Source organism: Moschus berezovskii, chromosome 9, assembly GCF_049115385.1.
Source record: "Moschus berezovskii isolate FMDL1 chromosome 9, NW_MosBer_1.0, whole genome shotgun sequence".
NCBI classification, from domain to species: domain Eukaryota; kingdom Metazoa; phylum Chordata; class Mammalia; order Artiodactyla; family Moschidae; genus Moschus; species Moschus berezovskii.
The window spans coordinates 101,494,803-101,566,283 of NC_142468.1; the positions used below are offsets into that span (position 1 = coordinate 101,494,803).

General features: G+C 37.7%; 1 protein-coding gene and 3 pseudogenes across 1 annotated transcript; 1 reads left to right on the forward strand and 3 right to left on the reverse strand.

Annotated features, from left to right (window-relative positions):
- Window positions 1-11,902: 11,902 nt before the first annotated feature.
- On the reverse strand, window positions 11,903-12,859 carry LOC129563288 (olfactory receptor 4Q2-like; annotated as a pseudogene).
- An 18,192-nt stretch (window positions 12,860-31,051) lies between these two features.
- LOC148776722 (olfactory receptor 11H6-like) lies at window positions 31,052-31,682 on the forward strand (annotated as a pseudogene).
- An 11,084-nt stretch (window positions 31,683-42,766) lies between these two features.
- LOC129562797 (olfactory receptor 4K15-like) lies at window positions 42,767-43,807 on the reverse strand. Its single transcript, XM_055436237.2, has one exon. The coding sequence runs from the start codon at window positions 43,739-43,741 to the stop codon at window positions 42,767-42,769; it is 975 nt and encodes a 324-aa protein (XP_055292212.2). The 5' UTR covers window positions 43,742-43,807.
- A 10,492-nt stretch (window positions 43,808-54,299) lies between these two features.
- On the reverse strand, window positions 54,300-55,343 carry LOC148776723 (olfactory receptor 4K15-like; annotated as a pseudogene).
- Between the last annotated feature and the right edge of the window lie 16,138 nt (window positions 55,344-71,481).

Sequence of the window (71,481 nt, forward strand, 5' to 3'; positions counted from 1 at the left end):
TCTTGCCTGGGAAAATCCCATGGACAGAGGAGCCTAATGGGCTACAGTCCAGGGGGTTGCAAAGAGTCAAACATGACTGAGCATACACACACATATACACATACACACAATTATAGTCCAACACACAAGGGCTCTCGGTTCATAGCATGAGATATTTGGCCCAGGGAAGGTAGCTTGAGAGTAAATAATACCATGTGAATCTTTGTCCTGGTTTTGAAACCCTGAGAGGAAAAATTGCTTCACAATTTCAGGATCATATTGCTTTAAAAAGCAAGATGGGGAGCACATGTACACCGGGGGTGGATTCATATCAATGTATGGCAAAACCAATGCAATATTATAAAGTAATTCAGTTCAGTTCAGTTCAGTGCAGTCGCTCAGTCGTGTCCGACTCTCTGCGACCCCATGAATCACAGCACGCCAGGCCTCCCTGTCCATCACCAACTCCGGGAGTTCACTCAAACTCATGTCCACAGAGTCGGTGATGCCATCCAGCCATTTCATTCTCTGTCGTCCCCTTCTCTTCCCGCCCCCAACCTTTCCCAGCATCAGACTCTTTTCCAGTGAGTCAACTCGTCGCATGAGGTGGCCAAAGTATTGCAGTTTCAGCTTTAGCATCAGTCCTTCCAATGAACACCCAGGATTGATCTCCTTTAGAATGGACTGGTTGGATCTTCTTGCATTACAAGGGACTCTCAATTAAAATTTTTTTAAAACAGCATATTATTTTTTCTTTTGAATGTGTATTATATTTAAACTTTTTTATTTAAAAACAATGCATGCTGTTGGTATTGAATTATCGAAGTCAATTTTAACATGAGAAAATCAATATTTTATGGCCACATATTTCATGGTATAAACATAAACTTACTATATGATATACACTGGACTATTTAATTAATAAATCTTCACCTATAGTAGGTTTTTAATAAACATTGCATCTTACTGAGTTGATGCTGTCCCTTAAGGAGTCATCTATTAGGAAGCGTTTGTCAGAATAACACAGATTCAGATCTTATGCTGAATTTTGAATGTCTTTGGATCCTAAAAGATAATCATAAGCAAGAATTAAGTTTGATATGAACTAAGTTAATGTTTAGAGGATTCAAGCAATTTTCTCATAAGTTTATTTGGAAACATCAAGCCAAAGGACCGAATTGGGTAATGCATGAATTATTTGAGTAACTGGATGAAACTTCCAATAATTTTGGACATTGTTGTCAATCAGTAAAAGCATGCTCCTGGGTACTTTTATTTTCCCCTCTGACTATAATCCTACGCATGTGCCTAAACAATAAAAGAACATAGAAGGAAAACAGCTTCTTCCTTGGGATATTTTCTCTATAGTTATCTTGCTTGCTATTATGATAATACTGTGCTTCTACTTTATAAATTTGGACACAGTCAATTTTATGGCGATGCCCATATATGTGAACATTGTTGCTCATTCGCCCAGCTGTGTCCAACTCTGTGACCCCATGGGCTGCAGCACGCCGGGCCTTCTTGTTTCTCACCATCTCCTGGAGTTTGCCCAAGTTCATGTTCATTGCCTCGGTGAACACTGAAAAAGCTTAAAAGGAAATCAATCCCCTAAGTTTGGGGATTGATTTCCTTAGTTTTTATTGATGTAATACAGAATTTTTGATTTACAGATTTTGGACATAGCTCTTTTCATCATCAAAGATATAGCTAATACTATTCATAGATTTATTTACTCAGTTGACAAGTGTTTGTCAAGCACCTTCCATATTTAATGCACTGCACTAAGAATGAAGATAGAGTGTTTAAGAACACACATTTCCAGTTTAGTGGAATAAAGTTGGTTATGCACACAATCAAAGCATATTATTAAATTAAAGTTGTGATAGGAATAAACATGATATGCTCTGAGAGCAAATGAGAGGAAAACCTAGTTCAGTTTTGATATTCAGAAAATATTTCCCTTATTATTTCAGCTTTTCTATCTCCTAGGATTCTGGATTCTATTACTGCACACACATGTATGTGCGCACACACATTTCATTTAGTTTAGCATGACTCAGTCATATAGTAAGTGCCCAAATATATGCTGAATCCTATGTTTCTTTTTATTAATAAAACTATCCAATGGTTATGTCCCATCTGTAATACCTGCTCAGCTCTCCATGTTGCTTATGCCAGATCCATGAAGACGGATGTGGACCATTGTATTATCAGTCTAGGTGGAGAAATCCCTGCATTTAAGCTGTCTGGACATAAACATGGATATTTGATGTGTTAGTAAAATTAGTGTGAAAGGAGTCATCCGTGTCTGTTTTCCACAGACTCTAAACTTTTGCAGGAAATTCACCACTGTCAATTCATAGGAAGTCATACCTTCCAAATAGAGGAACTTCTTTGCGTTTTGAGGAACCATTTATAAAACTTATTTTCCTATTCTGAGATAAGGTAAATTAAATACATAATACAGTGTTTCTCGAAGTATAACTGAAAGCTGCTTATACTAAAAAATCACCTGGAATGATTTTTAAATGCAAATAATATGTTCTTCTTTTGTTAACTGTAAACTGCCTCAGGTAATTGTAATTCACAACCATGATTGAGAACCACAGAACAATTGTTGACATTATCAATCTGCAGGAGTAGTTGCTATTAAGGTATGATTGGAAGGATTTTCTTGTGACAGAAATCTCTACTAATGGACCAGAAGGTGTTCTCAGAAGCATATCTCTGCAACCCGGAAAAGTCCCTGACAGCAAAAAGCTGGACAATTGTAGGACTCAATGTTTTTCCTCTTAGGGACCATTGCTGTCTTTCAATGCCTGATGTCTAGGATTCTGAGAACTATTGTTTTGTGTATTTTATGTTAAGTTACTTTATAAGGAAAAGTAAATCCAGTCCTTATTATTCCATCTTAAGCAGAAGCAGAGAGCATCGTCTGTGTGATTGATATAAATATTCTTTTCCTGAAAATAAAATGAGCGTAAGATTGTAGAGATGCTAGTAGAGGTGCTGGATGTCGAGCGTTTCATCATGAATATGCAGAAAGGGGAACTGCTGCTGCTGCTAAGTCGCTTCTGTCCTGTCCGAATCTGTGCGACCCCATAGACGGCAGCCACTAGGTTTCGCCGTCCCTGGGATTTCTCCAGGCAAGAACACTGGAGTGGGTTGCCATTTCCTTCTCCAATGCATGAAAGTGAAAAGTGAAAGTGAATTGCCAATTCAGGGTCGATGCATGTTACAGGATGCTCGGGGCTGGTGTGCGGGGATGACCCAAAGGGAGGATAAGCGGAGGAGGGAGGTGGGAGGCGGGTTCAGGAAGGGGAACTCATGTACACCTGGGGCGGATTCATGTCAATGGATGGCGAAACCAACCAATATAATATTGTAAAATAATTAGCCTTCAATAAAAAAAAAAAAAAAGTGAATTCGCTCAGTTGTATCCGACTCTTATCGACTCCATGGCCTGCAGCCTACCAGGCCCCTCCTTCCATGGGATTTTCCAGGCAAGAGTACTGGAGTGAGGTGCCATTGCCTTCTCCGAGAAAGGGGAACAAGAAAACTCAAAGGTAAATTCACAATTTTGTTCAGTTATACCTGAAAGTATTGACTCTAAACAGTAGAGAGTGGCTCTCTTGCCAAATTGTGAAATATATCAACAGAATGATAATTTCTTTACATTCTATCAAGTGATATTTTGCATATATTAGGATAATAATATATTTTTCTTTTTCAATCTGCTCAATATAATATTACACTGAGAAATTCTGTAAAGTTGAACCATCTTTGGTTAAATAATACTAGGATAAATTCTACTTGATAAAGGAACACAAATACAGGCTTGAGTTTGTAAAAATGTTATCTTTTTGAATCTGTTTGGGTTCAATCCCTGGATTGAGAAGATCACTTGGAAAAACGAACAGCTACCCACTCCAGTATTCTGGCCTGGAGAATTCCATGGACAGAGGAGCCTGGCAGGCTACAGTCCATGGGGTCGCAAAGAGTTAGACATGACAGAGCGACTTTAACTTTCATAATAATTAGTAAGATTTGTTTATAATTTTATTTACTTTCTCTTTTTCATTTGGCATTGAATTTACATAAGTTCTATAAAATGAGCTTGAGAACTTTTATTTTTCTGGAATACTTTTGCACAGGGGGAGAAATGTATTTTCCAGAAAATTTAGCAAAATCACCCATAAAGCTTTAACAGCCTGGCGTATTGGGAGAGGGATTAAGTGGAGGACAGTTATGCTACCAAAATTCAATTATTTTTTGCCTCATTTTTATTTTGACCTTGCCAGATGTTTATTTTAATACTATTCAAATAAGTAACATTTTATTATTTTTACCTTTTATAGATAAACATTTTTACTGAAGAATTGCATACATTTAGAGTGCTGGAGAAGACTCTTGAGAGTCCCTTGGACTGCAAGGAGATCCAACCAGTCCATTCTAAAGGAGATCAATCCTGGGTGTTCATTGGAAGGACTGATGCTAAAGCTGAAACTCCAATACTTTGGCCACTTCATGCGACGAGTTGACTCACTGGAAAAGACTCTGATGCTGGGAGGGGTTGGGGACAGGAGGAGACGGGGACGACAGAGAATGAGATGGCTGGATGGCATCACCGACTCGATGGACATGAGTTTGAGTGAACTCCGGGAGTTGGTGATGGACCGGGAGGCCTGGCGTGCAGTGATTCATGGGGTCGCAAAGAGCCGGACACAACTGAGAGACTGAACCGAACTGAACTGAGAGGAGTATACAAATAATAATCACATAGTCCAACAAAATTTCACAAAATGAACACACAGATTGAGGAACATAGCATCAGAAGTTCCCTCACTCCCCCTTCCATTCTCCACCCACTCAGGATAACTACAGTCTTGACTTTTAATGGATACATTATTTTTTCTTTTCTTGAGCTTATAGAATGAAATCATAGAGTATGCACTTGTGCTAAAATTATGTCATTGTAAAAGGCAATTTTGTCTCTGTTTCCAACATCAATGGCTTTTAGTTTCTTTTCCTTGTCATATTGCCTAGATAGGACATCTAGCAGCATATTATTTAAATGGTAATATTGGGATTCTGGCGCACTTCATATCTCATGGGAAAGCTTTTTAAAAATTCACATGCTGATGTTTTCAGTAGATATTTATTGATATCAATCCTGGATGTTCATTGGAGGGACTGATGCTAAAGCTGAAACTGCAATACTTTGGCCACCTCATGCGACGAGTTGACTCACTGGAAAAGATTCTGATGCTGGGAAAGGTTGGGGGCGGGAGGAGAAGGGGACGACGGAGAATGAGATGGCTGGATGGCATCACCGACTCTGTGGACATAAGTTTGAGTGTACTCCGGGAGTTGGTGACGGACAGGGAGGCCTGGCGTGCTGTGATTCATGGGGTCGCGGAGAGTCGGACACGACTGAGCGACTGATCTGATCTGATCTAAGATTAAGGCGTTTCCTACTATTTTTGAATGAGTTATGAATTTCATCCAGTACTCTTTCCATAATTATGAATTGAATATATAACTATTTTATTTTATATTTTATCTTTTTACTTTTGATGCTTTGAAAGTGAAAGTGAAGTCGCTCAGTCGTGTCCGACTCTTTGCGACCCCATGGACTGTAGCCTACCAGGCTCTTCCGTCTATGGGATTCTCCAGGCAAGAGTACTGGAGTGGGTTGCTGGTTCCTTCTCCAGGAGATCTTCCCAACCCAGGGATCGAACCCAGATCTCCCGCATTGCAGGCAGACGCTTTACCATCTGAGCCACCAGGGACGCTCTTTGATGCCTTACATGTAGTATAATTTTAGTACTTTTAATTACATTTTCAATTTTTGTATTGTCAGTGTACAGAAATACAATGGACTTTTTAAAACTTCTTATTTTAAAATACAGATATGCAGGTATTGCAAAAATGGTGGTGTGGTCGTGACAGGAGAAGCAGTAAAAGTCATCAAAGAGTAGTATTAGGGATGTTTTATTGGGGCAGTTGCTTTCTTGAGAATTCTAGAGAGCTTTATTTGTACTTCTGTTTAAACAGGCATTCTCACTTATCCTGTAGAATTTATAGTTATATCTGTTTGTTTATATTTTATATTTTCTAAGAATACTGATTTTATGTACTTTTTATCTTCTCCTCCTATTACAAAATGTTGAACCATTTTTTAAATTCCTAAGTATCAATTTTTCCCATATATTATTGATTAGTGGAAAATGTCTAGGAGCAAGAGAGATTCTCCCTTAATCTCTAGAGAAAAATAAACTGTATTATGTCTTTATGATGAATTGCCTCAATCCTGCTGAATTTTAACCCTTAGCTATCTCCTCTGTTAGTAATACTGTTATTAAGCAATAAAAGCTAAAAGACTGACAAATAATTCAACTACAGTCCTTTATAGTCATTATAAATAGTCATTTTTCTATAGAAGAAGTCACATCTTTCTAGTCATTTGTATTATGAATCAGGTTTCCTAATTATCTGCTCAGTATTGAGGTGTCTATCTGGTCTTCAGTGACAACAAGTGGTGTATCTATAAATGTTTTTATATCTATTTTAGGAACTAAAGCAATTTTGATCTGTTCTTGCTCTGTCATAACTCAAATGTTCCCTATGTCTCAGTGAAAAATTTGCAAATTCTCTTTCCAAGTATGGGGAAAATACCTCAGCTTTGAAATATCTCTTCCCCAATCATTCAACATATTTTTATTGAATCTTAATTCATGTTATTTTGGACATTTAAGTTTTTTCAATTTTTTTTTATTGGAGGCAAATTACTTTACATTAATATATTGGTTGGTTTTGCCATACATTGACACAAATCTGCCCCGGGTGTACATGTGTTCCCCCTCTTGAACTCCCCCCCACCTCCCTCTTCCCCATATCCTCCCTCCAGGTCATCCCTGTGCACCAGCCCCAAGCATCCTGTATCTTGCATCGAACCTGGACTGGTGATTCATTTCACATATGATAATATACATGCTACAATGCCTTTCTCTCAAATCATCCCACCTTCACCCTCTCCCACAGAGTCCCAAAGACTGTTCTATACACCTATGTCTCTTTTGCTGTCTTGTATACAGGGTAAGGTTACCACCTTTCTAAATTCCATATATATGCATTCGTATACTGTATTGATGTTTTTCTTTCAGGCTGACTTCACTCTGTATAATAGGCTCCAATTTCATCCACCTCATTAGAACTGACTCAAATGCATTCTTTTTGATGGCTGAAAAATACTCCATTGTGTATATGTACCAAAGCTTTCTTATCCATTCATCTGCAGATGGACATCTAGGTTGCTTCCATGTCCTGGCTATTATAAACAGTGCTGCAATGAACATTGCAATACATGTGATTCTTTCAATTCTGGTTTCCTCTGTGTGTACGCCCAGGAGTGCAATTGCTGAATCATATGGCAGTTCCAGTTTTTTGAGGAATCTCCACACTGTTCTCCATAGTGGCTGTACTAGTTTGCATTCCCACCAACAGTGTAAGAGGGGTCCCTTTCCTCCACACCCTCTCCAGCATTTATTTTGGACATTTTATTTTATTTTTTTAAAATTTATTTTATTGGAGGCAAATTACCTTACATTAATATATTGGTTGGTTTTGCCATACATTGACACAAATCCGCCCCAAGTGTACATGTGTTCCCTTTTAAAAATTAGGTGTTGGGAATATGTAGGGCCTCCCTGGTGGCTCAGCAGTATCTTCCACCTGTAATGCAAGAGATGTGGTTTCAATCCCTGGGTCGGGAGATTCCTTGGAGAAGGAAATGGCAACCTCCTCCAGCATTCTTGCCTGGAAAATTCAATGCCAGAGGAGCCTGGAGGGGTATAGTCCATGGGGTCAAAAAAGAGTCAGACATGACTTGGCAGCTAAACAATAATAACAAGTGCTAAGAGAACACTTTAGTGGAGGTTCAAACACTCGCTTGGAGTTTTGCTGCATCTATTCTGCACATTCACCAGCTCTGGTGACAGGACCAAGTGAGTCTTCATCTGTCATAGGAAAGAGCTAAATCTGACTCTGACTCATAAATGTAGAGATAATAAAGACAAAACCTAAGTATCCAATGAATTTACCAAATAATCTTGGCTTCTGTTTCTGTCACCCAAATTATTTGCTGCAATGGCTTCTATAATCCACTGACATAAAAACCCTAAAAAGTGGAGGCTTCATTTATATTAAATTTGTGTCTAGTTTGTTCTAAACTTGAATGTCATTTTAATTTTCCTATCTTTGCTTATAAACAAAAAACAAACCGATGAATTAGTTTTAATATAACTTTAAGGATAAGTGTTCATTCCAATTCAAAAGAAAGCCAATGCCAAAGAATGCTCAAACTACCGCACAGTTGCACTCATCTCACACGCTAGTAAAGTCATGCTCAAAATTCTCCAAGCCAGGCTTCAGCAATATGTGAATCGCGAACTTCCAGATGATCAAGCAGGTTTTAGAAAAGGCAGAGGATCCAGAGATCAACTTGCCAACATCCGCTGGATAATGGAAAAAACAAGAGAGTTCCAGAAAAATGTCTATTTCTGCTTCATTGACTTTGCCAGAGCCTTTGACTGTGTGGATCACAATAAACTGTGGAACATTCTGAAAGAGATGGGAGTACCAGACTAGCTGACCTGCCTCTTGAGAAACCTGTGTGCAGGTCAGGAAGCAACAGTTAGAACTGGACATGGAACAACAGACTGGTTAAAAATAGGAAAAGGAGTACGTCAAGGATGTATATTGTCACCCTGCCTTATTTAACTTATATGCAGAGTACACGATGAGGAATGCTGGTCTGAAAGAAGCACAAGCTGGAATCTAGATTGGCGGGAGAAATATCAATAACCTCAGACATGCAAATGACACCACCCTTATGGCAGAAAGTGAAGAGGAACTAAAAAACCTCTTGATGAAAGTGAAAGAGGAGAGTGAAAATGTTGGCTTGAAGCTCAACATTCAGAAAACAAAGCTCATGGCATCTGGTCCCATCACTTCATGGGAAATAGATGGGGAAACAGTGGAAACAGTGGCTGACTTTATTTTTGGAGGGTCCGAAATCACTGTGGATGCTGATTGCAGCCATGAAATTAAAAGATGCATATTTCTTGGAAGGAAAGTTATGACCAACCTAGTTCAGTTCAGTTCAGTTCTGTCGCTCAGTCGTGTCCGACTCTCCGCGACCCCATGAATCACAGCATGCCAGGCTTCCCTGTCCATCACCAACTCCCGGAGTTCACTCAAACTCATGTCCACAGAGTCGGTGATGCCATCCAGCCATCTCATTCTCTGTCGTCCCCTTCTCCTCACGCCCGCAACCTTTCCCAGCATCAGAATCTTTTCCAGTGAGTCAACTCGTCGCATGAGGTGGCCAAAATATTGGAGTTTCAGCTTCAGCATCAGTCCTTCCAATGAACACCCAGGATTGATCTCCTTTAGAATGGACTGGTTGGATCTCCTTGCAGTCCAAGGGACTCTCAAGAGTCTTCTCCAGCACCACAGTTCAAAAGCATCAATTCTTCGGCGATCAGCTTTCTTCACAGTCCAACTCTCACTTCCATACATGACCACAGGAAAAACCATAGCCTTGACTAGATGGACCTTTGTTGGCAAAGTAATGTCTCTGCTTTTTAATATACTATCAAGATTGGTCATAACTTTCCTTCCAAGGAGTAAGCGTCTTTTAATTTCATGGCTGGAATCAGCATCTGCAGTGATTTTGGAGCCCAAAAAAATAAAGTCTGACACTGTTTCCACTGTTTCCCCATCTATTTCCCATGAAGTGATGGGACCAGATGCCATGAGCTTTGTTTTCTGAATGTTGAGCTTCAAGTCAACCTTTACACTCTCTTCTTTCACTTTCATCAAGAGGCTTTTGAGTTCCTCTTCACTTTCTGTCATAAGGGTAGTGTCATCTGCATATCTGAGGTTATTGATATTTCTCCCAGCAATCTTGATTCCGGCTTGTGCTTCTTCCAGCCCAGCGTTCCTCATGATGTACTCTGCATATAAGTTAAATAAGCAAGGTGACAATATACAGCCTTGACGTACTCCTTTTCCTATTTTTAACCAGTCTGTTGTTCCATGTACAGTTCTGACTGTTGCTTCCTGACCTGCATACAGGTTTCTCAAGAGGCAGGTCAGGTGGTCCGGTATTCCCATCTCTTTCAGAATGTTCCACAGTTTATTGTGATCCACACAGTCAAAAGCTTTGGCATAGTCAATGAAGCAGAAATAGATGTTTTTCTGGAATTCTCTTGCTTTCTCCATGATTCAGCAAATGTTGGCAATTTGATCTCTGGTGCCTCTGTCTTTTTTAAAACCTGCTTGAACATCTGGGAGTTCACGGTTCACATATTGCTGAAGCCTGCCTTGGAGAATTTTGAGCATGGCTTTACTAGCGTGTGAGATGAGTGACCAATCTAGATAGCATATTAAAAAGCAGAGACATTACTTTGTCAACAAAGGTCTATCTAGTCAAGGCTATGGTTTTTCCACTGGCCTTGTATGGATGTGAGAGTTGGACTCTGAAGAAAGCTGAGTGTCAAATAATTGATGCTTTTGAACTGTGGTGCTGGAGAAGACTCTTGAGAGTTCCTTAGACTGCAAGGAGATCCAACCAGTCCATACTAAAGGAGATCAGTCCTTGGTGTTCATTGGAAAGACTGATGCTAAAGCTGAAACTCCAACTTTGGCCACTTCATGCAACAATTTGACTCACTGGAAAGTCTCTGATGCTGGGAGGGATTGGGGGTAGGAGGAGAACGGGACTACAGAGAATGAGATGGCTGGATGACATCCCTGACTCGATGGATGTGAGTTTGAGTGAACTCCGGGAGTTGGTGATGGGCAGGAAGGCCTGGCGTGCTGTGATTCATGGCGTCTCAAAGAGTCAGACACGACTGAGCGACTGAACTGAACTGAACTGAATGTATTGATGAAAATAGTGACAGTAATATAAACTGTGCCCAATAGTTGATGAAGTTGAAAATGTTGTGACATTTCTGTACACTTTCTAGCATTCTCCACAAACCAGTTACAGTAGGTTACATTGTTGTTTCATTAAGGCAAATCAACAAATTTAGAATTTCACCATCTGTATCCCTTGAAAAAGTATCAACTTCAATGAGTAAATAATAGTGAAACCCTGTTATGAACCAGGGTGAATCTGCATTCATATCTTTCATCATTTTTAGCTCTCACAAAGAACTGGAAAATAGGCATCAATTTGTACATGCTACAGATAGGAACCTTACTTGATTTGTAATTCAGAGAGGGGTATTTGAACCCACACTATGAGGCAATTGCTGTCTCAATTCCACCGCTAGATGGTAATTAATAATGTGGTGAAGTGATGAAGCAGACTAACATATCCCACTAGTTTGTTGTTATGCAGTCATATAAATCTGATTCACTTTGACTCATCTCACTGATATTCCTTTTTTTGTGAGAGTAAGAAACCTGTGTAAATTCATTACTTAATTCATTGCAGACTTTTAGTTGGAGTAAGTTAAAACTGAGACCAAGACAAAACCTGTGGCAAGGTGGAGAAGAAACTGATGAGAATTTGGAAAGGGTAGATTGTACCTGTATGTAATAGCAAACTGAATATACAAAATGTATAGAATAAAATTTGATTAGATAAGTAGATAGAATGGAAAAGCATGAATTGATCGGAAACAGAAACCAGATTTTCTTTAGGGAAGAAAAAGAAGCAGAAAACAGAACAATTCATTATGAAAGGAGTTTTTCTGGGTTTAATTTTGTTATAAAGCCATAAATAGGAGTATTGTGATTTAATGGAAGAAAACCAAACAACTAAGCTACCATCTCCTAACACATTCTTGCCAAAGTAATTATTCTCACCCAAGATTCTTTGCTTGCAAAAACTCACTTCATCTTCTTATGTCTCTTGCTTTTTCCAAGTAAGTCCACTCCTATCCCACAGCTTTCACATGGCTGACTTGACCTCTTTGTTCCTAAGTGTGTAGATGAGGGGGTTCAGCATGGGAGTAATAACATTGTAGAGTACAGACACCATCTTGTCCACAGAAAAAGTGGAGAATGGACGAGCATAGATGAAAATACAGGGTCCAAAAAAGATTGTTACCACCATGAGGTGAGAGCCACAGGTTGAGAGTGCCTTTTGCCTTCCTTCTTTGGAGCGAATCTTGACTAGGATAGTGGCATAGGAAGAAACCAACACTACAAAGGAGCTGGTAGAAATCAACCCACTCTTAGATACCATTAGCAATTCAATGACAAAAGTGTCTGCACAGGCAAGTTTGATGACAGGGGGAACATCACAAAAGAAATTGTCCACCTGATTTGGCCCACAAAAGGGCAGATGGACAGTGAGAATTGTCTGGACAGTAGAGTGCACAAATCCTCCCATCCAGGAGGCAGCTACCAACACACAGCATAATCCTCGACTCATGATAGTGGTATAGTGCAGGGAGCGACAAATTGCAACATAGCGATCATAGGCCATCACTGTGAGCAGGAACATCTCTGCTGCCCCTACAACGTGCAGGAAGAAGAGCTGCACAATGCATTGGTCAGAGGGAATGAGCTTTTCATTATCAAGAAAGTCGGCCAGAAACTTAGGGGTAGTTACTGTTGAATAACATAGATCGAGGAAAGAGAGGTTGCCAAGAAGGAAATACATGGGTGATGAATTCAGATGGTTATCATAGACTACTGTGACCATGATAAGGACATTTCCTACCCAAGTGGACACATAGAAGAGAAGAAATAGTACAAGTAGCCCTGTTTCAATAGATTGTGTCTGTGAGAAGCCTGCCAGGATAAATTCTCTCACTACCTTTGTTGGGTTTTCATCCATTTGATCTGGTTTCACCTGGATCAAAAAATTAAACAATGGGGCATTAGTAATGTTAAAAATGGATAAGATATTTCACACAAAATGTAAGAACCTTATTTCAAAAGTGAACTTTTTCTCTAGGATGCATCTCGATTGGTTAGCTGGAAGAAATTATTTTTTCTTAAATGATATGAATACATATTTCCCAACAACTCTAGCTTTGAGATACTGATGAAGCAGCCAACATTTTTTGAAGTCACCAGTACTGGACTTTTAGCTGCAACTTGATGCATCTCTATCTTCCATCAGTCAGTATTTTCCTTCCCCTGTTTTACATTGTCTCAAGGCAATATTACATTTCACTAAGATATTAATATTTTTTAAAAATTATAATCTTTAGAAAAAAATAAAACTAGAAGATAGAATTTAAAATTCCAGTGTACAGGCATTAGAGTCTATAAAGGTTTTATCTGAGATAAGAAATCATCACGCTGTAGATGGTTAGGCTACTATGATAACCCTGTGTCATTTTCTATGAAGATAACTCTTGAGGCTCCACCCTGTAAAAATGGCTAGAGGGAAGTTTATTTGCCACTTTGGTCTTATTGCTAGCTCATTACCTAAGTAATGACTCTTACTTAAGTTTGCTGAATGTCTGTCCTGCATATTATTGTTATAATAAATTTCCATCCAGCTTATTATTATCTATAATAACATTTCTCATCTTAAGTCATAGCTGTGGACTTATGGGTACATAGTATGCTTTTATTGATCTAAATAGAATCACATGATGGTTAATCATACATTAAAGTTACTCCTTTGTTTGACTCCTATCAAACTGGGCACACAGAAATGATTTCTCTCATATGAAAGAATTAGCAGTCCAGGGACTGTGTTCGCATATTTCATCCATTCATATGAGCAATAGCTAGAAGGTGCTACTGCATGAAGTGAAATGGGTAATAGTCTACTGAGGACTGTGGGTACACGCAACAGCTGCTATTGACACAAAGTCTACAGCGCTACTACACATGCAAAGTTTTGAGGAATTAAGACACAATAATTTCAAGTTTAGATATCAGTGAATATTCTTTATATTTTATCATCATAGTTCGTGCCCTGTTTGAGTCTATGAATATCTTCATTTAGGCAATTAACAAGAATGCAAGTTTTGAAAAAGATAATTTTAAACCAAATAAAAATTAAAGAAAGCAGTAAAAATGTATATACTTCACAATTAAAGAAATTATATGAAAAAAAGAAAAAGTTAATGAATAGAAATATTATTATTTATATGCTAACAATTAAAATTATCAAAGAATAATATGAAGAAAATCTCCCAAATTTAAGTATCAGTTTGTTAAAATGATGCTTGCAAAAAGATGAATTAACCCAAGAAAATGGTAAAATAATAAAGGGAAATAAAACAATGCACAAAAATATACTTGAAACATGAAAAAAATTTATATACACAGAAAAGTTAAGCTGTATAAACAGCTATACTAAAGGAAAAACAACAAAATATAAATATTTACTTGGACAATTGAAACTTTCTTTTTACTTATTGATAGTTTTAAATTTTCTATAATAAACTCAATTATACTTTTGATTAATATATAGCTCTCTGTGATTTTGTGCAGTTATAAATATCCACACAGCTTTTTTGATAGTAAAACTCTTATTTCATATTAAAAAACTGAATATTTGGATTTTGTCCTTTATGTGCAACTTCAGTTCAGTTCAGTTCAGTTCAGTCGCTCAGTCGTGTCCGACTCTCTGTGACCCCATGCATCACAGCACGCCAGGCCTCCCTGCCCATCACCAACTCCCGGAGTACACTCAAACTCATGTCCACAGAGTCGGTGATGCCATCCAGCCATCTCATTCTCCGTCGTCCCCTTCTCCTCCCGCCCCCAACCTTTCCCAGCATCAGAGTCTTTTCCAGTGAGTCAACTCGTCGCATGAGGTGGCCAAAGTATTGCAGTTTTAGCTTTAGCATCAGTCCTAATTGTTGCTTATTTTAGTTACTAAATTTCAGATTAAAAATCCCCTTAGTTATAATCCATGTAACTTTTTTACAGAGCAATTATTGTTGTCTAGGTATAACATCAGAGAAGACAATGGCAAGCCACTCCAGTGCTCTTGCCTAGAAAACCGCATGGATGGAGGAGCCTGGTGGGCTGCAGTTCATGGGGTCGCTAAGGGTCGGACACGACTGAGCGAATTCACTTTCACTTTTCACTTTCACACATTGAAGAAGGAAATGGCAACCCACTCCAGTGTTCTTGCCTGGAGTATCCCAGGGAAGGGGGAGCCTGGTGGGCTTCCGTCTATGGGGTCACACAGAGTCGGACACGACTGAAGTGACTTAGCAGCAGCAGGAGCAGGTATAACATAAAAAAACCTCAAATTTATTAAAAAGCAAGGTTTTAATGATAGTATGTTTTTCAAAAAATATTAAACTATTTAATTTTTCATGTTTAAACATTTGTATAATTACAAAAATAATGAACATTTATTGCTGAAATTTAGAAACATGATAAGCATGAGGGAAATAATTTTCTTAATACCAAGAAGCAAACATGATTAAGTTTAGTGTGTCATATATTCTTGAAAGCTTTCTAAAATGTATTTTTTATTTATATAATTGATATTACATATACAATATGACCTACTACTGAAAAATTCTGCAATTTCCATTAAATACTGGTCTTGCAAATGGGTATAAATGACAGGAACATGAAGTAAAACTTTCAACATGATAGAGTTTAAGTCTAACTATATACCTTCTTCATATAAAGTGTAGATTCTCGGGTCATGTGGTCACAGAAGCCTGGCACGTTAACACTACAGAGCCATTCTAAATACTATAGATGTAGGAAAATAAATAAATAAAGTGGAACCCCCAGGTTACATCGGGCATTATTAGGAAATTTTGGCGTTCAGGGATTTAAGGATTCAGGTACTCATAGTCAAATAGTAATGGGAATTATTAAATTTTTTAAATCATAATCTGTTGCCAGAAATTACCAAACACAAAAAAAATATGTGTGTTTTAGGGTAATAGTGGGATGCAGGGGTAAGTGGCAATGGATAGGAAAAATAAAGAGGAAAAAAGATTCTTTTTTTGCAATATATCAGCTGGGTGATAGTTCCAGTATGTCATCTGGGTTATTTAAAATTTCTAAATTAAAAATTATTCATTGTAGTGCTGTTTGCATAAGTTATGAAATAATAAATGATATGCATGTCCATTAATTGAATATTTATTTCAATGTAGCGGACCTATTTTTAAAATGATATGTAATTGAGAGGTAAATGTTCCCAGGACTGAGGTTAGTAAGAAAGACAATGAAACATTAGGAAAAGTTTGGTTCCAAGTGCCTTGCCAAAAATGGTCAACCTTTTCACCACTGTCTTTATTTGACGTGCCTTCTCTAATCAGGATTCCCACTTTAGATTTTATATTGTTTTATTTTTCCTAATTATAGAACTATGTAAATAAGAGTAAAATTCTCACCCTTTCTTCCACTGCCACATCCATACCACAAGGGGAAAGAAGGAGAGAGGGGTGAATAGAAAAGAAGGAACGGAAAGAGAGAGAAAGATTGATATGGATATACTTTCATATACTGTATGCAATGCTAATTCGTTGTTAATAATACATAATATTTTTGAAATAGTTCTGCTATAATGAAATAAATATTCATTAATGGACATGCATATCATTTATTATTTTATAACTTCTGCAAACAGCACTACAATGAATAGTTTCAAATTTTGAATTTTGCTCATAGTTATTTAGGTATTTATTGGGATTTGGAAGGGATACAGGCCTGAGAGTGAAATTTCTGAGAAGAATGTTGACAGACTGTTTTTTCCTCCTGTGAACAATATACGTGGTGCTATTTTTCACTCTTTCCAACACTGGATAATATCAATCTTTATTGTAATTTTGGAAATATGATAGGTAAAATAATAGTTCATTATCTTAATTTGTGTTTGCCTCATCAGCAGTTATTAATGAACATCTTTGGGTTTTTCATTATTTGTATACTCTTTAAGCACAAACTGGAATCAAGATTGCTGGGAGAAATATCTATAAACTCAGATATGCAGATGACACCACCCTTATGGCAGAAAGTGAACAGGAACTAAAGAGCCACTTGATGAAAGTGAAAGAGAGTGAAAAAGTTGGCTTAAAGCTCAACAGTAGGAAAATTAAGATTATGGCATCCAGCCCCATCACTTCATGGCAAATAGATGGGGAAACAGTGGAAACAGTGGCTGACTTTATTTTTGGGGCTCAAAAATCAGTGCAGATGGTGACTGCAGCCATGAAATTAAAAGAACTTACTCCTTGGAAGGAAAGTTATGACCAACCTAGACAGCACATTAAAAGGTCGAGACATTACTTTGCCAACAAAGTTCTGTCTAGTCAAGTGAAGTGGCATCGCTCAGTCATGTCTGACTCTTTGCGACCCCATGGACTGTAGCCTGCCAGGCTCCTCTGTCCGTGGGATTTTCCAGGCAAGAATACTGGAGTGGGTTGCCACTGAGATCTTCCCAACCCATTGGGAAGATTTCATTGTAGGTCTCCCGCATTGTAGACAGATGCTTTTATACTCTGAGCCACCAGGGAAGTCTCATCAAGGAGTCTATCTAGTCAATGCTATGGTTTCTCCAGTGGTCACGTATGGGTGTGAACATTGGACTGTAAAGAAAGCTGAGCACCAGAGAACTGATGGTTTTGAACTGTGATGTTGGAGAAGACTCTTGAGAATCCTTTGGACTGCAATGATATCCAACCAGTCCATCCTAAAGGAGATCAGTCCTGAGTGTTCATTGAAAGGACTGATGTTGAAGATGAAACTCCAATACTTTGGCCACCTGATGCAAAGAACTGACTCATTTGAAAAGACCCTGATGCTGGGAAAGATTGAGGGCAGCAGAAGAAGGGGACAACAGAGAATGAGATGGTTGGATGGCATCACCAACTCAATGGACATGAGTTTGAATAAACTCTGGGGGTTGGTGATGGACAGTTAGGCCTGGCATGCTGCAGTCCATGGTCACAGAGTCGGACACGACTGAGCGACTGAACTGAACTGAATACTCCTTCTGAAAATTTCATGTGCATGTTATCACTTAACTGTCTATTATGTTTTCATTATCAATTTACAGAAATTCTCTAGATTTTAAGGATATTACAAGATGCAAATAGTTGAAATATTGATATTTAATCCTAGCCTAAATTTAAATTTTTACCTATGCAAACAAAGATCATGGCATCTGGTCCCATCACTTCATGGGAAATAGATGGAAAAACAATGGAAACAGTGTCAGACTTTGTTTTTTTGGGCTCCAAAATCACTGCAGATGCTGATTGCAGCCATGAAATTAAAAGACGCTTGCTCCTTGGAAGGAAAGTTATGACCAACCTTGATAGTATATTAAAAAGCAGAGACATTACTTTGCCGACCAAGGTCCGTCTAGTCAAGGCAATGGTTTTTCCCGTGGTCATGTATGGATGTGAGAGTTGGACTGTGAAGAAGGCTGATCGCCGAAGAATCGATGCTTTTGAACTGTGGTGTTGGAGAAGACTCTTGAGAGTCCCTTATACTGCAAGGAGATCCAACCAGTCCATTCTAAAGGAGATCAATCCTGGATGTTCATTGGAGGGACTGATGCTAAAGCTGAAACTCCAATACTTTGGCCACCTCATGAGACGAGTTGACTCACTGGAAAAGACTCTAATGCTGGGAAAGGTTGGGGGCGGGAGGAGAAGGGGACGACGGAGAATGAGATGGCTGGATGGCATCACAGACTCTGTGGACATGAGTTTGAGTGTACTCCGGGAGTTGGTGATGGACAGGGAGGCCTGGCGTGCTGTGATTCATGGGGTCGCGGAGAGTCGGACACGACTGAGCGACTGAACTGACTGATGCAAACTTCCAAACAAACAGAGAAATAGCATATCAACAGTACCTCGGGAGGCTAGCTCATATCCTCCTCTCAGTCAAAAATCCTAAATTTTATCTTTATTTTTAATCACTCTTAATTAATTTAGCTTTCTTGAACTTCAATAAGGGGAATTGAATGATAATGCTGTATATGTTTGATTACTTTGATTTAATACTATCTGTGAAATTTCTTCAAGCAGTTATGCTAATCAGTGTTTATTTTTTGTTACTAGTGAACTGTATTATTTCTTTTATTGTATGAACATACCGTAATTTACTTAAACATTACATTGTTTTTGGACATTGGTCAGGTACAAGAAAGCTGCTATGAACATTCCTGCTCATGTTTTTTAATGGACATAACACTCATTTCTGTTGGATGTATGTGTATATCAACTGAAACTTTTCAATCGTAGAATAAATGTGTGTTTAATTCAATAAGAAACTGCCAAATATTTTTCTTTATTGACATCACTAGTTTCCCTTTTTGTAATATAAACATGCTATTCTCTTATATCAGTTTTTATCTTCAGTGTTGTAGGAAAAATCCAAAATCAAACTGACATCTTTTTCATATATCTATGGGCTATTAACTGGATCATGGGCATTTTCTTACTGACTTATATTATTTGTATCATGTATAAGCAAATCCCTTATTGAATATATGCATTGCAATGATCTAATTCTATTAGCACTTACCTTTTCACTTAATGGTGTCTTAGTAAGCAGAAGCTCTTAGTTTTAATAATGTCAAGTTTTTCATATATGGATTTCATATGTGGTTTTTCATATATTCAAAAGACATTTCTTTTGAAAAATATTTCTTTCTTTCAAAGTCATGAACATATTCCCATTTTTTTTATTGGAGGCTAATTATTTTACAATATTATATTGGTTGGTTTTCCCATACATTGACATGAATCCGCCCCGGGTGTATATGAGTTCCCCTTCCTGAACCCCCCCCACTTCCCTCCTCCCTTTATCCTTCCTCTGGGTCATCCCCACATACCAGCCCCGAGCATCCTATAACATGCATTGACCCTGAACTGGAGATTCGTTTCACATATGACAACTTACATGTTTCAATGCCATTCTCCCAAATCATCCCACCCTCACCCTCTCCCACAGAGTCCCAAAGACTGTGCTATACATCTGTGTCTCTATTGCTGTCTCGTATACAGGGTTATCATTTGCATCTTTCTAAATTTCATATATATGCGTTAGTATACTGTATTGGTGTTTTTCTTTCTGGCTTACTTCACTCTGTATAATAGGGTCTAGTTTCATCCACCTCATTAGAACTGATTCAAATGCATTGTTTTTAATGGCTGAGTAATACTCCATTGTGTATATGTACCAAAGCTTTCTTATCCATTCATCTGCAGATGGACATCTAGGTTGCTTCCATGTCCTGGCTATTATAAACAGTGCTGCAATGAACATTGGAGTACATGTGTCTCTTTCAATTCTGGTTTCCTTGGTGTGTATGCCCAGGAGTCGTATTCTCATTTTAAAATGCTTAAAGATTCTTGGTTTTCACATATAAGGATATGATCCTTTTCAAATTAATTGTGTGTGGTGTGAGGTAGGGTGTCAAGTTTCATTTTCTTTCATATGGATATTTAATTGACCTAAAAATATTTACTAAAGAGACCACTGATTTCTGGCTAGATTGCAGTGCAGGCTATGTGATAAATAACACTAAATATGGGTCTCCATTTCAATCTTCTCTATTTTTTAATACTTTTACTAATACAACACTGTCATATTAAGATTTACATTAAACCTTGATACCTGATACTATAAACCTTCCCCTTTGTTCTTTAACATTGCTTTGTGTATTCTAGGCCCTATTCTTTTTTACCTACAGTTTAGAATTAGTTTATCAACTTCCTTTAGCATACTTATAAGAATGCTAATTGGAATTTTAATGTATCAGTCAAACAAAGTAACTGTTTGGGATCACTGCCATATAACAGCAATGAGCCATGTGTACATAAACATGAACATATTGCTTCACTTAATTTCTCTCAGTTATGTGTTTCAGTTTCCAGAGTAGAGTTAGTTAGATTTTTTTACTCTTTATCTTATTTTTGAACTACTGCAAATTTATTTTTCTTTAATTTTATTTTTTAAACAGTTATAGTGACTTTGCCATATTCACTTAGCCTAAATTTTATTGTATTGAATCTACAGATTACTTTGGCTAGTATGCACATCTTAACAATATTATGTCTTCCAATCCATAAACGCAGAATGTCCTTCCATTTATTTGGCTCTATAATTTATTTCAACAGTATGTTATAGTTTTCTGTGTAATGTATCTTCAACCTCCTTATGTTACCTTCATTCCTATTTTAATTTTGATATTATTATAAATGAATGATATTTAATTTTATTTTAGACTGTTTATAGTATCTAGAAGTGCAAATAATTTTTTGGGTTTTGAGTTTTTAATCCTACAACTTTGCTGAATTTATTCATAAGGTCTAACAGTTTGTTGGAATCTGTAGGGTTTTCTCCTTATAAGATCATGTTGTCTGAAATCAGAAATCATTTTACTTCTTCCTTTTCTATTTCAGGATAATATTTAACTCTTTTCCCTGTGTAATAGCTCTGGATTTCCTCTTATGTTGGACAGTAGAGGTAAGAGTGGAAATTCTTGCCTCATTTCTTATCTAGAGGAAATATTTTCAGTCTTTCACCATTGACTCTAATGTTAGCTGTGAGTCTTTTCCTAAATGGTCTTTATTATGTTGAGATAATTCATCTACCCCTAGTGGGTTTTTTTTTTTTTTTAATGTTTCTTATCATGTAAGGGTGAGGAGTTTTGTCAGATTTTTTCTCTGCATTAGTTGATATATTCATGTGGGTTTAGTCCTTCATGTAGTTAATATGTTACTTTGACTGCTCTTCTTCTCTTCAACCATCCTTTCATTCCAGGAAAAAAAACCCACTTTGTATAATCATAATCCTTTTAATATGCTGTTAAAATCTCTGTGATAGTATTCTGTGGATGATTTTTATTTTAGCATTTATTAGAGACATTGATCTGTAGTTTTCATTTCCTATGTCTTTGTCAAGCTTTGATGTCAGGGTAATGAAATTTAGGTTGTTTTCATATTTTAACTATTATAAATAATGATACAATAAACATTGGGGTACATATACCTTTTTCAATTAAAGTTTCTGTTTTCTTTGATAAATACCCAGATATGAAATTGATGAATCATATGACAGTTATATTTTAATTTTTTGAAGAAACTTCATACTTTTCCCATAGTGACTGCACCAATTTACAATTCCACCAGCAGTGTCCAAGTGTTTCCTTTTATCCACATCCTCACCAATACTCCTTATTTGTTGTCTTTTTGATGACAGCCATTCTGTCATTATGGCTTTCGTTTGCAATTCTCTGAATATTTCTGATGCTGAATATCCTATCATGTGCCTGTTGGCCAGCTGTATGTGTTCTTTAGAAAAATGTCAATTCAGGCCCATTATTCAACTGGTTGGTTTTTGTTGTTGAGTTCTATGAGTGATTTATATATTTTGGATATTAACCCCATATCATGTGTATTATTTGAAAATGATTTCTCCAGTTTAGTAAGCTGCCTTTTCACTTTGTTGATGGTGTCCTTTGCTGTGCAAAAGGCAAAGTTTGCTGTATTCACATTTATTTATTTTTTTATTTCCTTTGTTTAAAAAGATGGATCTAGAAACATAATGCTGTGACCAGTATCAGAGAGCATACTTCCTGCATTTTCTGCTAAGAGTTTTATGGTTTGAGGCTTTACACTTTAGAAAAAAAAGTGAAGTAAAGTGTTAGTTGCTCAGTTGTGTCCAATTGTTTGTGACCCCATAGAGTCTTTAATCTATTTTAAATTAATTTTTACAAAGGGCATGAGAAAGTAGTCTAATTTAATCCTTTTGCATGTAGCTGTCCAGGTTTTCCAACGACATAACCTGAAGAGTCTATGAAAAATAGAAGTGGTGAGAGTGGGCATTCTTGTCTTGTTCCTGATCTTAAAGAAAATATTTTCAGATTTTCATCAGTGAGTATGATGTTAGCTGTGGGCTTATTATATATGGCTTTTTATGTTGAAGTTCCTTCCCTCTATTTCCACTTTGCATAGAGTTTTTATCATAAATGCATATTGAATATTGTCAAAAGCTTTCTCTGGATCTATTAAAAATATATTTGATCTTTATTCTTCAATTTGTTAATGTAGTGTATCAGGTTGATTGCTTTGTGGATATTGAACCATTCTTGCATATCTGAGATAAACACCACTAGATCATGGTGAATAATCATTTTAAGTATTCTTGAATTTGTTTTGCAAATTTTTTGGAGGATTTGTGCATCCATGTTCATCAGTGATATTGACCTGTAGTTTTCTTTTTTTGTGATATTTTTGTCTGATGTTGATATCAGGGTGATGCTGGCAACATTTGCAAACATTTTCTCCCATTCTGTAAGTTGTCTTTTCATTTTTTGTATCTGATAGGTCAAATCTTACATCATTATTTTACTTTTTCAAAATACATTTATTATCTGAGAGTTTATTTCAAAAGAGATTTTTTAAATCTCTTTCTTAAGCTGAAAACTTCTATAACAGTATCTTTCGCAGAGTCTGACTGGGATTTGTCTAGACTGCCTTGGATTTGTGTATTGCCTTGTGTTAAGTATTTATACTTAACACTAAGAAGTCAATCCATGAAAGAACATGCTATAACTTTCCTAATAATCTGGTTTTCTTTTATATACCCTTGTGAAGATTCACATTTTCTTAATGGTACATGTACTATCTTTCAAAGTTTATTTCCAGATAATTTGTGTTGCTATGGAAAATGAAATAATTTACCCATAAGAATTTACAAATCTTCTCATCCTTAAAACGAAAGTTTTATCACCTACATGTTTTGTAGTTAGCTAATTTATTGAATCATTTTGTTTTAGTTGATTCTCTTCTTCTTGGTGGACATTCATTTCTTAGCCAACAATCAAAATTTCTCTTCCTAATATTCATGCCTGTATATTATTACCTTTGTCTCTCTTCATTGGTATATATAGGAACAGTGATGATGATGTACCAACTGACTTTCCCCAAATTACGTTATCTTTTAAGTACCTGTAAGCGACGCCGGCGGCTCCAAGGGCGGCGACCAAGAGGAGCTACCCCAAGCCCGAGGTCAGGGCCAGTGGCAGAGAGGAGCAACCCCATGTCCAAGTGGCGGCGGCTACACGGGCGCAGGAGGGCCGAGAGGAGCTACTCCACGTTCAAGGTCAGGAGGGGCGGCCGTGAGGAGATAGCCCTAGTCCAAGGTAAGGAGCAGCGGCTGAACTTTGCTGGAGCAGCCGTGAAGAGATACCCCACGACCAAGGCAAGATAAACCCAAATAAGACGGTAGGAATTGCCAGAGGGCAGACACACTGAAATCATAATCACAGAAAACTAGTCGATCTGATCACACAGACCACAGCCTTGTCTAACTCAGTGAAACTAAGCCATGCCATGTGGGGCCACCCAAGACAGGCGGGTCATTGTGGAGAGGTCTGATAGAATGTGGTCCACTGGAGAAGGGAATGGCAAACTACTTCAATATACTTCCCTTGAGAACCCCATGAACAGTATCAAAAGGCAAAATGATAGGATACTGAATGAGGAATTCCCCAGGTGGGTAAGCGCCCAATATGCTACTGGAGATCAGTGGAGAAATAACTCCAGAAAGAATGAAGCGATGGAGCCAAAGCGAAAACAATACCCAGTTGTGGATGTGACTGGTGATAGAAGCAAGGCCAATGCTGTAAAGAGCAATATTGCATAGGAACCTGGAATGTTAGGTCAGTGAATGAAGGCAAATTGGAAGTGGACAAACAGGAGATGACAAGAGTGAACGTCGACATTCTAGGAATCAGTGAACTAAAATGGACTGGAATGGGTGAATTTAACTCAGATGACCATTATATCCACTACAGTGGGCAGGAATCCCTTAGAAGAAATGGAGTACCATCATGGTCAACAAAAGAGTCTGTAATGCAGTACTTGGATGCAATCTCAAAAACGACATTATGATCTCTGTTCGTTTCCAAGGCAAACCATCCCATAATACAGTAATCCAAGCCTATGCTCCAAACAGTAATGCTGAAGAAGCCGAAGTTGAATGGTTCTATGAAGACCTACAAGACCTTTTAGAACTAACACCCAAAAAAGATGTCCTTTTCATTATAGGGGACTGGAATGCAAAAGTAGGAAGTGAAGAAACACCTGGAGTAACAGGCAAATTTGGCCTTGGGGCACGGAATGAAGCAGGGCAAAGGTTAATAGAGTTTTGCCAAGAGAACGCACTGGTCATAGCAAACATCCTCTTCCAACAACACAAGAGAAGACTCTACACATGGACATCACCAGACGGTCAACACTGAAATCAGATTGATTATATTCTTTGCAGCCAAAGAAGGAGAAGCTCTACACAGTTAGCAAAAGCAAGACCAGGAGCTGACTGTGGCTCAGATCATGAACTCCTTATTGCCAAATTCAGACTTAAATTGAAGAAAGTAGGGAAAACCACTAGATCATTCAGAAATGACCTAAATCAAATCCCTTATGATTATACAGTGGAAGTGAGAAATAGATTTAAGGGACTAGATCTGATAGATAGAGTGCCTGATGAACTATGGACAGAAATTCGTGACATTGTACAGGAGACAGGGGTCAATAAAATCCCCAAGGAAAAGAAATGTAAAAAAGCAAAATGGCTGTCTGAGGAGACCTTACAAATAGCTGTGAAAAGAAGAGAAGTGAAAAGCAAAGGAGAAAAAGAAAGATATAAGCATCTGAACACAGAGTTCCAAAGAATAGCAAGGAGAGATAAGAAAGCCTTCCTCAGCAATCAATGCAAAGAAATAGAGGAAAACAACAGAATAGGAAAGACAAGAGATCTCTTCAAAAAAAATTAGAGATACCAAGGGAACATCTCATGGAAAGATGGGCTCGATAAAGGACAGAAATGGTATGGACCTAACAGAAGCAGAAGATATTAAGAAGAGGTGGCAAGAACACATAGAAGAACTGTACAAAACAGATCTTCATGACCAAAATAATCACGATGGTGTGATCACTCATCTAAAGCCAGATATCGTGGAATGTGAAGTCAAGTGGGCCTTAGAAAGCATCACTACAAACAAAGCTAGGGGAGGTAATAGAATTCCAGTGGAGCTATTTCTAATCCTGAAAGATGATGCTGTGAAAGTGCTGTACTCAATATGCCAGCAAATTTGGAAAACTCAGCAGTGGCCACAGGACTGGAAAAGGTCAGTCTTCATCCCAATCTCTAAGAAAGGCAATGCTAAAGCACGCTCACACTACCACATATTTGCACTCATCTCACACGCTGGTAAAGCCATGCTCAAAATTCTCCAAGCCAGGCTTCCACAATATATGAACAATGAAATTCCAGATGTTCAAGCTGGTTTTAGAAAAGGCAGAGGAACCAGAGATCAAATTGCCAACATCCACTGGATCGTGGAAAAAGCAAGAGAGTTCCAGAAAGACATCTATTTGTGCTTCATTGACTTCAAAGCCTTTGGATGTGTGGATCACAATAAACTGTGGAAAATTCTGAAAGAGATGGGAATACCAGACCACCTGACCTGCCTCTTGAGAAACCTGTATGCAGGTCAGGAAGCAACAGTTAGAACTGGACATGGAACAACAGATTGGTTCCAAATAGGAAAAGGAGTACGTCAAGGTTGTATATTGTCACCCTGCTTATTTAACTTATATGCAGAGTACATCATGAGGAACGCTGGGCTGGAAGAAGCACAAGCTGGAATCAAGATTGCCGGGAGAAATATCAATAACCTCAGATATGCACTTGACACCACCCTTATGGCAGAAAGTGAAGAGGAATTAAAAAGCCTCTTGATGAAAGTGAAAGAGGAGAGTGAAAAAGTTGGCTTGAAGCTCAACATTCAGAAAACAAAGATCATGGCATCTGGTCCCATCACTTCATGGGAAATAGATTGGGGAACAGTGGAAACAGTGTCAGACTTTATTTTTTTGGGCTCCAAAATCACTGCAGATGCTGATTGCAGCCATGAAATTAAAAGACGCTTACTCCTTGGAAGGAAAATTATGACCAAACTAGATAGCATATTAAAAAGTGGAGACATTACTTTGCCAACCAAGGTCCGTCTAGTCAAGGCTATGGTTTTTCCCGTGGTCACATATGGATGTGAGAGTTGGACTGTGAAGAAAGCTGATCGCCAAAGAATTGATGCTTTTGAACTGTAGTGTTTGAGAAGACTCTTAAGAGTCCCTTGGACTGCAAGGAGATCCAACCAGCCCATTCTAAAGGAGATCAATCCTGGGTGTTCATTGGAAGGACTGATGCTAAAGCTGAAACTCCAATACTTTGGCCACCTCTTGTGACGAGTTGACTCTCTGGAAAAGACTCTGATGCTGGGAGGTATTGGGGGCAGCAGGAGAAGGGGATGACAAAGAATGAGATGGCTGGATGGCATCACCGACTCGATGGGCATGAGTTTGATTGAACTCCGGGAGTTGGTGATGGACAGGGAGGCCTGGCGTGCTGTGGTTCATGTGGTCGCAAAGAGTCGGACACGACTGAGCGACAGAACTGAACTAAACTGAACTGAATTATCAATGACTTACAGCAAGTTCTTCTTTTATATTTTTTACTTGATTTGACTTGTTGCTTCTGGTTGGTATATATATTTTCTCTCCCTCTTGTACCTTCCCTCCCATCTTACCCCTCTAGGTCATCACAGAGCACTGAGCTGGGCTCCCTGTGCTGTACAGAAGCTTCCTGCTAGCTAGCTATTTTACACATGGTAAAGAATATATGTCAATGCTATCTCTTAGTTCATCCCACCCTTCCCTTCCCCCACTATGTCCACAAGTCCATTCTCTACATCTGTAACTCTATTCCTGCCCTGCAAATAGGTTTCCCCCCTAATTAATTTATTTTTTTAATTGGAGGCTAATTACTAAAGAGCCTCTTGATGAAAGTGAAAGAGGAGAGTGAAAAAGTTGGCCTGAAGCTCAACATTCAGAAAACTAAGGTCTTGGCATCTGGTCCCATCACTTCATGGCAAATAGATGGGGAAACAGTGGAAACAGTGACTGGCTTTATTTTCCCAGTCTCCAAAATTATTGCCGATGGTGATTGCAGCCATGCAATTATAAGACACTTACTCCTTGGAAGGAACGTTGTGAGCAACATATTAAAAAGCAGAGACATTACTTTGCCAACAAACGTCCGTCTAGTCAAGGCTATGGTTTTACCAGTGGTCATGTATGGATGTGAGAGTTGGACTGTGAAGAAAGCTGAGTGCCAAAGAATTGATTCTTTTGAACTGTATAGTTGGAGAAGAGTCTTGAGAGGGCCCTGGACTGCAAGGAGATCCAACCAGTCCATCCTAAAGATCAGTCCTGGGTGTTCATTGGAAGGACTGATGTTGAAGCTGAAACTCCAATATTTTGGCCATCTCATGCGAAGAGCTGACTCATTTGAAAAGACCCTGATGCTGGGAAAGATTGAGGACAGGAGGAGAAGGGGACAACAGAGGATGAGATGGTTGGATGGCATCACCCACTCGATGGACATGAGTTTGAGTGAACTCCGGGAGTTGGTGATGGGCAGGGTTCCTGCATGCTGTGGTTCATGGGGTCACAAAGAGTCGGACACGACTGAGCAACTGAACTGAACTGAACCGAATTACTTTACAATGTTATAGTGCTTTTTACCATACATTGACATGAATCAGCCATGGGTGTAACTTTATAGCAGTGGAAAAAGTGCTGTGGTGCATTGCATAATGTTTCTTAAAGGTTTTCTTTAGAAGTGCCATATGTAAAATTGTCTTATTGGGCAAACCATGTCACATTGCTTAGTCTAACATTTGTGAAACATAGAAATATTATCCTCTAGTAAAAAAGGAAAATGAATCATTTAGAACAATAACTCTGTCATATGAATATTTTGTTTTGTCCTTGATTTTAATTGTAATGTTTTTATGTTTTACTACTAAAATATGAGTTTGCCAATTATTTCTGATGAAGAAGTTTTTTTACCAAGTTAAATCATTTCTTTCTATTTCTGGTTTACTTTATTAAAAATGGGTTTCAATTTTATCTAGTTTTCTTCTGCATCTATCAAGACATATTTATGTTACTTCTATTAATTAAAAAGTATGTTATATTTATATATTATATTCTTATATGATACAATAATGGATAGCTCTTAAGATATACATCTTACACGATAACATTCTATTATTTGGAAATATTTTACTCTAGAATATGGTTTATGAATTCCCTCTCTAGAGGGCCAATTTCCAAAGATAGCCTCTACAGAACATAAAAGGGAACAATATTTAAATTCCTCATTTGATTCTGTCTAGACCATGATTTTCTTTGCCACTGTCACTTTGCCTTTACAGTTTATATAAAAAGGGAGAACTACAGAGGGCAAACCTGAAGGGTACCCATGACTGACTTCTTAATCCCATAATGTTCCTAAAAGCCTATTCAGCAATTCATATGAATTCCCACAATAATTCATGGAATACTACTATATCTGGTTTTTCTGAGATATGAGAAAACTGTTGTATTTGGTTTTTCTGTATACTCGGATGTGGAAAATGGCCTTCAACTATACAGAATTCTATGATATTCACCTTGTATCCTCAGGTAAGGTAAAGCTCACATGTGTCTAAGCTCTCCTTATTTCTTTCTTCTACCCCTTCTTGCTTTATAACTTAATATGTGAATTATAAAAGTACTATTTCTCTAGAATCATAGCCGAGATTTTATATGAAAGCTTATAAAAAATGTTATTTCAAACATTTGCTAAAACTCTTAAAGGATCTTGCCAGATGCTCCTTTTTATTCCCACTCTATAGAAGGGTGTTCTGATCCTAAATCAGGGAAAATTCCAGAAAATGAATGGATACGTCTTCTTTCAGAAAAGTCTATCCCCTGTAATTTCTCTCTTTTTTTTTTATTTATTTTTTATTGGAGGCAAATTATTTTACAATATTATATTGGTTGAGTAGCAGGCAAGGAAATTTATTTTTACTTGAGATTGCAAATTTTAGGACATTCTTTGTGAGCATAAGTAAACATGACATATTTTAATAATTGATCACTTACTTAACTTTAACATGTATTTTTGAGAGTGTGTTTTTACTGAAGGGAAGAATTGAAATGTGAACTCTTGTAAATTCTCATTTTAATATTGACTTATAATCTATTCTTAAAAAGATTTAGGAATATTTCTCATAACCTAACTCAGAAAAATTTAAAGTTGTATAAAGGATTTAGATCTATTGATATTGTCCTTAATTCAACTCGACATGTTTCTCACTAATAGAACAAAGAATATTGAATAGCATTTTCTCTAATGTCTTTGTATGTCACAAACACTGAGTTAACTTGGCTGTGTTTTTGTTTTTTTTCTTGGGGGGGAATCTGTGTTTTTTTCAGTATTATTTAAAATGGTAAGTCCTTATGCATATTTACTTATTGTCAACACTTTGTTAGCTGTAGGAAATTAGGAAAGCTCTTTGTTCACTTTGTTTTTATTATATCCAAAATAGGAATATGAATACTTGAAAATCATGGCAACATCTCTGTATATGGTAGGTAGCTCAGCTGGTAAAGAATTTGCCTGCAATGCAGGAGACCACGATTCAATTCCTGGGTCAGGAAGATCTGCTGGAGAAGGGATAGGCTTCCCACTCCAGTATTCTTGAGCTTCCCTGGTAGCTCAGACAGTAAAGAATCCGCTTACAATATGGGAGATCTGTGTTCGATCCCTGAGTTGGGAAGCTCTCCTGGAGGAGGTCATGGCAACCCACTCCAGTATTCTAGACTGGAGAATCCCATGGACAGATGAGCCTGGTGGGTCCCAGTCCATGGAGTACCAAAGAGTTGGATGCAACTAAGTACAGCACAAAGTAATGTGGCTCAAAGCAAGTCATCTGTTCTAATGAGTAATGTTTTGTATGGCCAATTCTAATATGGAAATCTGTCATTCTTTTGCAGCTTTAAAAACAAATACCCATGTAGAGAATTGCTCTAGCTCTGTGAGTAAATTCATCCTTTTAGGCTTCCCTTATACTTGGGGAATTGGGATCCTCTGTTTCTCAGTGTTTTCTGGGACATATATTCTGACACTCATTGGAAATCTGTGCATTATTTGTGCTGTGAGGTGCGACCATCAACTGCAAACTCCAATGTACATCCTATTGGCCAATTTTTCCTTCCTGGAGATCTGGTTTATCACCTCCACTGTCCCTAATATGCTAGTCAACTTTCTTTCTGAGACCAACACCATCTCCTTCTCTGGCTGCTTCTTCTCCGTGGGCACCACTGAGACCTTCTTCTTGTCTGCTATGGCCTTTGACAGGTACCTTGCCATCTGCAGGCCCCTTCACTACCCCACTGTCATGCCAGTGCAACGCTGCATCAGAATGGGAGCCTGTTGCTGGGTATGTGGCTTCTTGTACTTCCTCTTGCCTTTATATCTAATCTCTCAACTCCCCTTTTGTTGTCTCAATAAAATTGATCACTTCCTATGTGACCCAGGACCCCTTATAAAGCTGTCTTGTATGCCAGCTCCTGTCACTGAGATCATCTGTGCCATCTGCAATTCAGTCCTCATTTTCTCCCCCTTACTCTTCATTACTAGTTCCTACACCCTGGTGATCAGAGCTGTGTTTAGGGTACCCTCAGCAGAAGGCCGGCATAAGGCTTTCTCTACATGTGGCTCCCATCTGTCTGTAGTGTCTCTGTTCTATGGCTCTATTATGGTTGTATATGTGAGCCCAACAGCAGGCAATCCAGCCGGGATTCAGAAATATGTGACTTTGTTTTATTCTGTGCTAACTCCACTGTTCAACCCCTTGATCTATAGTCTCCGGAATAAAGAGATGAAGGAGGCTCTGAGAAAATTATTTAAGACTGTGAGATTTAGGCAGAGGCCTGGCAGAAATCTCTGAAGAACTTGTGTTTGCAACTGAAATATATGTGGAATAAATGATTGAAAGTTTAGCATTCAATTGAATTAACCACATTAGACAAATATATTTGGGGGAGGGAGAAGAACATAGTCAAATGTAATTAAATGTTTATTAAATTAACTGTGGCCATCTGTCCATTTTTTTATGGTTTTAGAAAATTTACATTAATAGTAAAATTTTTTCATATTCAAATAAAAATAATCAAAGAAAAAATAATCAGTCATCTTCCTGGCATTTAGACTTAATACTAGCTAAAATTCTGATGTTACCATTTCAGTTATACATGTAAACACAATAATCAAATATTTATTACTAATATTTCTCAGGTAAGTCAAAAGTCATGCTAAATTTACAAAACAACATTTAAATTTTAATTTCTATGTCAATATTAAAGATGTGACAAAATTAATTAACCTCTTTATAAAAGTTCATTTATCATATTTGTACTTCCCACTTTCTCACCAAGATTTAGTTTAAATACTCAGAATTTGGATCCAGATGGTTGCCATTATTTCTCCATTTAAAATAATTTTTAAAAATAATTAAGATTATAATTCTCTATAAAATAAACCATATACTGCCTTTTCCTGATACATCATTTGTGCATTCTACAAGCTAGAGATAACAGCCAGTGACCCTCAGGTATTGTTGTGATTACAGAAATTGCTAGATTTGCTTTGTTAGCTATGTCAAGAGCAATAGTGTCTCATACTGTCAGCCAGAATTTTCCTCATTTCATGAAAAGACCATGAATCCATTAGTTATTACTCCCCCATCCTTCCTCTCTCCAGTCCTTGGAAACAACTAATCTACTTTCTGTTCTATAGATTTACTTATTCTCAAAATTTCATATAAATGGAATCATATAATATGTGTGACCTTTTGTGACCAACTTCTTTCACTTAACATCATGTGTACAAGATTCATTTTTGCTGGGCATGTTTATCTGTACTTTATTCCTTTTTATAGCTGAATAGCATTTCTTAGTATGAATATACCACACTTTGTCTATTCAATAGTTGATGGACGTTTGAGTTGTTTCCATCATTGGTCTATTGTGAGTTACACAGGAACAAGTATTTGTGTGAACGTATATTTTCACTTTGGGGGGGTTTACTCCAGGGCGAGGAATTGCTGTGTCATATGTTAACTATTTAACATTTTGAGGAACTGTCAGACTATTTTCCAAAGTGACTGTGCCACCTTTACTATCATATCAGCATAGTGTGAAATGTATGGGGTTCAGTTTCTCTGTATCCTTACCAACACTTGTTTGCTCTTTCTTTTTTTTGTCCTTTAGCTATCTTTGTATATATGAAGAGGTATCTTATTATGGTGCTCACCTGCATTTCCCTAATGATAAGATTGTTGATTATCTTTCAGTGTGCTTATGGGCCACTTGCATGTCTTCACTGGGAAATATATATTCAAATCCTTGATGATTTTTAAAACATTAGCCTATTCATCTTTCTAATTCTCAACTGTAGAGGTCTTTACATATACTCTGGATATAAGTCACTTATTAGATAAATAATTAGCAAATATCTTTTATCAATCTGTGAGTTACATTTTTACTTTTATGATTGCCCTTTGAAGTTTTGAATTTTAATGAAGTCCAACTTATCTTTTTAACTTTTATCACTTGTGATGCTAGTTTCATATCTAAGAAATCTTTGCCTAATCGAAGGTCACAAAAGGTACTACTATGTTTATTTATATATTTATTTTTTGTTATAGATGATTTTTCCAACTTTATATACATTTTATATTTTAATAGGTATTTGTTAAGAGCGGAGATCAAACACAAACTCCAAATCACTACTTTAAAATAAAAGTTTCTCAAGTATTTTATGGCATATCCAAATCTGTCACAAAGTTTATGGGGCAATATGAATCACAGCATGCTTACTTATTTTTTGTTTTGCCATCTTGATATTCCTGAAAAGATTGCTTTCTATCACACATTTTCAAAAGGAATCTATTTGATTATGTCCCTGAGATCATAAAATCTTGATCTAATCATTTTAAAATAAATTATTCATATAATTTATAATTAAATAGTACCTTTCAGTGACATTTCAAGCATTATTTAGGGTAGGAAAAAAGAATGAGAAATAAATTACTTATATAAAAGAAAATAGGCAAATTGTGGAATATGGAGAATTAATGAAATGACTATAATAATTAATAATGTGTGGTAATAGAGTTCTTTTCTTTAAATCATATAAAATATCAAATTGTATAGGAAAAAGACTTACTACGGCTAAATAGTTAAGAAATTATAATAAGGGCAATTTTGATGGTGACCAAATTGCAGCAAAACATGTGCTTATTAATGCAGAATAAGAAGGAATTACAGTGACTATTCGACTATCCATTCACTTCTTTCACATGAGGAAATCCTTCGGGGTAAAAGAAGACACGGGAAACACACTAAATTCCTTAGCGACTAGACTCCAGGTAAATCCAGTAATCCAATAAAGGTATTTTCCTGGAAAAAACAAAGACTTCATCCTTTAAATCTTCCTTCAGAATGTTGCTGGTAAAGGATTGAAAGTGAAAAAAGGTGTAGTTGCTCAGTCGTGTCCAACTCTTTGTGATCCCATGGACTCTAGCCCACCTGGCTCCTCTGTCCATGGGACTCCCCAGGCAAGAACACTGGAGTGGGTTGCCGTACCCTTCTCCAGAGAATCTTCCTGACCCAGGGATTGAACCTGGGTCTCCCGCATTGCAGGCAGATTCTTTACTATCTGAGCCACCACTCTAAAAAGAATCTAGTACTTATCTAGGAGGCATGGCTTTCTAGAAAATATCATGTAAGTTATACAGCTCTTGGGAATTTTACAATTTAAATGCTTCCAGTTGTGTAAAGAAACTTACGAAATTCAATTAGAAACCTAAACTCTGTGGTATGCGGTATGTCCTTCTGTGCCCAATATGCTCAGTAACCTCTCTGAAACCAACACCATCTCTTTCTCTGGCTGCTTCCTGAAGTTCTACTTATTCTCCACGGGCACCACCAAGACCTTGTCTGCCATGGACTTTGACAGGTACCTTGCCATCTGCAGGCCCCTACGCTACCCCACTGTCATGACGGTACGATGCTCTGTCAATATGGGAGCCTGCTGCATGTGTTGCTTCTTGTACTTCCTCTTGTCTGTTCACCTAATCTCTCTGCTCCAGTTCTGTTGTCTCAGTAAGACTGATCTCTTCCTATGTGAACCAGATCTCCTTATAAAGTTGTCCTTACGCCAACTGCCGTCACTGAGATCATCTGTGCTACCTGTAACAGTCATCACGTTCTCTACCTTACTCTTCATTACCAGCCTATACCCTGGTGATCAGAGCTGGGTTTAGGGCCCTCTCAGAAGATAGGGTTTAAGGCCTTATCTACGTGCGCCTCCCATCTGACTGTGACGTCCCTATTCTATGGCTCCATTGTGATTGTGTGTGAGTCCAAGAGCAGAGAATCCAAGAGACCCAGAAAAGTCTGAGTCTGTTCTATTCCATGTTAACTCCATTACTCAGCCACTGAATCTACAGTATATCTCTGGAAGAAAGAGATGAAGACAGATCTAATAAAACTACTTAGGACTGTAAGATTTAATCAAAGGCCTAAAAGAAATCTTTGAAGAACTTGCATTGACAGCTGAAATAATATATGGAAAACAAATAATTAAAGTATTAATATTCAACTGTATTAGCTGAAGGAGAAAAATAACTTTCAGGAGGAGGAAGAACTAATTCAATGTAATAAAATGTTAATAAAGCTATGCTTATTTGTTCTTTTATTGGAGAAAAATTTGCATTAATAGTAAAATTTTCAGGCAAAAGTAATCAGACAAGTAAGCTAATAGTCAACTTGTTAGCATTCTGATTGAATGCTAGTTAATATTTTGCTACCAATATCACACACATATGCATACAATCTATCTTATACTAAAATTTATTACAAAATTTTTTCAAGAGAGTCAATAGTTATTATACATGCTAATTTTACAAAACAACATTAAATGTTATTGTGTCTATTAAAATATGACAAGCTGTATTCACTTTCTAATGAAAATTGATTTATTATAATTATTCCCAGTTTCTCAATGAGACTTAGTGATAATTTTCTTTAGATCTAGATGTTTGCCATTGATTTTTATCCACTTTATATACACTTAATTTTAAGAATTGTTTTTGATAGTGTTCTATTTAGGCTAAGCCATGCATTGCCTTTTTCTAACATGCCATTTTTGTCTGCTATAGGTTCAAATGAAATGGCTAGTGACTCCCAGGTACTGTGATGACAGAATGTGTTAGATTTGTTCCGTTAACTGTCCCAAGGACACTAGTGTGTCCTACTCCCAAGCAGAATATTTTCATCCCATAAAGAAACCTTCTTCCCAGTAACAGTCACTCCCCACTCTCCCTTCTCTCTAATCCTGACATCCACTTTCCATTTCTGAGTATTTGTCTATTCTGGATGCAGTATTAATGGAATCATATGATAACTTGCCTTTGGTGACTGTTTTTTTTTCCTTTATCACAATGTTTACATATGTTGTAGCATGTGTCATTACTTGATTCCTTTTTATAGCTGTATAACATCCCATTGTATAGACATACCACTTTTGTTTATCCATTCAATAGTTAGTGAATATTTGAGTTGTTTCCATTTTGTGGCTATTATGAATAACGCTGTTGTGAATAGTTATTAGTAAGTTTTCATAAGAACATGTTTTCACTTCCCTAACATATATCCCTGAGAGAGGAATTGCTGGGTTATTGGTTAGCTCTATACTTAATATTTTCAAGAATTGTCAGACTGTTTTCCCAAAAGACTGCATAGTTTTTCTATCACACCAGCAATGTATGTACTTTGGATTTCAAATCTCTGCATATCCTCACCAGCACTTGTTATTTTTTTCCTGTTTACTTTAGCCATGTTGGTAGGTATGAATTGGTATCTTATTGTGGTTTTTATTAGCATTTTCCCTAATTGCTAATGGTGTTGATCATCTTTTCATGTGCTTATTGACCCTTTGTATATCTTGGTTGGAAAAACATATACTCAAATACTTTGATCATTTAAAAATTATATTATTTGTCTTTTTATTGTTGTGATATAAGTTGATAATATTTTAGATATAAGACCTTTGTCATAGATATGATTTGCAAATATTTTCTTTGATCTATAAACTGTTTCATTACTTTCTTAAAATGTCCTCTGAAGTTTTAATTTTTATGAATTTCAATTTATCTACATTTTCCTTTTTCTAAATTTTTAAAAATTTGTATATGGTTTGCATACAGTATATTTGTTTCAGGAATACTCCATAGTGACTCATCATTTACATTTCCCTGGGTAGTATGATCATTTTAACAATATTAATTCTTCTGGTCCATAAGCATGATGTATCTTTTCATTTGTTTTTGTATAATAGTCTTCAGTTTTTTTCATCAATGGTTTATAGTTTCCAGAATACACATTTTTTTTAAACACATGTATTTCTATGTATCTTATTCTCTTTTGTGCAGTTTTAAATGACTATTTTCTTAATTTCTCTTTCCAATGATATGTTATTATTTTATGAAACACAATATGTTTCTATATAGTACTGTGTGTCTTGAAACTTTACTGAATTTATTTATTAGTTCCAGAGTTTTTTGGTGGAGACTTAAGGATTTTCTGTAGATAGTATTATATCATCTGGGATTTTCTGTAGATAGTATTATATCATCTGCAAACAGTGGCAGTTTTAATTCTTCCTTTCCTATTTGAATTCCTTTCATTTCTTTCCTTGTCCGATTGTTGTCATTAGGACTTCCAATACTATGCTGAATACAAGTGACAGGAGTGGCATTCTTATTTTGTTCCTGATCTTGGAGGACATGATTTCAGCTTTCCACAATTGAATATAATGTGAGCTGTGGCCTCGACATATATGGCCTTTATTATGTTAAGGTGTGTTTCTCCTATATCCATTTTGCAGAGTTTTTTCCATAAATGGATGTTAAATTTTGTCAAAAGTTTTTTCTGTGTGTATTGAGATGATCGTATGGTTTATATTCTTTAATTTAATAATGTAGTAAATCATTGATTTGTGGATAGCAAACCATCCTTGTGTTTCTGGGGAAAATCTCACTTCATCATGATGTATGATGCTTTCAATGTGTTCTTAAACTCAGTTTGCTAATATTTGCTGAGAAATTTTGCATTTGTGTGCATTAGTGATATTGGTTATAATTTTTTGTAGTGTTTGTCTTTTTTTGGTGTCTGAGGTTGATGCTAGCCTTCTATAAGGGGTTAAGAAGTGTTTCTTTCTCTTCAATTTTTGAAATATTGTGAGAATTATAGGTGCTAACTCTTCCTTAAACTTTGGATAGAATTCACCTGTGAAGCCCTCCAGCCCTAAAATTTGCTGAGATATTTTTAATAACTGATTCAGTTCTATTACTGGTAATCAATTTGTTCATAGTTTGTATTTATTCCTGATTTAGTCTTGGGAGATTATGCATTTACAGGCATTTATCCATTTCTTCTAGGTCGTCCAATTTATTAACATATAATCATTCATAATACTCTCGTATGATCCTTTGTATTTTTAATGGTATTTGTTAGCTTTCATTTATGATTTTATTTATTTATGACTGCTGTTTGTTTCTTGATGAGTCTGGCTAATTGTTTATCAATTTTGGTTTTTCTTTTCAAACAACCAGATTTTACCTTTATTGATCTATTTTTTTCAGTAGTTATTTCATTTTTCCCCCATTCTGGCATTTATTATCTTCTTCCTTCAACTAACTTTGCATTTTGTTTGTTTTTGTTTTTCAGTTACTTTACTTGTAAGGATTGATTGAGATTTTTCTTGTTTTCTTAGGTATTCTTATACCACTGTAAACATTTCTCTTTAGAATCATTCATCCTACATCCCATAAATGTATTTTTAACTTTGTTTGGGCTTCCCTGGTGGCTCAGAGGTTAAAGCGTCTGCCTCCAATGCGGGAGACCCAGGTTCGATCCCTGGGTCGGGAAGATCCCCTGGAGAAGGAAACGGTAACCCACTCCAGTATTCTTGCCTGGAGAATCCCATGGACGGAGAAGCCTGGTAGGCTACAGTCCACAGGGTCGCAAAGAGTCGGACACAACTGAGTGACTGAACAGAACAGATCAAACTTATTTACTTCTTTTATTATTGATGTATAATTGCTTTACAATGTTGTATTACTTTCTGCAGTACAAAAAAGTGAATCAGCAATAAGTATACATAAATCCTCTCTCTCTTGAATCTCCCTCCCACCCCTCTACGTCATCACAGGTTCCATAGATTTTGATTGCTATGTTTTCATTTTCATTTTCCTCCAAGTTTTTTTTAGTGTACTCTTCTATTTCTTCAATGACCCCCTTGAAAATTCCATGTGTGTGGTTTTTGAAGCTTTTTTTTTTTTTCTTTGTAATCTCATGGGTCATGGTCAGAAAACATAGTTGATATGAATTCAATATTTTTGAATTTGTAGAGACTTGTTTTGTGGCCCAAAAAGGTGATCTATCCTAGAGACTATTCCAAGTGCACTTGAAAGGAATGTATGTTCTGTTGCTTTTGGATGGACTTTTCTATGTATATCTATTAAATCTAATTGTCTAATATGTCATTTAAAACAAGTGTTTCCCTATTAGTTTTCTGTCAGAATGATCTTTTCATTGATAAAACTGTGGTGTTAAGCTCCCCTACTATTACTGAGGATTTTATTTTTCTTTCTTTTTGTTTGTTTATATTTGCTCTATGTACTTGCATGTGGGCATGCCAAGTCCCTCCAGTCATGCCCAACTCTTTGTAACCCTATGAACTACAGCCCACAAGTCTTCTCTGTCCATGGAAATTCTCCAGGCAAGAAAAAAGGAGTGGGTTGCCATGCCCTCCTCCAGGGGATCTTCCTGACCCAGGGATCAAACGCATTGGCAGGCAGGTTCAGTTCAGTTCAGTTCAGTCGCTCAGTTGTGTCCGACTCTTTGTGACCCCATGAATCACAGCACACCAGGCCTCCCTGTCCATCACCAACTCCAGGGGTTCACTCAAACTCATGTCCATCGAGTGGGTAATGCGAGATGCCTATATTTACAATTGTTAATTCTTTGATTTTTCCCTTTGTCATAATGCAATGTCCTTTTTCTGTCTCTTGTTATAGCCTTTGTTTTAAGGTCTAATTTTGTCTGATATAACTTTTGCTATTCCAGTTTTTGTTTTGTTTCCATTTGCATGGAATACTTTTTTTAACCCCTTACTTTGTGTGTGTGTGTGTAGATCTGAACTGTGTCTTCTTAGGCAGCATATAGATGAGTCTTATTTTTCTTTATCCATTTAGCCGTTCTGTGTCTTTTAATTGAAGCGTTTAGTCCATTTACATTTAAAGTAACTATTAATAGGTATGTATTTATTGTCATTTGTTAATTGTTTGGGGATTGTTTTTATAGTGGCTTTTGGTTCCTTTCTTCTTCTACTCTTTTGTGATAGGATGATGGTCTTCATGTTTTGTTTGAATTCCTTTTCCTTTTTTTGTGTATGTATCTATTATTTTTTTTGGTTTGTGATTACCATGAGGTTCATATATAACAGTATTTTCTATACAGGTATATTTTGAGTTGATGATTTCTTAAGTTTGAATGCATTCTAAGCACCTTGCTTTTTACTCCCTCACATTTATGTTTTGTTTTTGACATCATATTTTTCATCTTTTTGTATTATGTCTGAATCCCTTAATTACTTATTATAATTACAGACACTTTTACTACTTTTGTCTTTTAACCTTCCTAATAGCTTTAAAAGTGATTGATCTACTTCCTTAACTATATTTTTGTTATTATCAATGAGAGTTTTCCTTTCATAATATTCTTATGTCTATTCCTGGATATTTATTTTTTTGCTTTGTTACTGTTCAGTTGCTATCTCATGTCCAACTTTTTGTGACCCCATGAATGGCTGCATGCCAGGCTTCCCTGTCCTTCACTATTTCCCTGAGTTTGCTCAAACTCATGTCCATTGAGTCAGTGATGCCATCCAACCATCTCATCCTGTCACCCGCTTCTCCTCTTGCCCTAAATCTTTCCCAGCATCAAGATCTTTTCCAATGAGTCAGCAAGGTTAGTGTTATGAACTCTTAGCTTTTGCTTATTGGTACACCTCTTTATCTCTTTTTCAAATCTAAATGATAATCTTGTGGGATAAAGTATTCTTGATTTTAAGCTATTTTATTCTATCTTTAAGAATATCTTATAGAGGTATTTTAAAGCTTAAAAGACATAAAATTCTTACCACGTTTCTGGTTATACAGTGTCAGTTCAGTTGCAATTAGTACTGTTTTGGAATGATATGTCATTTGTTTTTTACATAAAAGTACAATACAAGAGAAAAAAACCCAAAATAGCATATAGTAGGAAATCCTAAAAAAATATTGATTTTGTAAGTAATTGGGGAGGGATAAATTCATGACTATTCCTAAGGCCTTAAAATAGGATTCTGTCATTTTCTGGACATACATTAGGCAATATAAAAATAAGATGTTAACTGAAGAAAATGTCCACATAGAAATATGATAGTTTCTACCAAGTATCTATTTGAAAACTACCCTACCTATCTGAAGGGCTTCCCTGATAGCTCAGTTGGTAAAGAATCCACCTGCAATGCAGGACACCCTGGTTCAATTCCTGGGTCAGGAAGATCCATTGGAGAGGGAAAGGCTACCTATTCCAGTATTATTGGGCTTCCATTGTGGCTCAGCTGATAAAGAATCTGTCTGTAATGTGGGAAACCTGGGTTTGATCCCTGGGTTGGAAAGATTCCCTGTGCAATAGAAAGGCTACCCACTCCAGTGTTCTGGCCTAGAGAATTCCATGGACTGCATAGTCCATGCAGTTGCAACGAGTTGGACACGACTGAGTGGCTTTAACTCCTATCTGAAAGTACAGGAATCATGAAGACCTGGGGGAGAGAGTGCGTTTTATCTTAGAGTCAGTCTCTCATCATTGTGAAGACAAGAGGTAGAGAACCGTAATTCATCACTGAAATTCTCCAGATTATTTTATCAGTATTAAGCAGAAATTAAGATAACCAAACACAGAACACACTGGCACATTTATCCTCTGAATTGTTTTCCATAAATAGTGCATATTAAGCTACAACATTGAACAAGGATTTGTGAAAGTGTTGAATATAAATGCTTTCTGTTGTACAACCAGGCCACTTTACACCTTACTAGACAATAAGAATTGTCTTCAAGCTGTCAGTTACATAGTACAGTGAGAAATGCATTATTACTTAGGTATATCATATATTATATATGCAAATAGATTTATTATCTCTATGATAAAGTATTATGTACCTATTATTACTCCAAAACTGGCATCTGAGCAGTACTACTTTGAGAGGGAAAATATACAGTTTAATTACCACTCAAATATAAATTCCATTCTTAATGTTTTCAAAAGCTGTATCTTTTTTTTAATTTTTATTTAATAAATGGTACAAAGCACAATGCCATAAACATTAACAGTTAAAATTTCACCAAATGAAAGAAATACTATAGAATACACATTGCAAAAAGCTACATTAAGTTATTTTACAACTGACTCAAGCTGCAAAAAGAAAAAAAACCCAATGCCATACCTAAGTTATCCCTCTCTCAAAATAATGCCAAAATAAGGCTGTATCTTAAAGAAGTTAAATAAAAAGTAGGAAATAGAAAAAAAGGAATAAAAGGACACATTTGGAGGAAGAAAGTATAAAAATAAGTAAAATTCATTCAATGTCTTTTGAATCATTATTACTCTTTAATTCAAGTTAATCAGTCCTCCTCATTGGTCAAAATGATTTGTTTTGATATCACAGATATTCAATTTGTAAATGTCTAGCCACAGGCTACAGTGGTCATAACAGTTCTATAAATTTACTTTGTTTCTAGGAAAAGAACATTTCTTATGACTGCAGAAACCTGGCCAGACTTCAGATAGCGACTCTTCAGTTTTGACATAACTGCATTCATTTCTTTATTGCTTAGAGTATAGATAACAGGGTTTAAAATGGAAGTAAAGATGGTGTAGAACACCGCAAGGACTTTGTCAACTGAATAACTGCTGAAGGGCCACACATAGATGAAGATGCATGGTCCAAAGAAGAGTGTGACCACAGTGATATGAGCAGTCAGTGTGGAGCGGGCCTTGGCCGTGCGAGCAGAAGAGTGGCTCCTAACTGTGATGAGTATCACAGTGTAAGAAAGAACCAATAGGAGGAAGGAACTCAAAGACAGAAGGCCACTGTCTGCAACTATTAGTAAACTGATAACATAAGTGTCTGTGCAGGCCAGTTTGGTCACTAAAGGGAGGTCACAGAAAAAGCTATCCACTTGATTAGGCCCACAAAAAGGCAAGTTAACAGTAAATGCCAGCTGGCTAGTAGTATGGATGAAACCCACACACCATGGAATGAGGACCAGAGTAATACACACACGCCAGCTCATGATTGTCGTGTAGTGGAGAGGTTTGCATATGGCAACGTAACGGTCATAAGCCATGGACACAAGGAGCACCATTTCACCACCAGCAAATAGATGAACAAAGAAAATCTGGGCCAGGCAGGCTTCGAAAGAAATAGTCTTGTGCTCAACCAGAAAGTCTGCAATCATTTTGGGGGTAGCAAAGGAGGCAACACATATATCTATAAAAGAGAGGTTTGCAAGCAGAAAGTACATGGGGGTATGAAGGCGGGAATCTGAGGTCACAGTGAGGATGATGAGAAAGTTTCCCAGTAGTATTGCTAGGTAGAGCAGTGAAAATATTAGAAACAAGAAAGGCTGGAACTCCTGGGAACTAGATAAACCCAGCAACACAAACTCAGTCACCCGAGAATGATTTGTCTCATTCATTGACTTTGCAAAGGACTTCTCTTCAGTCACTTGAATAGGAGAGAAATAGAAATCAGTGAATGAACTAACTATGATTTAATTTTCCAGTTCAGTTAGAGGGACTAGTTTCTACTCAAATGTACTTGTAAGACCTCAGTTCAGTTCAGTCGCTCAGTCGTGTCCGACTCTCTGCAACCCCGTGAATCACAGCATGCCAGGCCTCCCTGTCCATCACCAACTCCCAGAGTTCACCCAAACTCATGTCCATAGACCTCACACATGTCTAAATAGAGACAGTGATCTAGTAATCAAAAGGAGAACAGAGTCAGGATGGGATATTGAACCAAAAGTTTTCTAGAAGAGGAGGGTGGTGGTTGGCAGGTTGGTGGAGAGAATTTCAACCAGCTGATTTATTAATTGCTTAAGTTTAGTAAGTTAAGTAAGCTAATTTGCAAATGAGATTTACAAGTGAGTGTTATAAATAAATATCTGAAAAGCTGTTTATATATCTCAGAAATCCACTATTATTATCTACAGAGACAAAATGTCATTTTTTCTTCACTAAATAAAATAAGAACTCTTAAAAAGAGACAAATGTGTGAACTGCTACAAGAAGGAAATACATTTTCACAAAATTAATGTGCAAAAGACATTAAACACGAAAGAGTAAATGCTCTATTTCTCTATTTAAATGAAGTTGAAAGACAGATGAACAAGTCTATAGTATTTGAAGCTAGGATAGCAGTTTTCCTTGATGGGATTAAAGGGACAGAAGGAAACATTAGAGGGGCTTTTGGATTACTAGTAATGGTCTGATTTTGACTCAGTTGAATGGCTTCTTAGGATGTCCAGAAAAAAGGGGACTTTCTTTTTCTTTCCCTTGTGGGTTCTAAAAACCTCCTCCTGCTGTAACAGTTAAAATTCTTTTCTCATTGCTAGTAAGATAGTTTGGGGCATTGGCTTCTTCAGAAACAATCTTTCACAACTCAGCATTAGTGGACGATGATTGTATATTTTATGTCATAAATCATTGAGATTTGCATAATAAATGAATATTTTCATCTTTTCAGTTTTTTCTCTTATGATAGGGGGCTATGGACATAAGAGGAAGAAAGTTTAGCTTTCTCATCTTTGCTCCAACGGGGGGAAAAAACTGTGAAGGATAAACATATAGATTATATCTATTTCCTCTTCTGTTACAGAGTAGCTCATTGACCTCAGAAAAGCTCTTAAATCAATACCTCCATTCTTAAGAATGCAGGATGAAGATTTGGGGCAAACAAAGTTCTAAGTTTTTTGCAATATAAATCCATTCTTATTTTTAGTAAACTTATTTATAATAATTTAACTGTCCATTTTTCCCAGAACACTGAGCTAGGTAGGATGGTGATAGAGCAGTTAGATTTAAAACTTTCCCTCCTGAAAATTCTTTACTAATATTATAATCCCTACTCCTTTTAAAGAAGGTGATGGACCTTCTTTTTCTATGAATCTCCAGTACATTCTTTATTAAATGAAATAAGAATAGCTTTATCACTTAATAAAAAGATACTACTTTTATACCCAATAAAGTACTATACTATAATGGAAGCATAAACCTATTGGGAAAATATTCTACGTTAAGATCACAACTGTATCTTCAGGCAGCTGTATGGCATTGAACAAGTCATTTAATTGTTCAGGGCTCATTATTCTCAGAAATAAAACATTGAGAATAATGTTATCCTGAAAGAGACACTGGAAATGTTTGGTAAAAAAAAAATTCATGAATGATAAATGTTTAATCAAGTGTAGAAACCATGTATATGTGAGCATTCTTAATAATGTCTTATTTCATATCAGAGTATTTTCTTTCTTACAATAATGCCTGTTCAAGGATGGTGTTATCTAACTTTTCAAAGAACAAGTTTACTCTACTGGATGGGCTCATGTAAATTTTTTTTTTTAATACTTTAGAGTGAATTCGTGAAATCATAGGAGTTTTTGCTAGGTGGCTTGCAGATTCCTCCATTTCCTAAATATTATGAAATAAAGCCTCTCTCCAATACTTTTTATTGTTGAAATATTCTGCCTGATAGGTAAGATAAAGTAGGCATGAGTATAATTTACAGATGCCAATAAACTCTACCAGCTTAAAGTTAGAGTTAGAAAGAATATCAGAAACTTTCTTGACTGTCTACTTTTTCCATGCTCTTCTCCTTTCCTGTTCCCTCACTGTTGTATGGTCCTCAGAAAGACACAAATAAAATGCTGCCTCTTATCTAAGATAAAATGAAGAGTGTGCACACATCTTTATCTATGGTCATTAAGTCTTGGAAAGGATTTAGTTGTCAGGCACAATTTACCAAGAAAAACTGACATGGCCCTCAGATGATGAGCCATAAAACAGCTTTACTTCTAAAGAAGGTTAGGAGGCACAGTGCCTGAACCTGGGGTGGACTTGTCTCCAAGGATGTGGGACAGGGCTGGATGCTGTATCCTGATAGAAGCCCTTCGTAGCTGGGGGAGCACTTGGAGCTCTCAGGAATCTGAGAGTGGTAAAAGAGGTAGTAAAAAGAAGCAAAGAAGTGATGAAAATAAATTTTCAAATGTTGTGCAGAATTTAGCCTAGTTGTTGCTACATTGCTTTTCTTTATGATAGCAGTAGATAAGGAAATATGTTGGCAATCACAGCAATTTGTAGAGACTTCTAGAAATAAAAATCAATAAAACTTCACTAAAGGTCACATAAAGAAGATTGAATCCTGACCTACATTCCAGCCACATATCCTTGGGAAATGTGACCTTCCAACATAGCCTCCAGAGATATGAATGGAATTAATCAAACAGTTAAAATATTGATAACCAGGAGGAAGTCAAAACATTCCAGATATAATTTTTCATGTAAGCCTTCTTTTTATGATCAGAAAGCATTTCAGTCAGAAATATTAATCAAATGCACTCCAAATTTTATTTTTTGGAAACACAATCAAGTATAGTTATTTCCATGAAATTTAGATCTGTATAGTTCCTGAATTGTCTGGAAATTTAATCATTTTCTCAAAATAATGCTTAGAAAAATTTTAAAATTCTTCCTTCTTTTCCTACTCCCCTTAAAGTACATATTAATTTTTCCCTCCTCAGAGATATGTATGATCTTCATATAATTGAATCAGACATTTTATCCTGTAACAATATAATAGATTTAACCATATTAGTGGAGCTTCTCCGATGACTCAAGCGGTTAAGAACCTGCCGGCCAATGTAGGAGACATGGGTTTGATCCCTGGATTAGGAAGATGCCCTGAAAAGGAAATGGCAACCCACTCCAGTATTCTTGCCTGGAAAATTCCATGGACAGAGGAGCCTGGAGGACTACAGTCGATAGGGTTGCAAAGACTTGGACATGACTGAGCACACAAAAATGAAAACATTAGTGATAATATTCTCAAACATAGGCATCATATAGGAAAGTGAAAGTGAAAGTCACTCCGGTACACTTTTTTTTCACAATTAAGTACATAGCAGGTGATTCTTACTTTCATTAGTTATTTCTATCTAATAACTATATCTAGTAGCTATAAATGTATTTTATATCTACTAATATTTTCTTGACTTGAATAAGCAAACCATTCTAAATTATAGGCTTTAAAATAGCCTGAAAGGCACATCAAGAAAAGACATCCAAAGGTATCATATGATATAGACAGAACATTAGCCTAGGATAAAATCTTTTCTACTTCTTTTCCACTATCTTACCAAACTTTAGACAAATCACACAACCCTTCGGGTACTCAGTTTCTCTTTGAAAAAAGGAGGCAGATGAGAACTATACTTATTTAACCATAATAGCCTATGATTCTCCGGCATTCTCGTGGCTGGTACACAGGGATGAACCAGAGGGATGGTATAGGGAGAGGGGTTCAAGATGGGGAACACATGTGCACCCGGGGTGGATTCATGTCAATGTACGGCAAAACCAAAGCAATATTGTAAAGTAATTAGACTCCAATTAAAATAAATAAGTTTTTTAATTAAAAAAAAGAAAAAAGAAAATATCCCCAGAGAGCAAATTGCTTAAATGTAAAAAAAAAAAAAAAAAAATTAACTGGTTACACTGATGGAAACAGTATATATGGTTAAAAAAAAAAAAAGAAAAGATAAAATCATGATGATTTCATCAAAGAAATTTAGGCATCAATTACTCTGCAGGGTCAGGTATTCAGATATTTGTTAATAGATAAAATGGACACAGAACCTAAGAAGATCCAAGAAGAAGGTAGAGAAAAATTGTCTTCTCTGCTCTTCTGACTGAATAAAGAGTCTAAGGCAGCACAACTCCCTCCTTGTGCTATGCCTTGTAGTATCTACAAGTGAAACAAAATTTTGCAGAAGCCTTTACAGAAAGGCCAAAATAGAGACTACAGGTCTTCTAAGACTTCACTCTAACCATTTACACTCTGAAACATCATTGACTTCAGCATACAGATAGAAGGAAAGCCTTTGCAATGATTAGAAACTAATTGGGGATTTGACATTAGGAGATTATAGTAATGAGGGATGAGAGATATGTATGCTGAACATAATAGACACTCAGAGAGAAGGTTTGGGTAGAGGGCCAAGGGCAGGCATGGGAGCTGAAGAGAGAAGAAAGCCCGAGTTTTATAATGTTACACAAGGAAGTGTTATCACTCATTATCTACTGTACAGATTGTCTTATCTCTAAAAATTTCCTGAAACTTATTTTATATAATATCCATCTCCCCAACAGAATTGTCAGTTACTTTTCAAAACAAAAGCAGTAACTAGAATATCCTCTCCATATTGACTTTACTATTAAGTGTTACAGACCAGGTCAATATAATATTTTTCATTGTTTTTTGATAATTTAGATAGGCACATGTTAGTATATATAAATAATCTTCTTCCATTTATTAGCTTAGAAAATAAGACGAAATAATCTCCAAGGATATTTTAATTTCTTTAAAATTAGAAATGTAGAGGCAGTTGTGTAATGGTAACACGTGAATTTCAGAAAAATCGCTCAAATTTCTTAGAATTTCCTTAGAAAGTCCATCAGCATTTTAGTTGATGAATTATATATTTTCTCACTGCCAATAAATCTCAGGCATAAAAATATTTTCAGACTGCAAAGCCATCATAAAATAAATTTTCCCTCCTGGTTTTAGGTGAAGTTTGATACTTCTAGAATGAATCAATGGAACTCTGAGAACATGAGTAGGCATAATTCTTACTGTCCATAATGTATCTTATAAAAGTTACTTTCCTATAAGATTGAAAGCAAAATGCAATAAAGGACAGCAATTCCTGTCTTCATTCCGGGTAAATTTTGATAGGCAGTAAATACAGACTGAAGTGAAGTCCTCAGTCGTGTCCAATTCTTGACCCCAGGGACTGTAGCCCACCAGGCTATTAGTGTCTAAATATCCTTTGACTATAAAGTGTAAAAGGAGCAAAGAAGGCATGGATAATGGTTATAACACACTTCCCTCAATTCGTCAAATTTTAATCCTGTTCCTATCAGGGCTATCCCTAAACCAGTGCAGTAGGAGTGTCTATGTTATATGCAGAGAGAAAAGAACAGAAATTTGCTTCTTTTAGATGGGGTTTCCAGTTTGAGACAACAGTGACTTTCTTTTGCTGAATTCCAGTTGTCAATTTTACATCTAGAAAACAGCTTACTATTTATTTCCCTATTCCAAGCAAACCTGTTCAAAATGTACTTATGATACTTACACGTTCTAATAATTCTCCCAGTCCTTGTTTCTCTGATTCTTCTAATCTTCCATTAACCTGTGAATTTTCATGTTGAATGCATTTTCAATAGACTCTTGACATGATTTTAAATTGGTCTCTGCACTGAAATGTGCTAAGCCTCTCAGGTTCTGTGCCAACGTAGTGCAGGCTCTGCTCCTCTTTCTTTCAATCATATAATTGCAGTATCCTAAGATATGACATTTTATATTACCAGGATGCCAGGAAACTGATCTCATTGGAGAAGTGAAATATCACCCTTTATAAAACTGTGAAGTCATCCTGCAGTGGGAATAATTATATTTTACATAATAATTTTAACAGTGAAAGAAAAAAAACTTCAACCAACTAAGTGGTACATATGAAAACAAAATGTTGTTTGATTATCACTCAAACTCCTGAGTAAGCTTTTTGACCCCCAACTTTCTGACTATCATTCGAGACATCATACAGTCTTATAAATGATCACCAACTTTTGGGAAGGCTTTCTCCAGTCACAAGGAGCCCACTACTTTGCAAGACAGTTAGTTTGTTGTTATCATGTTCAACTGGTTCTACCACCTATAGTTGAAGAAATCTCCTCCTTCAACATATTTGTACTTCAAATATTTGAAGATGCTTTCATTTTTTCTCCATGACAAATCTTCTATTTCCTGGACAAATATGCCTGTAGTCTATTAGACCATATTTTAGATATTTTATATGTGTTCCATCCCTGACTGTCTTCAGAGATTCTGCTGTAATTTATAACTGGTCATTTTTAAAGAATGGAAGATGGGATTCTGTACCATTCAGCAAACTCAGCTTTCTGTATACTCTAGTAAAAGTTTTACATGCATGAGGATACATGCACAATGTCGTATGTTAAAATATTTTCAAATAAGAGGATAATCTAAGTATTTATAAATGGGGAAATTAAAAAAATATAATATTTTAACACAATGGCATACTGCCAACAATTAAAATTGAATTTTATATATGAACACTAAGAAAGTTTAAAAATGAAATGACACAATTTAAATGATTTCACAGGCTTAAATAATTATGGACAATAAATGTTCCAAAACATCCAAGGAAGTGATAAACACCAAATTCTGAGTAGTATTTGAATGGAAGATAAGAGAAATAGTCAGGAAGTAAGATGAAACTTTTTTCAACTGGATCAGTGATATTACATATACTTTTAAAGATCTGAAGCAGCTATGGTACAATAAAAACATTTGATATCTATGGAAGGAAATGTAAATGCATTTAAAATTTTTTCCCTATTCTTTTCTTTATGTCTTGATTGTTTTACATTAAAAGTGGCCCTCAGACTGTTCTGTATGTTACAAGTCTGATGGATAAATGAACTTATGTATTTTTCAAAACTCATAGACATGTAAATAAGTGTTTAATTTTAGTAGCAAGCATAAACAAATAAGCAAACAAGCAGAACATCAACCAGGTTGTACGGGCATCCCTCCTAGAATTCAGAATCTGAAAAACAGCTCTAAGTCTATTAGAAATGTATGACATAACTGCACTGAAGGAGGAAGGGGGAAAAGGAACCACCCTACGTAACTGGAGCATTCCAATTTTAACCTGAAAGTTTAAGTTAAAAATAATTATACATTAGCACTGTACTATATTTGGTAAAGTTGTTTCTCAGGGAGTATATATTACTAATTCTAAAACTGACTTGCATGTATGCTGAGGCTGAGCAAATACATAAATGTGGAGTGGAGTGACATTCAGCAAGATGGTCAGGGATAAGGTCCTCAGCTTGACTGGAAGCTTTTCTCTCTCAGGTATTCTGAATAGATCGTCTCACTATTTCCTGGTCTGCAATGTTTCTGCAGAGGAATCTGCATATAGACTTATAAGAATTCCCTTTTATGTCTTGAGTATCTTTTCTCTTGCCATTCTCAACATTCCCTCTGTCTTTAACTTTTGACAATTTGATTATAATATATGTTAGTGAAGATGTCTTGATGTTCAACTTATTTCGGTTCTTTAGGTATCATGGAAATGGATGTTCATTTTCCTTCTCATATTTGGGACATTTTCTGTCATTATTTCTTTCAATAAATTTCCCTCCCCTTTCTTATATTACAAAGCTATAGTAATCAAAACATCATGGTACTGGGACATGTGGTTCATCAAGGGCTTCTAAGGAAGATCAAGGCTCAGTTCCTATAGTGGTAGCCTGATCATTAATTAACTTCTCATAGGTTTTTCTTCTATGTCTTACTGTGATATGTTTTTGCAGTCTGCATTATTAACATGAGTTTGAGCAGTTAATGATGAGTTTAAGCTCTGGCAATTAGTGATGGACAGGGAAACCTGGAATGCCTCAGTCCAAGGGGTCACAAGGAATCAGACATGACTGAGAGACTGAACTTACTGACATTATTTAGCTCCACGTATTAACTATGTCATCTATTCTAGTTAATGCAGTGACTCCCCCTTTTTGGGCTGCTTGTCTATTAACATGAAAATCCCAATGTGGTCAAGCAGTTGGCAAAGATTTGGCTCAGTGGAAATCATAGTGTATTTCTCATTAGTGTTGTTCTTCTGGCAATCAGAATCTTCAGTATAGCAAAGCCTGGAATTGCAGTGGCAAGAAGCAAAAAATTCATAAATAGGTCACTAAGAATGGTGGAAAGAGGAACATTCTTATTTCTACTCTATATTTTTCAAAACTGTATATTGAAAGTTGATAACACAATGTTACAATTAACTGCTAGTTCAGTGCATACAGGTTCCCTGGTGGCTCATTGGTAAAAAAAACAACTACCTGACAATGCAGGTGATATGGATTTGACCCCTAGGTTAGTACGATCCCTTGGAGAAGGCAATGGCAACCCATTCCAGTATTCTTGCCTGGGAAATCCCATGGACAGAGGAGTCTCATGGGCTACAGTCCATGGGGTTGCTAAGTCAGACATGACTGAGCACTCAGCACTCAATGCATATATCATATGTTAAAGTTCATTGTTTCCAAGTAGGTATAATCATAATGCTAGACTCTTTTCTGGGCATCTGATTGTACGTTCAATTGTTCTTTGAGCCTGGAATTGTTCAGGAAAATTGATCTCATGGTCTTGTGTCTATTGCTACAATATTTGTCAGAGTAAAATCTGTTGCACAGGTAATCTTTGTAGAATCCTAAATACATAAATCAGACCCTTTCTGAGGCCTTGGATAGTGATCTTGGAAGAAGAACTACAAGCAGAGAGAGAAAATTCATATCTAGAGTAAAATTTCATTCCTGTAAAGACAATTTACTACCACCTGTGGAGGAGGAACTGATTGGCAAGTTCTCAATATCAATCTCTTCTACTTACAGGTAAAGTTTTAAGAGTAGTTGTAGTCAAAAAGCCTTCATGAAAGGGAATCCAAAGATTCAGAGTATATGTTGGTTGCTTAGTTGTGTCCAGCTCTTTGCAAACCCATAGACTGTAGCCTGCCAGGGTCCCCTGTCCGTGGAATTCTCCAGGCAAGAATACTGGAGTGGATATCCATTTGCTTCTCCAGGAGATCTTCCCAAACCAGGGATAGAACCCAGGTATCCTCATTCCAGGGAGATCCTTTACCATCTGATCCATAACCTAAATTCCAGCTGATTCATGTCTCTGTTATGTAAGTACTGGGGGGATACAGAACCAAAGTGGGCTAATAGATTACCCTTTCCCCAGACCTTAACTGCCTTCTCTATGGAGAATGGCATATAATGGACATTGATGTAAAACTAGTGAATGATAGAAATTGTGATTTTTTTAAATGGTGGGAAATCCTAGTCACATAGTCACTTGTTAAATCATGGTCAGGAACTTAATTCAGAATAAATCCTGATAGGGTTCTACGATCTGCTTTCCAAATGGTGGATGGTGCTCAGTTGTAGAGTACAAAATTTTCCTCCAGAACCCTTAGAGTTATCATTGATGCTCATCTATTTGATCTTGCTAGTGAATCCCATAATGACCTTGTATCTTGTGAATACTTCCATTTAATTGGAATTCATATGACCCAAATGGCAGGGAAGTTTACAAGGAAAAATGGAGCTGGTGGAGGAACCCCTTGAAAACTAATAATCCAATGATAAGTCACCAAACAAATGACTCGGAACAGTATTCACAATATTCTCCTGCTATTGCAGGAGAGTGAACATAAAATGGCAAAACAGAAAGTTCACGTCACTATTCTTCCAATTTTGAAAAGTTGTTGTAAAACAGTGCATTGCCTTATTTATACACAGTAAAAATAATTCTGTTCGTTGTGGTATAAACAATACTTTTCCAACCAAAGAAGGCCCCATGTATTTACAGTTTATAAAGTTAAAGATATTGTACCGTTGATATCACATCAGTAGCTCTTTATCTTAAAACAAATTTAAATTTTAAAAATTAAGGAGGAAAGGATGTCAAAAAGACAATAAACATAATAGAAAGAAGAAAAGACGAAAATTGCTAAGGTTTCTTGTATTTTTCATTATCACCATTAACCTTTACTTCAACTTAATCAATGCTTCCCACTGGTTAAAATGATTGGTTTTAACATGACAGTGATTCCATTCGTAGGAGAAGGGGACTACCGAGAATGAGATGGCTGGATGGCATCACCGACTCTGTGGACATGAGTTTGAGTGAACTCCGGGAGTTGGTGATGGAGAGGGAGGCCTGGCCTGCTGTGATTCATGGGGTCGCGGAGAGTCAGACACGACTGAGCGACTGAACTGAACTGAACTGAACGTGACAGTGATTCCATCTGTAAATATGTAGAGACACAGCTACAGTGTTAACAGTCCTGTGAATTTACTTTGTTTCCAGAAATACGATATTTCTTATGACTGCAGAACCTGGCCAGACTTCAGATAGCGACTCTTCAGTTTTGACATAGCTGCCTTCATTTCTTTATTCCTTAGAGTATAGATAACAGGGTTTAAAATGGGAGTAAAGATGGTATAGAACACTGCAAGGACTTTGTCAACTGAATAACTGCTGAAGGGCCACACCTAGATGAAGATGCATGGTCCAAAGAAGAGTGTGACCGCAGTGACATGAGCAGTCAGTGTGGAGCGGGCCTTGGCCATGCTAGCAGAGGAGTGGCTCCTAACTGTGATGAGTATCACAGTGTAGGAAAGAACCAACAGGAGGAAGGAACTCAAAGAAAGAAAGCCACTGTCTGCAACAATTAGTAGGCTGACAACATAAGTGTCAATGCAGGCCAACTTAGTCACCAGAGGGAGGTCACAGAAAAAGCTATCCACTTGATTAGGCCCACAAAAAGGCAAGTTAACAGTAAATGCCAGCTGGCTAGTAGTATGGACGAAACCCACACACCAGGAGATGAGTACAAGAATAATACATACACGGCGGCTCATGATTGTCATATAGTGAAGAGGTTTGCATATAGCAACATAACGATCATAAGCCATGGATACAAGAATCACCATCTCGCTGCCAGTGAAAAGATGAACAAAAAAAATCTGGGCCAGACAAGCATCAAAAGAAATAGTCTTGCGTTCAACCAAAAAGTCTGCAATCATTTTGGGGGTAGCAAAGGAGGCAACACATATATCTATAAAAGAGAGGTTTGCGAGCAGAAAGTACATGGGGGTATGAAGGCGGGAATCTGAGGTCACAGTGAGGATGATGAGAAAATTGCCCAGCAGTATTGCTAGGTAGAGTAGTGAAAATATGAGAAACAAGAAAGGTTGGAGCTCCTGGGAATTAGAGAGTCCCAGCAACACAAATTCAGTCACCTGAGAGTGATTTGTCTCATTCATTGACTTTGGAAAGGACTTCTCTTTAGTCACCTGAATGTGAGAGAAACAGATAGCAATCAGTGAACTGAGCATGGGTTTGATTTCCCAGTTCTGCTTCATACCCTAGGACTCTAGTTTCTATTTATATTTGTATCTAAATTTTCACATATCATCAAAGATCATATAGAGAGCATGACAACACTATTCAAGAAGGATGGAGGGGAGAGATGTTCAACCACCTGGCATATCCGATTACATCAATTTAACAAATGGAATAAACTAACTTAAAAATGAAATTGAGTATCTGAAATTTTTTTGACATTACAGAAATCCAGTCTAAGAATCTACAGAGACTAAATCATTTTTCTGCAGTAAAGAACATAAATCCTTTTTGAACTGCTAACACAAAGGAAGATATTTTCACAGACTTAATGTTGACCAAGACAGTTAGATACAAAGAGGTGTATACTGTGCTAACCTTTTGAAATAAATTTCAAAAATAGGTAAAACTAATCTCTAGGGTTGAAAAAGCTTCAATAATGATTATCCTTAAAGGGAAATTGGGGACAGAAAGGATAGGAAGGGCCTTCTGAACTGCTGGTGATGTTCTGTTTCTTGATGTGGTTGATAGTTACATAGGAGTATTCACTTTGTGAAAATGTATCAAGATACATATTTCTGCTCCATGTGCTTTTGAGTGTATGTGATATATATTCAAAAAATTAAATAGGAGAAGAAAAGATGGCATTACATTATGTGAGAGAGTTCATAGGAACTCATTGCCTTGAATAATTAAATCTTATTCCTTTCCCTATTGAGTTGCAAATTATCTCAACTAAAATGCAAAACCACAGCAAAACTTAAAGATCCAGAGTCTATTGTAAGTCTTCCTAGAGCTGTGATTCATCTCTTCATGCAGTTCTATCATATGAAAGAATATAGTGTTAGTTCCTCCCAGTTTATTCCCCAAAGATATTAAGCTTTTTAAACTCAGCCATTGGTGTTAGTAATGTAGACATATTATTGAATTATGATTGATATTTTATTTGATTTGGCAAGGCTTAAAAATTGTATTGCATGAAAGTAGTCAGTAAGAAATTTGTATCATAGGAAAATTGTTTTTTTCTTTTCTATTCAGTTATTTTCTATTCTATCAGAACTTTCTCCCTTTTATGCTATTTTAACTTTAAAAAAACTTGGAAAAGTTGTGTGATTAAATGTAATGAAGCATATGATTTTGAAGAACCTTTCTCTGGATCTAAATTAGACCTTAGGAAAGAGTATCTTTTACTGATTTCTACTCATCTGCAATTTTTTAAATTAATGTCTTCTTAGATTATAATTAAAAATTGCCTAGTATCCTTTGAGTTTCACTGGAATGTTTACACATAAAGACAGGGTATATAATGAATAATTTCAACCCCCAGGAACCAAGTTCAGGGACTCACCTGTATATTTCAAATCTCTAATTCTCTAGAAAATCTACCAAAGAATTAATTCACATTTTATCTCAGATTATATAAAAATATGATCCCAGGCTGTTCAAAAAGCTAACTAGCAGAGGTTGAAGTCAAAACAGGTGGCCAGTAATTACACATAGAAACAACTTTATATTTAAGGAGCCACCACATTCTCTTCAGTGCCATTCTCCCCTCCTCATCATTTCTGCGGAGTTTCGTATTAGCAAGTCAACTCCAGGAACCCACCCTGATGTATCCTCCCTGGAAAACACCCTGACTCTTACACCCCTGACATGAATCCTATACTGAATCCTTAGATACAGGGCAAGACTTAATATCTAACAAAACCAGCAAATAAGGGTTCATATCTGCCCTATCAGAAAAAGCAAAGTCTTAAGCACAGGGAGCTTCCAAGGGAGATCTTTTGGTGCTAGAACAGAAAGGGACAACAGGAGTCATTGTGAGAAGACATTCTGACATCTTTAGAATAAAATCTATTATGTGAGACAGTCATCCTAAGAGTCACTCTCCCATTGAGTCATTTGCATTCTTGTATTCTTCACTGTCATTGGCTTATTGGGGTTCCCAGGAAAAGAAAGGATACTGCTTTCCAGATAGAATACTGGTAGAACTGATTCAATCAACATCTGAGTTTAGTATACAAGATCAAAGTGGTGAGCAAAAGAAACTGAATTAATTAGTCTAAGTATAAATCCTTTACTTCTAATAAAGTTCATTCTTCTTTAGTTCATTTATTCTCTAAGTACATAACTGTCCATTTTCCCCAGGGCTCTGTGCCATGAGCTGGTGATAGATCACTTAGGTTTATAACTTGCCTCCCCAAAGCTCATTTATTAATATTTATAATCCCTTTTTTCATTTAGAGAAGATGCTGAATCCTCATTTCCCTTCACTCCTTTTTAGAGGAATTGGACTGTCTTTTTACATCTAATAAAACTACTGCACTAATAGAAACATAAAGCTGTTAGAGTAAAACAGTTGTCATTGGGCAGCTATATGACTCTGAACATTTAGTCTTTCAGGGTTCAAATATCCTCAAATATCAAATATAGAAAATGATGTTGCTCTCAAGGAGACATTGAAAATGTTTCTTAACCAATGACATCAGTGACACATCTTTAATCAATTGTAATGATTAAATATATGCAAATGTTCTGAATAATGTATTGTTTCAGACCAGAATAAATAATTATTACTATTTTCAGATTATTTTACTGGTAAAGATGGTGTTATCTGTCTCATTTAAGAATGAGTTCCAATTAGTAGATGTGTTCATGTAAACACCAATTTTTCATTTCTTATAATAATTAAAGATAAATTAACATGCATATAAGATTTACTAGGTGACCCTCAGTCCCCTTCTATATGAAATTCTATCAAATAATTATTTCTCCAATACTTCTATCTCAGAACTTAATACCGGTAGATGAAGTGAAATAATTGAGTATAGTTTACAGAGGCCACCAAACTCTTACCAGTCAGAGATACATCTTTTACAAGCTTTCCCACATTTCCGCTGCCTTTACCTTCTCCATGTAAATCCAGATCAGAGATTTAACCAACTCTGTGGAGACAAAGCTTGTGTGTCATCTTCAAAAGGATACTGACAAAATGCTTTCATTTACCTAAGATGAAGTGAAAAGTGTGGAGAAAGCTTATAATCGATAGCTATTAATTCATGGATCAGATTTAGTTGTTACTTCTACATCTTCTAAGAAAACAGACCTGGCCTTGAAGAAATGAGTTATAAAGACGTTTATTTTTAAATAAGTAGGAAATAGACTCGAGATGCTTGTAGACAGGATGGGCTGTTTAAGGGGACATCAACCTGCATGCTGTGTCCTAACGCAGAACTTAAGTAACAGGGAGTATTTGGAGCAGTCCGGAATCTAAAAGACAAAGCAAGAGGTAAAAAGGAAGAAATGCCTCCCCTCCCCCCAAAAAACCCTGCTATTTTACAATTTTGCAAAGAATTTAGCATAAATGACTTTCAAAGACCTCCAGAAATTAAAACCAATTAAATATCAATAAGCATACATGAAGAGAATTAGTGTTTAGTCTCCACTGAAGCTTTAAGTATAGAATTACTTACCCACATATTCTAGGAGAATGCTTTCTTTCAACTTAACCTCATCTGACAGGTCCTGAGAATAGATGAAATTTTTGAGGGATTCAAACACTGTTCTCAAGGGGAGGCTCTGAGTGAACTTAATCTACAATTTCATATAAACTTTGTTTTTAATTAGCAAGAATATTTTTAGGAAGCATCACCAATGACAGTGGTTTTTATATGATTTTGGGTCTGTAAAAATATTGAAATATCAAGAATATAGTGTCATTTATCAGAACCATGTTTAGGAAATATTTAGGCTTTTTCTTCCCCTTATCTTACTTTCTCTTGATTCAAAGTGTAGGTAACTTTCCCCCTGCTTCTCAGAGATATATAATCATTAAATACTTGAATCAAATATTCAAATAATACTTGAATATTATTTTGTGAAATAATGAATTTACCATGTAGTAAATTTATCATAATAGTAGTAAGAGTCTAAAATACAGTAGTCATATAGGACATATCTTCTCTTTTCACAAGTAGGGCATATATTCAGCAGGATATTTTGATTTTCATAATTTATTTACATTGGTATTTCTTTGTCATGAATCAACAAAAGCCATTCTAAATTATAAGCTTTAAAATAGCCTAAAACCCAAATCAGCAGGTGATGTCTAAAGATATCATGGACTATACAAGAAGTTATAGCCTGAGTCACTGAAATTTATGTTCTGACTCTGCTGCTGCTGCTAAGTCACTTCAGTCGTGTCCGACTCTGTGTGACCCCATAGATGGAAGCCCATCAGGCTCCCCCGTCCCTGGGATTCTCCAGGCAAGAACACTGGAGTGGGTTGCCATTTCCTTCTTCAATGTTCTGACTCTACCTCTCACTAAATAACTGCAATTTTAGGCAATCTGCCACTATGAAGGTGCACCATTTCTTTTCAAAAATGGATAAGAACTCTTCCTCCTAATCTTTATGATTCTCTAATTCTCTGCCTTTTGAAAGCATAATCCCCAGAATGTGTTAGTTCCATTATAAAAATTATTACAAAATGTTGTATTAAAATAAAAGCATATTCAATCAAAAAAGAAATCCATCCTGGTTTTAGTAAAGAAATACAGCTGTCTATTACTTTTCAGATATAGGACAACAATAATAAGCAAAATGGACATAGAATAATCCAAGACTGAAAGAGTAGAGTATGATTGCTTCTCTTTGTTTTCTGTTCTAACTGAATTAGAAGGCTGAGGAAAAACAGCACTCTTCTAGTGCCTAGCCTCTAAAATAGCCTCTATTTTGTGCCTCTAGGTACAAAAATATTTGTACCTACCAGGAAAAAACCAACATTCTTCAGGATCCATTGGATGGGGGCAAATGCACTGAACCCATGTCTTTACAGACTTCAGTCTTCACCATTTACACTTTGAAGTATCATTGTCCTCAACACATAGATATAAGAAAAACCACCACAAGTGTGAGAAGCTAATTAGTGATTTGGCGTCACTAGATTGTAGTGATCATGGGACACAGAGACTTGTAATAACAGAAATTACCTTCATTAGAGCTGATTGCATGAGAGTTTGTTTGCTCACAAGAATTACAGTACATCATCTTGAGGATTCACAAATGGACAAAACAGGAGGATTCATGGAAATACTTTGTCCTATTGGAAAAAATTTATCATGGTGGAAAGAAGAGCCATGAGTAGTTTTGCTAGCTAGTCCATTCTGCTTCAGGAGAGTTTTAGAACAGGGCCATTGGGGGTGTCAAAAATTGATGAGGAGCCATTTTTTTGCCTCTGTGTACTACACAACAGTGTACCATCTTGGTATGTTAATAGCTCTAGAAGATCCATGTACTTGGTTTCAAGGTAAGGCAGGGGAAGTTCTTTTATAATAGAAACACTTTATCATGCTGAGTAGATTTTAGTAAAAAAAAACTTTGAGTAATTTCCAGAAATTTAAACTTTTTAGTTCAAGCTTTTAGGGAAACTATAGCTAAGTGAAGCTATGATGTTCCCCTCCTTGGGGAGAAAGGACAAAATATAAAATGATAAAGAAAGGAATTCCTTATTATAACATAGAATTTTGAAATTAGTGTGGACACTAAAGTCAACTAGTCCGACATCTTAAATTTATAGATTGGTTGAAAGAGCTCTCGAAGAATTACTGTTTGATTCAGTTGATACTGACCAATACCACTTTCTAACCCCTTGCCAAATGTCCTTTCTTCTCTACCATCATTCCTCTTCCACAGTTTGGAACATTTTGATGTCATGATTAGAGCTAAACTGATTATTCATCTCTTCCCAGACGCATGCATCTAAAGCACTCCTAAATGTTTTGTTGACAAGTACTTCCTAGTGCCCTTGATATCTATCGTTTCTACTATCCTTTTCCTGTAGATAATCTCCAAAAGTCTGTCATTTGAAATCATTTTCTTCTTAGGGTCTCCTGCTGGATGATTAATACATTTAAGTAACTTTACTCCCTTATAAGAAAGAGCCCTAAATATACACCTCTAAAGTTCCAAAATGTATCACAAGACATCTCTGAACCACAAATTTGTCATCTCCAAAACGTCCAACTCTTTGTGACCCCATGAACTATACAGTCCATGGAATTCTCCAGGCCAGAATACTGGAGTGGGTAGCCTTTCCTTCTCCAGGGGATCTTCCCAACCCAAGGATCTAATCCAGGTCTCCATTATTGCAGGCAGATTCTTTATCAGTTGAGCCACCAGGGAAGCCCAAGAATACTGGAAAGGGTAGCCTATCCCTTCTCCAGCAGACCTTCCCCACTCAGGAATCAAACCAGGGTCTGCTGCATTGCAGGTGGATTCTTTATCATCTGAGCTAAAAGGGAAACCCTCCAAATTAATACATTTTCCCTAAATATATCTTTACTATAATACCAATACTATTAATGTTATCCTTATCATTCTAGGAAACATTTAGGCTCAAAATCATCAATATGGGTGATATCTACTTCTCTAATATTCCTATACTTAATTCCTAAATATCATTTATTTTGATGGGATCACCCTGTTTATATAGGTTTTTTTTTTAATGCCTAGTGTTTTCTAAACATGAATCATGAACCTTTCCCCTGGTTGTTACATGTAATTTGCACATTTCATTTTTGGCAGATGCATCCTCCTCCAAATTTGTAGATTTAATAAAATAATTATTCCCACATTGTAGAAAATTTAAAGTCTGTTTCTTAACTGAATGTGTGCTTTAAAATAAACTTAGAAGAAATGGGGTCATTCTCCATCCCCCTTCTGATGTCTTTGTCAGAAGCTTTCTCTGTCCCTTTTCTTACTTTAATAAAACTCTGCTACCCAAAAGCTCTTGAGTGAGCAAGCCTGGTCCCTGGGCCCTGGGCCCGATGTTAAATCTTCTTCGGAGATCACAAATCTGATGTCTTTCACAGTAAGCTAGCATCTTGGGGGTTTGTCCGGGATCTTCAAGACAAGGTAAGCACACTCAGAGCTCTAGTCTCTCTGCTTTCTCAGTCTGCACGTTTTCTGCTTTCTTTTATTAACTCTATGGTGTGCTTGTGTGAATGAATGACACGCCCTGCATTAAACAAGTGATGAGCCCTGCTTGTGGTTTTGCAGTGCCTTGTAGTGACTGAAGGCAGTCCCAAAAAGGGGAATCTTGTCGGGGATTTATACCGACCTGTCAGTGCCAAGAGACACCCAATGTCCCTGAGAGGGGAGAAGCCAGAAATGGGCAAAGCATGTGGACCTAACTTTCCTTTCTCGGTCAACTATTCCTGGTCTCTTTGACCATTTCGTAATTGCATGGGGAATTAGAACTACTAACCTAATCTGTCAGATCATAGACTTTCTAGGGACTTGTGATCCATGCTGTTACTATGTACTTTCACTTAGACCCCAAGTATGAAAGCGCCTAGCTTTGCTAGGAGCTGAAAGTTACTAGGAGCATGTATGGAGCGAGCTGGAAGTCTAGCTCCAGGAATATCTCTCAGGCTAGAGATTACTCTTTTGGCTGCCTGCCTCAGGTGCCAGCAGCCTGAAAGTGAGTCTTTGTCATGGCTGTGCTGCCTATCTATATGGAGAGAAGCACTGCTGGTGACCATGAGGTTTTTGAGGACACAGATCAGAAATTGCCAGGATCTGTTCAGACTGGAAGTACAGTGGGCTTCTTCCTTTGGTAGCGCTAGCTCTTAGTGGACCAGAGGAGGCTCTCAGGTGGCTTTTGTCTCAATTCCTTAGATATTCTTTTGTGGAATCTGTGGGAATGAACTGGAAGGATTGGCCCTAATAGCTTGAGGACAAAAATCACTTTTTCCTCACTGGCCGACCCTCCACCACCTCCTTTGCTATCATATATACTGGCGTGGTGACACTCAGAAGGGCCATCTTGGTTGTTGCTCGCCCCTTTACGACTCACCGCTTCTACTGCGGTTAGAACTGTACTCAGGAATGTGCGCAGACACACGTAAGATGGATACTTCCCCTAGTAGTCCTAGCTTGGGAAACATTCCAGAAAGCTACTCTGCTCCACCCCGGTGGCATTAGAGAAAAGGGCAAATCAAACAAAGGTCTTGGTTGTATGGAAATAAATCAATCTGGGATACCATCAGGTCTACACCTGGTGCATCTCCACCCCGCCGAGGTGGTAGAACCAGATAAGAACTGGTATGAGTAAGATGCCTGCATCAGTAAGGGACAGACTAAGTCTGACCAGGGAAGGGATGCTTTGGTGGCAAGTCTGTCTACACCCCCATCTAGAGCAGGGAGGGACGTCTCCGGTGGAAAGAAGCCATGGCTGTGGATGCCGCTTTTTTCTCTCTTCCAGGTGGGAGAACCACACCTTTAATATGTGTTTTAAAAAACAAGCTGGGACAAGTTTGATCCCCCGAGTTTAAAAAGACATATCTGATCTTCTTCTGTGATACTGAATGACCACAGTATCCTTTGGAAGACGGGAAACGCTGACCTGCTAAAGGATCTCAAATATTACTGTTTTACAACTAGACCGGTTCTGTAGAAAATAAGGGAAATTGGCAGAAGTGACATATGTGTTGCTCTTTATCTCTCTGAAAGACATGCCAGACTATGTCCTAAGGGTGCAGATTTGCATGTGAAACCTTCAACTCCCTCCTGTTCTCTTACTTTACTCCTTTATCTGGGGCTCCCAACTGAACAGGCTGAGAATCAGGGCAACTTTCTAGGAAGGGTTGCCTCAGTCTCGGTAGAATTTCAAACAGTCCCAGTTTCGGTCAAGACTATTTAGAGGATCCAAAAAGTACATAGAAGACTTTCCAGGACTAACTTTATGACCTTACTTGAAGAGATGTTATGTATGTCTTGGGACAGACACTGATTCCTGACTCGAAAACTTGAGTTTTGGGGGAAGTTAGTACTTTTGGAGATGAATGGCTTGAACGTGAGACAAGGGGAAAGAGCGAACACAGAATAGCCCTCCTTCCAACTGGGAGCCAAGTAGTTCCAATAACAGAGCTGCTTTGCTGGATGTACTCTTGAAGGACTTAAGCAAGCACACACTCCTGGTAAATTCCTAGATAGACCATGGGAGGTCTCCACAAGTTTACTGATGTTGATCTTGAAAGTGCAGAAGGAGGAATGATCTTAAAAGATAGAGTTCTCATTCAGCCAGCTCCAGATATCTTCCCTAAGTCAGAAAAACAGGAGTTTGGACCAAATCAGTCTTCAGAAAAGCTGTTGCAGCTGGCTCAGACAGGATATTATGGTAGAAAATAAGAGGCAAAAAAGAACCAGGAAAAAGACTGAAGCCCCAATAATGGCTGTTAGACCTGCTCTGAAACAGCCTGAGAAAAAAGTGCCCAGAGGGACCCAGGTGAAAAGGGACGGACTTGTTATTACCGTGGAAAGGAGGGGCATCTCAAGCGGGATTGCCCTCAGGCATCTAAGCCGTCCCCAGCTCCATGTCCTGTCTGCAAAGGACCATACTGGAGAAGAGACTGTCCTCTGAAGTGTAGGCCCCAGGGTTTGTACTCTCACCACTATCGGGATCGAAGGTGCCTGGGGGTCCACACACAAGCTCCCATCCTAGTAACACCTGAGGAACCTTGAGTATTAATAACTGTGGAGGGCCAATAAGTTGATTTTCTTTTGGACACTGGGGCAACTTTCTGCTCACTAAAGCCCCTGGTCTGCTTTCTTCCTGATCCACTACCATAATGGGGCTATCTGGACGAGTCAAATATTTTTCAGTCATTGATTTGAAGGATGCTTTCTAGAGTTAAATCTATATTAGATCATCTTCTACCTATTACTTTAAGACAATTGAGAGGATTCTTGGGCATTACAGGCTATGGCCACATATGGATTCCAGGTTATAGGGAACTTGCCTGGCCTTTATATAGACTTACAATTGAGACTCAGCAGGCCCAAACTGACAAGCTGGTTTGGTCTCTAGCTACTCAAAAGGCCTTTGCTGCTGTTGCTGCTAAGTCGCCTCAGTCATGTCCGACTTTGTGCAACCCCATAGATGGCAGCCCACCAGGCTCCCCCATCCCTGGGATTCTCCAGTCAAGAACACTGGAGTGGTTTGCCATTTTCTTCTCCAATGCATGAAAGTGAAAAGTGAAAGTGAAGTCGCTCAGTCGTGTCCGACTCTTTGCGACCCCATGGACTGTATCCCACCAGGCTCCTCTGTCCATGGGATTTTCCAGGCAAGAATACTGTAGTGGGGTGCCATTGCCTTCTCCCAAAAGGCTTTTAAGGCTCTTCAAATTGCTCTTTTGCAGGCTCCAACTTTGAGCTTGCCCACAGGATCAGAGTTTAGTTTGTTTGTTACTGAAAAAAAGGCTATGGCCACATTATTTAAGGGTAATTGTTACTATTGTTTTACTAATGCCTAAAGTTCAACCCACTCCAGTACTCTTGCCTGGAAAATCCCATGGCTGGAGGAGCCTAGTAGGCTGCAGTCCATGGGGTCGCAGAGAGTCGGACAGGACTGAGCGACTTCACTTTCACTGTTCACTTTCAGACATTGGAGAAGGAAATGGCAACCCACTCCAGTGTTCTTGCCTGGAGAATCCCAGGGACGGGGGAGCCTGGTGGGCTGCCGTCTATGGGGTCGCACAGAATCGGACACGACTGAAGCGACTTAGCAGCAGCAGCAGCAGCAAAGCTCATAAAGAATTGATGATTTTGAACTGTGGTGCTCGAGAAGACTCTTGAGAGTCCCTTGGACTGCAAGGAGATCCAACCAGTCCATTCTTAAGGATATCAACCCTGGCTGTTATTTGGAAGGACTGACACTGAAGCTAAAACTCCAATACTTTGGCCACCTCATGCGACGAGTTGACTCACTGGAAAAGAGTCTGATGCTGGGAGGGATTGGGGGTGGGAGGAGACGGGGACGACAGAGAATGAGATGGCTGGATGGCATCACCAACTCGATGGACATGAGTTTGAGTGAACTCTGGGAGTTGGTGATGGACAGGGAGGCCTGCGTGCTGTGATTCATGGGGTCGCAGAGAGTCGGACACGACTGAGCGACTGAACTGAACTGAACTGAGCTGCTGTTTGAGCCAGGAACCAAGATGGGCCTGAGAATCTATGTTGGCTTGCTCTGCTGACTCCAAAAGCCCTGAGTCTGCAGTTTGACCCTCAAGACAATCCCTTCCTGTCCTGAGCTCGTTCCTATGCTGCATTCCACAATCAACATAATTGCTCGGTCTACAGAGTACTTCCCTTCTCATCAATTGAAGGCTTCCCATGATGGGTTTCTCCGCTTCAGTTCAGTTCAGTTCAGTCGCTCAGTCGTGTCCGACTCTCCGCGACCCCATGAATCACAGCACGCCAGGCCTCCCTGTCCATCACCAACTCCCGGAGTACACTCAAACTCATGTCCACAGAGTCGGTGATGCCATCCAGCCATCTCATTCTCCGTCGTCCCCTTCTCCTCCCGCCCCCAACCTTTCCCAGCATCAGAGTCTTTTCCAGTGAGTCAACTCGTCTCATGAGGTGGCCAAAGTATTGGAGTTTCAGCTTTAGCATCAGTCCCTCCAATGAACATCCAGGATTGATCTCCTTTAGAATGGACTGGTTGGATCTCCTTGCAGTATAAGGGACTCTCAAGAGTCTTCTCCAACACCACAGTTCAAAAGTATCGATTCTTCGGCGATCAGCTTTCTTCACAGTCCAACTCTCACATCCATACATGACCACGGGAAAAACCATTGCCTTGACTAGACGGACCTTGGTCGGCAAAGTAATGTCTCTGCTTTTTAATATACTATCAAGGTTGGTCATAACTTTCCTGCCAAGGAGCAAGCGTCTTTTAAATTCATGGCTGCAATCAGCATCTGCAGTGATTTTGGAGCCCAAAAAAACAAAGTCTGACACTGTTTCCATTGTTTTTCCATCTATTTCCCATGAAGTGATGGGACCAGATGCCATGATCTTTGTTTTCTGAATGTTGAGCTTCAAGCCAACCTTTTCACTCTCCTCTTTCACTTTCATCAGGAGGCTTTTGAGTTCCTCTTCACTTTCTGCCATAAGGGTAGTGTCATCTGCATATCTAAGGTTATTGATATTTCTCCCAGCAATCTTGATTCCAGCTTGTGCTTCTTCCAGCCCAGCGTTCCTCATGATGTACTCTGCATATAAGTTAAATAAGCAAGGTGACAATATACAACCTTGACGTACACCTTTTCCTATTTGGAACCAGTCTGTTGTTCCATGTCCAGTTCTAACTGTTGCTTCCTGACCTGCATACAGGTTTCTCAAGAGGCAGGTCAGGTGGTCTGGTATTCCCATCTCTTTCAGAATGTTCCACAGTTTATTGTGATCCACACAGTCAAAGGCTTTGGCATAGTCAATGAAGCAGAAATAGATGTTTTTCTGGAACTCTCTTGCTTTCTCCATGATCCAGCGGATGTTGGCAATTTGATCTCTGGTGCCTCTGCCTTTTCTAAAACCTGCTTTAACATCTGGGAGTTCACGGTTTACATACTGCTGAAGCCTGGCTTGGAGAATTTTGAGCATGACTTTACTAGCGTGTGAGATGAGTGCAATTGTGCGGTAGTTTGAGCATTCTTTGGCATTGCCTTTCTTTGGGATTGGAATGAAGACTGACCTCTTCCAGTCCTGTGGCCACTGCTGAGTTTTCCAAATCTGCTGGCATATTGAGTGCAGCACTTTCACAGCATCATCTTTCAAGACTTGAAATAGCTCAACTGGAATTCCATCACCTCCACTAGCTTTGTTCGTAGTGATGCTTTCTAAGGCCCACTTGACTTCACATTCCAAGATGTCTGGCTCTAGGTCAGTGATCACATTATCGTGACTATCTTGGTTGGGAAGATCTTTTTTGTACAGTTCTTCTGTGTATTCCTGCCACCTCTTCTTAATATCCTCTGCTTCTGTTAGGTCCATACCATTTCTGTCCTTTATCGAGCCCATCTTTGCATGAAAAGTTCCCTTGGAATCTCTAATTTTCTTGAAGAGGTCTCTTGTTTTTCCTATTCTGTTGTTTTCCTCTATTTCTTTGCATTGATCACTGAGGAAGTCTTTCTTATCTCTCCTTGCTATTCTTTGGAACTCTGCATTCAGATGCTTATATCTTTCCTTTTCTCCTTTGCTTTTCGCCTCTCTTCTTTTTACAGCTATTTGTAAGGCCTCCTCAGACAGCCATTTCGCTCTTCTGCATTTCTTTTCCATGGGGATGGTCTTGGTCCCTGTCTCCTGTACAATGTCACGAACCTCCGTCCAGAGTTCATCAGGCACTCTATCAATCAGATCTAGTCCCTTAAATCTATTTCTCACTTCCACTGCATAATCATAAGGGATTTGATTGAGGTCATATCTGAATGGTCTAGTGGTTTTCCCTACTTTCTTCAATTTAAGTCTGAACTTCGCAATAAGGAGTTCATGATCTGAGCCACAGTCAGCTCCTGGTCTTGTTTTCGCTAACTGTATACAGCTTCTCCATCTTTGGTTGCAAAGAATATAATCAATCTGATTTCGGTGTTGACCATCTGGTGATGTCCATGTGTAGAGTCTTCTCTTGTGTTGTTGGAAGAGGGTGTTTGCTATGACCAGTGCATTCTCTTGACAAAACTCTATTAGCCTTTGCCCTGCTTCATTCCGTGCTCCAAGGCCAAATTTGCCAGTTACTCCAGGTGTTTCTTGACTTCCTACTTTTGCATTCCAGTCCCCTAGAATGAAAAGGACATCTTTTTTGGGTGTTAGTTCTAAAAGGTCTTGTAGGTCTTCATAGAACCGATTAACTTCGGCTTCTTCAGCAGTACTGGTTGGGGCATAGGCCTGGATTACTGTAATATTGAATGGTTTGCCTTGGAAACGAACAGAAATCATCCTGTCATTTTTAAGATTGCATCCAAGTGCTGCATTTCGGACTCTTTTGTTGACCATGATGGCTACTCCATTTCTTCTAAGGGATTCCTGCCCACAGTAGTAGATATAATGGTCATCCGAGTTAAATTCACCCATTCCAGTCCATTTTAATTCACTGATTCCTAGAATGTCGACGTTCACTCTTGCCATCTCCTGTTTGACCACATCCAATTTGCCTTGATTTATGGACCTAACATTCCAGGTTCCTATGCAATATTGCTCTTTACAGCACCGGACCTTGTTTAAGGAAAGGACTTTCTTCAACTCTGTGATGATATCTAACAATCCTAAGATGGACTGGTGTAACATATTGTACCTTAACTATGGGCACAATGTGACTTTCAACTTTGACTATACATTATCTTAGTTTAATGACTATTTTGCTGCACTTACGAAGGTAAGTGGGTCTAGATCTGGTGGTTTTTTACCTGATGTTTATCAACTATGGGATGAGGTCACATGGCTAACTCCTATAAAGGGACACCTACTATCTAATGCTCTCATATGCTGGGAACAAATAAAGCCTTCCCAGAAGTTAGCTGACAACTTAATTATAATGATTAGAAACAATTGGGATTTTTGCCTCAAGAAATATGCAGTGTGATCATTCCTGTGTTTTCCAATCCCAGCTCAAGTCCTCCTTTGGCCTGGCCAGGCACTGATTGGGACTGGATCCCTCAGTCACGCTGGCTTGCACCAAATGGGATCTACTGGATATGAGGCTCTTACCTATGGGCGTGGCTTCCCCCTAGTTGGATAGGGAGATGCACCCTAGGTCTAGCTTTTACTCTTGGCTTCATATTTTCAGAGCTTCCAGAGAAGCCTACTAATCTGCCACACCTTAAAACTCATTGGGCAAGATATGTATTTCACTGGCATGATTATCTGGCTGCAATATTAGTTCCATCTCTGGGAACTACAGATCAGATGTTATGCCATGAGTTGATGCTCTGACTAACTTTCAGCCTTTAATGCTGAACAAATACAAATTAGAAAGGCAGTTTTACAAAACAGATTGGCCTTAGATATTCTAAGGGCTGCACAAGGAGGAACTCGTGCCATTATTCATATCCAATATGAGTACTAATGTTACTCACTTTACTAAACACATGAACAAGATGATTCAGGATATGGATTCTCCTGAAGCCTCAGTCACCTCACTTTGGGAAACATTAAGTAGCTCCCCACGGTGGAAAACTATCTTAATCTTAATAAGTCTAATTGTTCTGTCTTTACTGTTTGTTTTCTGCATCTGTAACTGTGTAACTGGACTTGCTTTTAACCGTTTGAAAGCTTTTAAGTTACAAATGGTTGGTTGTTCAGGCTCCTAGGAGTGCCACAGACTGCTCCAACTTGGGGCCTCTTGATCAGAAACCCTCAATATGAGGGTTAGGAGAATGTATTGCCTCAACAATATAGGGCCAGCACCCCATCACAGCAGGAAGTAGTTATGGAATGAAAACGATGCCCCTTTCCCTTGGCAACATAATTCTCTTAAAAGAAAAGAAGGGAATGGGAGAGTCAATTCCTAGGCAGGTTGATAAGAACTCTGGGGTTCCACGAGGAGGAGAAAGGGGTCTGAGGCTCTTGAAACAGAGATAGTGGTCTGGAATTCTAAAGGAGGCAGAAAGGACAACCATCTTTTTTTTCCTATACATTCCTTAGTCACATAAATAGTTTTTTTCTTTCAGCTGAGAACTCATGATTATACAACAAACAATTCAGTTTGAACACTGTCATAAGGATTATATAACAACAATGTATCCTGCTTAAGGACAGTTTCTCCTTCCTGAAAATCTTCTTGCTCTTGAGTGTCCAAGAGTCTCAGGGTCGGTGGTGGCCTGCTGCAGGCTTGGGGGCACTGCCTGCAGCAGTGCGTGAATGGGACCTTTTGAAGGAGGTTACCATTATCTTGAGAGTCCCTTGGACTGCAAGGAGATCCAACCAGTCCATTCTAAAGGAGATCAATCCTGGGTGTTCATTGGAAGGACTGATGCTAAAGCTGAAACTCCTATACTTTGGCCACCTTATGCGATGAGTTGACTCACTGGAAAAGACTCTGATGCTGGGAAGGATAGGGGGCGGGAGGAGAAGGGGACGACAGAGAATGAGATGGCTGGATGGCATACCGACTCGATGGACATGAGTTTGAGTGAACTCCGGGCGTTGGTGATGGACAGAGAGGCTTGGCGTGCTGTGATTCATGGGGTCACAAAGAGTCAGACACGACTGAGCGACAGAACTGAACTGAACTGAACCATTATCTTCATAACCTACACCACAGTTTCACTTCAGTTCAGTCACTCAGTTGTGTCCGACTCTTTGTGACCCCATGAA

Excerpts from the sequence above, each read along its gene's own strand:
- LOC129562797 (XM_055436237.2), bottom strand. The coding sequence starts at position 43,741 with ATGAATGAGACAAATCATTCTCGGGTGACTGAGTTTGTGTTGCTGGGT.